The sequence below is a fragment of the Podarcis muralis genome, chromosome W (assembly GCF_964188315.1).
Source record: "Podarcis muralis chromosome W, rPodMur119.hap1.1, whole genome shotgun sequence".
NCBI lineage: Eukaryota > Metazoa > Chordata > Lepidosauria > Squamata > Lacertidae > Podarcis > Podarcis muralis.
This window is the reverse complement of record NC_135674.1, coordinates 11,580,541-11,642,540: the sequence shown is the minus strand read 5'-3', so window position 1 is coordinate 11,642,540 and position 62,000 is coordinate 11,580,541. Positions and strand designations below refer to the sequence as shown.

The 62,000-nt window shown below is 44.8% G+C and overlaps 1 protein-coding gene across 1 annotated transcript; it reads right to left on the bottom strand.

The window, feature by feature from the left end:
• Window positions 1-1,292: 1,292 nt before the first annotated feature.
• LOC144326295 (motile sperm domain-containing protein 1-like) lies at window positions 1,293-20,117 on the bottom strand. The gene is made up of 6 exons (XM_077922848.1): window positions 19,977-20,117; window positions 18,687-18,945; window positions 9,899-9,974; window positions 8,352-8,554; window positions 2,402-2,563; window positions 1,293-1,324 (listed from the first exon to the last, which is right to left on the bottom strand). The coding sequence occupies exons 1-6, from the start codon at window positions 20,115-20,117 to the stop codon at window positions 1,293-1,295; spliced, it is 873 nt and encodes a 290-aa protein (XP_077778974.1).
• Between the last annotated feature and the right edge of the window lie 41,883 nt (window positions 20,118-62,000).

Here is a 62,000-nt window from a genome sequence, read left to right as displayed (position 1 = left end):
GGCATGGCCCAACTTGGCCCTCCAGCTGTTTGGGGACTACAACGCCGATCATCCCTGACCACTGGTCCTGTTAGCTAGGTATGATGTGCATTGTAATCCCAAAACAGCTGGAGGACCAAGTTGAACCACGCCTGCGCCTACTATGGACGAGCTTCCCTGAAGTGCAAATACAGCAGTACCTCCGCTTATGTAACCCTTTGGTTACGTAAACTTCGGGATATGTAAGTGGCAACCCCAGAAGTGTTTTACTGGGTTTTGCAGCTTGTGCAGAAGCGCTCTACCACGCCGCGCACATGCACAGAATGGCACCTCCGGTTGCAAAAACCTCGGAATCCGGCCAGACCTCCAGAACAGATCCTGTCCGCAACCAGAGGTACCGCTGTAATGTATTTGTTTAAATATATATATATGTAGTTGTATGGTTGCAAAAGCTTGTCCTCTTTTCTCCTTTTGTAAAAAGGGCGCCAGGTGTCAGCAAACATTTTCAGCACTGTCCCTGGACCTTGTGGGGGGGGGGGGGGCTGGACTATATTTTGGGGGGGGGGGGGTGAACGAATTCATATGCCCCACAAATCACCCAGAGATGCATTTTAATAAAAGCACTCATGTCAAAACACGCCAATTCCTGGACCGTCCGCTGGCCGGATTGAGAAGGCGATTGGCCCGCACACGGCCCCTGGGCCTTAGTTTGCCTACCCATGCTCTGGGCCATTCTCCCCTCCCATTTTCTTAAATCTGAGTCTCCAAAAATAGGGGGCGTCTTATACTGTGGGCCATCTCCTCTCTCCTCCCCCCCCCCCGGTTTTCTTAAACCTGAGTTTCCAAAAATAGACTGAAAAACATGTCAGCTTCCACTGTCAGGCGAGCGGCTTTCTATTCCGCCATCTTGGCGTTTTATCCATATTTAAATTTGCAATACTCACAGTCAAATGAACGTTGCAGCTAGAACTACCGGCTCCTATGGCAGCCAAACGCTAAAGTCGACGTGAATTTAAAAACATGCAATTTAAAAAGAAAGCAGAAATGAGATTTTTGCATGGTAGACCTAGGTAGAGAAGTTTCTGCAAATTCCTTCGACCAATTTCATGGCTGTCTGTCGAAAAGTGCCTCCGAGCATGCGAGTCTTTCCAGTGAAAACAGAGTTAAAGCTTTGCTTTCCAGGGGAAAAAAGGAATGCAAATCGCCAGATGATTTTTGCACCCAAACGGGAGTCAGAGGCCCACGGTCAGGATGCAAATTTAAAACGCGGTAAGAAAAGGAGAAAAAATATAAACATCCAGTTGTGTTCTCACTCATGTTCTCAGGATGACCATAGTGATAAGACCTGCAAGAATCAGAGGAAAAAATCCAGTTATTTCAGCTTACCTCGAGAAATAACCCACACCGAGAGGCATGAAAGCTTGTTCACCGCTTATGTAACCCTTTGGTTACGTAAACTTCGGGATATGTAAGTGGCAACCCCAGATGCACGTTTGTTAATATTTGTGAAATGTAGTTTGCAAAGACAACTGATCTTTGTACAAATGCCGAAATGTCAGGGGGCTCAGATATACTTTCAGTTGCAATCAGGGTGGATTGGATTCAAATCAATTTCAATCATGATTTCAATCACTAGTCAGTAAGACTTGATTTAAATCATATATTTTTTCTACAGAAAGGTTCAGCCTTGCTGCCATCCTCTTCATATTTGACAAGCACAGGAAGGTTTCCTTTTTGGAATAAGTTACAGAAAGGTTCGGCCTTGCTGGCATCCTCCTAATATTGACAACCAGAGGGAGGTTTCCTTTTTGGAACAGTAAAATTTCAGAATCGTTTTTACAGTTCTATCAAAAATGACTGATTTGGTTCTACTATTCAAAATACATTGACAGATAATGATGAAATGTTGGTGAGGTTTCATAAGCTAACTGTTTCTATTTGGACAGCTTTTCTGCTGTACTTAATTGAAAGGAGAGAAAGAATCATTTCCTTCATCACAATTTAAACCATTTATTTAACTAAAGCAATAACATGCTAGCATATGGACCCATGTTTGTTAACTGATGGGGTTGAACGTTTTTTAAAAAACAACTTAAGACTGAGTTTTAGCACACATTAAAAACTTAAAACAAATCCTTATTTCCTGATGAATAGCTTTTGGACTATAATGTAACCTAAAAGGAAAACTATAGAAAGATTCTTCCTCCAAAAGCATTTTATTTCAAAAATCCGATTTTTAAAGACTTTAAAAAAAAAAAACCATTGATCTTTATCCACGCTGGTTGCAATTTTGCTGGCATGGGCCTCACACAGTGACTCGATTATTTGACTATTTTTTAAAAACATTTCTATACACATTTTCATTTTTTCACTTGGTCCTGCCCCAAATCACATAATGTAATGACAACAAAAAGATGCGTACCTAATACGTAAGCTGCTACTAACTTTTGATTCACACTTAAGTGGAGGTAGAGAGGCACGAGGGAACCCCCTTCTCCCAATGTGGGAAGCATGAGAGCCGCAATGCACACGATTCCGAGGAACACGGTGAGCAAACTCGGCCCTGATGAGGCAATTCTGTTTTCTGGAAAAAGGAAAAGGAATTTGACATTATGGAAGGGGGCAGAATTTCTTTCCTTTCCTTTCTCCCCCCACCCTTTTATTGAATTTAGTAAATAACAAAACTTAAAAAAAAAATCTTTATTATGTTGCAAAGTAAATAAATCAAAACAAAACCATACATAAAGAAAAATATCCAATAAAACAGAAAGAAAGAAAAAAAGAAAAAGAAAAAAGTAGACAGTTAAAGAATAAAGAAAAGTATGATATTTCAATACAATAAACACTATTTTACAAAATAATAATAATAATAATAATAATAATAATAATAATAATAATAATAATAATAAGACTTCCATCACTCTCACATTTCCTTTCACCTTTCATATTTTATCTGTATTTCAGTATTATTTTCCTCTTAATATATAGATTTGTATATACAGTGGTGCCTCGCAAGACGAAAAGAATCCGTTCCGCGATTCTTTTCGTCTAGCGGTTTTTTCGTCTTGCGAAGCAACCCCATTAGTGGCTAAGCGGATTAGCGCTATTAGCGATTTAGCGCTATTAGCGGCTTAGCGGGCTTAGCGGCTAAGCTGTTAAAAGGCTATTAACGGCTTAGCGGCTTTGAAAAAGGGGGAAAAAAGCGGGGGGGAAATGGCGAGACTCGCAATACGTTTTCGTCTTGCGAAGCAAGCCCATAGGGAAATTCGTCTTGCGAAGCGCCTCTGCAACGGAAAACCCTTTCGTCTTGCGGGTTTTTCGTCTTGCGAGGCATTCGTCTTGCGGGGCACCACTGTATGTATATTTTCCCTTTTCTATTCATGAGGTCATTCTAGACACAGCCAAATTTTTACTTTTGAACCTTGTCTTTCTGAATAGTCATTCAAGCAATTCCATTCCTTCTTGACTGTATTCATTGGCTTTAGTCTTATTATATCCATAAATTTGGCCAGTTCCAAATATTCACATAATTTACATAACCATTCCTCTTTGGCCGGTACCTGGTTACCCTTCCAGTACTTAGCCACCAGAATTTTCGCCGCTGATGTCGCATACAGAAAAAAATTAGTTTTTTCTTTTGGAATACAGTATCACTGTTCAATATTCCCAAAAGATATGTTTCTGGTCTTTTACTATGTGAAGTTCTTAGTAACTTTTTTATTTTTTCATGAATCATGTCCCAGAACTTTCTGATCTCTGGACATGTCCACCACATATGGTAGAAGGTTCCAATCTGTTTTGTGCATCTCCAACACTTATTACCAAGCGATTTGTTCGTTTTAGCCAATCTCTCTGGTGCGAAATACCACCTACAGTGCATTTTCAGGTAATTTTCTCTTATTAAATAACATACTGTAAAATTTATATTTTTTTCTCCACAGTTTTTATGAATGGTATAATACAGGCATGCCCAATAGGTAGATCGTGACCTACTTAGACCTGAACCCCCCCAAAACAGGGGTAAGTCACTGCCAGTTTTTAACTCTGAGTGGATCACAGTCTCTTGGGAGTTCGCCACCCCTGGTATAACAAAAAGTACAAATGACTATCCCAAATAACGATCCCAAAATACAGACGTGCCTTCACACTGGCCAGATTGGATGTGATGCCCTCTGCCGTACTTGAGGGCAGATACCAAAAGATTCCAACTGAGAAACGACTCTGCCCCTGTGCAGATGGCAATCTGGAAACAGTGGCTCATGTTTTCCTGTCCTGTTCTGTCCCCTTTATAAAGCTCTGAGGAATGAGATCATCACCCCACTCTTACTTACCATCCCAGGCCGCCCATCTGTGGCCACATTGTTTTTTCTTTTATCAGATCAAAATGATCAGACAACAGCAAAGGTTGCTAGGTTTATCAAGGGTGCAATGAGATTAAGGGACACCATCTGAACAATAATCTTGGCCCTTTTTACCCATTGTTGTCTTTTTAATTGTATATATTGCTTGTTTTATGTTGCTATGGCCATTGGCTAATGCAAATAAAGTTTATCTATTTATCTACAAATGAGATCCACTTCATTCCTAAATGTTTCATTTCACCAAACAATCTTGCTTCCCGTCAAATCCACCCTGCCAGAATGGCTAGGACTTCAGGGGTCGGCAGACTTTTCTGGCAGGGGGCCAGTCCACTGTCCCTTGACTATATTTTGAAAAATCAATTAAAAAATGAAGAAATTCCTATGCCCCACAAATCACCCAGAGGTGTGTTTGAAATAAAAAGGCGCATTCTACTCGTGTAAAAACACGCCAATTCCTGGACTGTCCGCTGGCCAGATCAAGAAGGTAATTGGGCTGGATTCAGTCCCCGGGCCGTAGTTTGCGGACCCATGAATTAGAGCAGGGGCCGGCAATTTTTTTTTTGCCGCGGGCTGGTCCACCATCCCTAGCAACTTGAGGAGCCAGAGAAGCAGCACCGGGGGGGGGGGGTGGAGCTGGAAGAAGAGGCGAGGGGGGCAAGTAGTCCTCCCGAGCCCCACCTGCTGCAGTTACCTCCTGGAGGCTGCCACCACTACTGCTGCTGATTCTCGTGAGTAGGCAGAGCGAGCTCGTCCGCTGCACTCTCCGGCCCACAGGAGCAGCAGGGTGGCGGAGTGCGAAAGGGCTGGCTCCGGAGAGGGGCAGCTCAAAATGGCACTCAGCCAGCCCCCTTCCTCCTCTAGGCAGGGTGGGGAGAAGCAAGGAGAAGGGAGGGATTTAAATCACTAGTCAGCAAGACTTGATTTAAATCTCTTTTTTTTACAGAAAGCTTCAACCTTGCTGGCATCCTCTTCATATTGACAACCAGAGGAAGGTTTCCTTTTTGGAATTTGGAGGCACACCATACCATCATTTGCTAGACTAAGCTTGTAAGGTGACTTGATGTTACACCGTCATAGTACTATAAAAGAAGTAATTGCAACAATAAATGATATGCAGTGGGAATGAGAATTTAAAGGACTACAAGGTGCTGGGTGCTGGTGGAGGAGAGTCAAATGGGTATGGTCCTCCATCCTTCCTTTATTTCTGACCCTTTCCCTTTACTCTCTTTGGTTTTGGGGGGTGAACTGTGTGTACCTTTTTGTCTGTTTGTAAATATGCTTAAATAAAACATTTAAAAGTCAAATGAGTGTGGTACTTGATCCTTCCCCCCCTTCCTGACCCCTTCCCTTTACTCTCTGGTTTTTGTAGTTAAGTGCAGGCTTCCTCAACCTCGGCCCTCCAGATGTTTTGAGACTACAATTCCCATCATCCCTGACCACTGGTCCTGCTGGCTAGGGATGATGGGAGTTGTAGGCCAAAAACATCTGGAGGGCCGAGGTTGAGGAAGCCTGGGTTAAGTGTGTGTACCTTATTAGTAAGTAAAATTTTATTTATACCCCGCCCTCCCCAGCCAAGACCAAGCTCAGGCCGGCTAACCTCAAATATCAAATACATGAAAACGCAACCAAATGATTAAAACACAGCTTAAAAATTAGAACCAGGATAAACTTAAATGGCTGCCCATGAATTACAACCATAGGGGGTCGGGGACCTCAAGTATTCGTAAGGGCCAGCTATCCGTTTTGGTCCCACATGAGCCGATAAAAGGGCCAAAGAGATAACTTACAGGGTCCCATAGGGGGGAGGGTTTCAAACTGGGCCCGGACCGAAAGCCAGGTGGAACAGCTCTGTCTTGCAGGCCCTGGTGGAAGGACGTCAATTCCCGCAGGGCCCTGGTCTCCTGCAATAGAGCATTCCCCCAGGCCGGGGCCAAAGCTGAAAAGGTCTTGGGCCCTGGTTGAGGCCAGTTGAACTTCCTCGAGGCCTGGGACCTCCAAGATATTATTTGCAGACCCCAAGGTCCTCCATGGGGCATGCCAGGAGAGGTGGTTCCGTAGGTACAAGGGCCCTCGGCTGTATAGGGTAAGGTTACCAGGCGACCCCGTTTCCCGGGGACAGTCCTTGGATTTACAAATCGGTCCCCTGACAAAACCTATCCCCTTCAACTGAAGTTGAAAAGTGTCCCCGGATTCATGGGGGGGGGGGGGGGAATCTGGTAACGTTAGTATAGGGCTTTAAATTATTAGGGCTTTAAATTATGGTTACCAGATGTCCCCGTTTCCCGGGGACAGTCCCCGGATTTACAAACCTGTCCCCGGATTTAATGTCCCTGGATTTATATTGTTGTTGATTTATTGGTAGGGAATGAACGTGGTGTGATTGATTCAATGGCACAAGGCACATCATATGGCTGCTGAGGCAAGAAAATACCACGGAGCCGACACAGGGAGGAGGAGGAGAAGGAAGAGAAAGAGGAAGGCAAAAAAGAGGGGAGCCCCGACTTTGCTGTGCCGCCACCGAATAGGAGAGCACCAGGAGGGTGAGGGCACGTGGCCGAGCCCCGGCCCGAGCCAAGCCTACTCCACAGCGGCTAGCGCAGGCTTCCTCAACCTCGGCCCTCCAGCTGTTTTGAGACTACAATTCCCATCATCCATGACCACTGGTCCTGCTAGCTTGGGATGATGGGAGTTGTAGTCCCAAAACATCTGGAGGGCCGAGGTTGAGGAAGGCCACACGACAGAGGAGACCACAGAAGAGAAGAGGGTACTTATTTTTTAAAAAAGTAACTTTTCTGTTAATAGCTTTTTTTTCTCTTTTTAAAAAAAAGTTTCCCTGGATTCTTTGGAAAACCTTACTTGAAAGCAGGCATCTCCAACCTTTGGCCACAGACCAAAACATCTTAAGGGCCACAGGTTGGGGATGCCTGCTTTAAAGGTGAAAACCAGCACCTAAAACCTGACCTTGTGCTCCACCAGGAGCCAGTGCAGCTGGCATAGTGCTGGGTGGATGTGGTCCTGCGGCGGGGAGTGTTCTGCACCCGCTGGGGTTTCTGGGTCGGCTTCGAGGGCAGCTCCGCGTAGAGCGTGTTATAATAATCGAGCCGGGAGGTGACCGTTGCATGGATCACAGTGGCTAAATCAGGGCGAGGGAGGTAAGGAGCCAACTGCTTAGCTTGGCGGAGATGAAATAATGCCACCTTTGTTATAGCTGCAACTTGCGCCTCCGTATTGTCTGCTTGTAAATATACTTAAAGAAATAAGAAAAGGCAACTGGAAATTATGTGTGCAACAAAACCGGCACGAATTCTACTAGCACCAGCTCGGAAGACGGAAGAAAGCCCAATGAAAAAACAGTGTCAAGAGAAACTCCTGGGATATGCAGCATTAGCCAAATGAACAGATAAATTACACAAAAGGGACAACAAAGACTTTAAAAGAATTTTGAACCATTTACGATATATATGAAGAAACAACACGAAGAGTTGGACTCATTGGCAGGGTTTGAGTAAACATTCACAAGTGTATATAACATGGGTAGCCCAATCGCCTTCTCAATCCAGCCTGCAGACGGTCCAGGAATCAGCATGTTTTGACATGAGTAGAATGTGTCCTTTTATTTAAAATGCATCTCTGGGTTATTTGTGGGGCATAGGAATTTGTTCATTTTTATAAAAAAAAAAAGTCTCCAAATATATATATATAGTCTCCAAAATATAGTCTGCCCCGCACAAGGTCTGAGGGACAGTGGGCCGGCCCCGGCAGAAAAAAATAAGACGCAGGATGAAGAAATTGAAAGTAAAACAAAGTGGAAGGATAAGGGAAGTCCAGGGGAGGGGGGCAGGAAAAAATGGGAAATTGTTGGAGAGATATTTCATCAAGGATGTATATATCGCAAAACCAATAAAAACTGTTTAAAGAAAAAAAGTAAATATGCTTAAATAAAACAATTTTTAGAAAGAAAGAGGCAGTATATAGCACCAAAAAGCAATGGCGTTCCAAGCACCCAACTACCTGGCTGGCATAAAGCCTGCTCGAAAAAGACGCTCTCTGCCAGGTGCTCCGTGATCCTCTCCTCCTCCTCTTCCTTTGGCTCTTTCGCCGCCGGAAGCAGCATGGTGATGACCGCTTTCCTCTGGCTCTGCTCGGAGACCAGGAGCCGAAACTTGTCAATCACACCATAGTGGCAAGGTTGGACGTCTCGGTGACGGATCACGCTGTAACGGGAGGAGAGTGTGAACGGCCACATTTCCGTTTTTAACACGTTATTGCTTTTTTTTGTTTTAATGTTTATTAAATTTTCTTTTTTTCCTTTATAACAAGCATCCCCAACCTGTGGCCCTCCAGATGTTTTGGCCTACAACTCCCATGATCCCTAGCTAACAGGACCAGTGGCCAGGGATGATGGGAATTGTAGTCCAAAACATCTGGAGGGCCGAATGTTGGGGCTGCCTGCTTTATAACAACCAAATAAAATTTCTTTATCAAATATATCTTTTCTCAAATTGAGCTTTGCCTTCCTCCTGTTCCCCTCCCTGATTTCCATATGCAATCACTTTTATCTTCGCATTTCTAAATCACCCTATTTACCTTATCTCAGGCTTCCTCTCAATATGGACAGAGGAAGGTTTCCTTTTGGGAAAGGTTCAGGCTTGCTTGCATCCTCTCAATATGGACAAGTGGAGGAAGGTTTCCTTTTGGGAACCATAAAATCACCCATTTCCTACCACCCTTCTGAGAAATACCCCACCCCACCCTCCCACTATATATCAGGGTCTGGGGACTGCTGTTTCAGTGTATTTGAAGAAGAGCGCCTGCACACAAAAGCTTAGACCCAGAACAAACTGAGTTGGTCTCTAAGGTGCTACTAGACAATTTTCATTTTTTTATTATTTCAGCTTTTTTTGTTCACCTGCATAATCTCCCTTGCTGTTTCCTGCCGGACTAATTGCAGTCGTTCACAGTCGCCCACAGGTTGACCAATCCCATTGAGTTCTACTACCCTTTGTAGAAAAACCCCGCCCCACCCTCCCACTATATATCACGGCCTGGTAATAATAACAACAAATAATAAACTTTGATTTGTATCCCGCCCTCCCCGGCCAAAACCGGGCTCAGGGCAGCTAACATCAAATATGTAACACTGGTATAAAATCAAGCAATAACGAAATTACCTCCTGAAAACAAGTCAGGATCAAATTAAAATCCAATTAGATGGCTTTCTGCAGGATTAGGGTTGGGAACAGTAAACGCTCATCAGGCCCAACTATTTGCGCTGCTCTTATATGGGCCTGGGAGGCCTCTTTTCATACTAGTCCTTATACAGGCTTCAGTTTCCGTGTATCTGAAGAAGTGTGCATGCACATGAAAGCTCAGACCCAGAACAAACTTCATTGGTCTCTACGTTCCTCCTGGACCATTTTTCTTTATTTTCCCCACCCTGAGATGTCTTGATAAGGGTGGACTATACATCTAATAAAGGGAAGATCGGCCTCTGGAAGGCAGGTTAGTGGTTGCTATTCATTACAAGCCAACAAACCCAAAACCAGCTTTTTACTCACATGTCAACGCAGCACTGAGGCTTCACCGCACCCACTGCATCGACCACAATGTATTTATTTGGGGTTGTGCAAAGAACTGAAAGAAAAGAAAAAGGGCCGTCATTCGATGTCAGCCAATTGCCAGGAACTGGCACAGAAGCGAAGCTCAACATCAGGCACAGGCAAACTCCGGCCCTCCAGTTGTTTTGGGACTACAACTCCCATCATCCCTAGCTAATGGGATCAGTGGTCAGGGGTGGTGGGAATTGTAGCCCCAAACATCTGGAGGGACAGAGTTTGCCTATGACTGCTCTGCATTTTTTCGTCATTTACTTCACCTACTGCAGGGATGGCCCAACTCGGCCCCCCAGCTGCTTGGGACTACAATTCCCATCATCCCTGACCACTTTTTGAATAATTTATTGAACAAGCAAAGTCTTAAAATACATGCAATACCGGGACTTCCGGGTTGGTGCCTCCGGTAATGGCGGAATTCCTCTGATCGGGAAGAATTTGCCCCGTGGGAATTTGGGTCTGGCCGCCACGGCGAAGGCGGAGACCCATAAAAAATCACAGGCGGGAGAAGCCTGTGAGCGTGGGATTCGGTGGGCACCTTTTGCGCCTCCCCTACTCGCGGGGAAACCCGGTTTCGGGGATCCGGAGCGACATAGGGTGACATAGCTGTTGCCAGAGAGCACTGACTTTTTCCTGTGGACAATTTGACTCCAAAGTAATTACCCGTGAGTAGAGCTGAAGTGGGAGAATTGGATTTTTAAACGTTTAATTTGGCATCGAAACGGGGAGGTTCAATAAAGGAAGTCCGCCTCCCCCTTTTGTAAATAGACTGAAGCAATGAGTTTGCAAGCTGAAGTCTTGGAAAGCCTTTTGTAAAAGACTAAATTTCCATCGGCAAAGAACATTAAACCCCCCCTTGGAGACAGGAGAAGAGGGGGGGAAGTGGTGGACTGAATATGCCTGTAGGAGAGAGCGAAGAGAGCTAAAATACCGCCGCTCTGACCCTGGAAACGGGCTGCTAGCAGGATTGATGTCTTTTGGAATGTTCATTGACAGCGTTTAGAACGTTCATTGACAGTTAGCTAAACAAGAGAATACATTGTTTCTACTGTCTCCGGCTGTTTTTTAAAAAAGGAGTAAAAGTAACTGAAAACTGAGACTAACTTTGGATTATTGGAACTGTGTTTAAAAGAGGACATTACTGATTAATACAAATAGAAACTGTTTCCCCCTAGTGGAAGCTTTTGAAACTGGTTGCTTTACAAGAGCTGGGCTAGGGGAATTTCCAGCTGCAAGATAAAAAACTGAGACTCTGGGATTGACCTTGAATCTTTTAAGTGTTATGGCAAATGGAAAGGAAAAAACAGACCAGTCAACTGCTGAAAAAACATTAAGGTCTGGGAGGACTTGGCAGCAACCCAGGAGAGGCTCAACATCAGGCCTCCCTGCCTCTTCGGCTGCTGCTTCTGTACCAGTACACTCAAAACCAAGAGGAATGTCGACAGAAGAGGCCTTAGCGGTTGCATTAGTGAAGATAAACAATTCGCTGGAACAGCTTCACAAGAAAACAGATGTGATAAATGCGAAAGTGGATGCTGCAAATATTAAAATCGACTTAATTGCAGAAAGTATAAATAATCTGGGACAAAAGGTGAATACCAATACAGAAACCATCCAGAAATTGATACAGGAATCTACTTTGATACGGCAAACTGCGGATGAAGCCAGGGAGAAAGCCGTTGCTGCTGAATGTAAAGCAACACAACTGGAGAGAGAGAGAGTCCCAGCCCTACAGAGGCAACTTGATGAACGTAAGTTGACGCTTGTTATGATTGAACTTAAAGAAAAACAGACGAATTTGAGGATCAGAGCCCTACCTGAATTGGAAAAGGAAAGCTTGACAGAGTTTCAGGAGGAGACAGGACTAACATTGGTTGAGAAAGAGAGGTATTTGGGGGTTAGCGTGACTGCCAAAAATGTGAATCTATTTAAGGATAATTGTGAAGGACGTTGGATTGAAGTGAAGGGGGATTTGGAAATATGGACAAATTTGAAGTTGTCATTGTTGGGCCGAGTTGCTGTGGGGGGGATGAGTGTTGCTGTGATGTTGCTTTTGTTTCAAACATTGCAAGTTTCGGATGGGATGGATTGTTTCAGGAGGTGGCAGAGGGATGTTTTCAGCTTTGTTTGGCAGGGCAAGAAGCCTCGAGTAAAATTTAAGATATTGACTGATGCCAAAGAAGGAGGTGGATTTGCCCTGCTAGACCTTAAACTTTGTTGTGAACCAGCTGCTTTTTGCTGGCTGAGAGAACGGCTGCTTCTTGAAAACACTGAAGTGTTGGATAATGGCAGATGAAGTTGATGGACTATATGGAATTGGCGGAAATGACTGGCAAAATCCGAGACCAGGGAGAAGAGTCGGTGGAAGAAGACTGGAAAAAGTTTAAAGACTATTTACAGAAATATTGTAAAATTAATGAATGTTAGAAGAATGTTGGAATGAAGTTATATGGCTTTAGTAGAAATGCTATAAGGAATTAAGTATAAATAGATTAATAGAATATTAAAGGAAAAAATAAGGCTAGAATGTGTTAAGATAATTATAGGATAGAAAACAGAGGAAGATGGTGTTGGGATATTTCCGTTCCACCTTAAAAGGGAGCAGGCTTTGAGAGTCACAGAGTCTGCGCATGTCCTAGTCACAGGATGTTTATGTTTGCTGTTTCCTTTCGATTTCAGTTGGTCAGAGGCACTGACACAGAACGGTCATGTTTTTCCTTTGTTCTGTTCAACGCTAAATAAAGTCTGTAAATTATGCTCTTCTGCGGTGCGAGCTTTTGGCTGTGTTTCTGCTGATAAACAGTGTACACAAGCCTGGAATGTGGCAATCTATTTCTAAGGCTTCGTGTCGCTAACTGCTGGATCTGCCTGTCTCCGGGAGATCGATGGACGTCCGGCACACGGCTTGGGGCCATGATGGACAATATCTCCCTGGCAGTTTCCCAACAACAAGGTTTCGGGCCCAGATTCACAGCACCTACAGGAGAGTAAAGCTGCAACAGACTGCGTTTGAGAGGTACGTGGGAAAAGCGAAAGAAAGGGAGGCTTTTCTGTTTTACCTCGGACGGAGCCTTTGATGTCCGGCAAGGCTTAATTGGCCTGGGAGCTGAGCCAAAAGGCATCGTGATTAATGAGCTGCCACGATAAGGAGTCTTTGAAGGCATAAAGGCTCACGGCTCAAGTAAAAAGCTGGAATGGAGTTTTTCCACGCTTTTGAAGCTTCAGAGGCCACTGAGTGCCCAAAGTTAAATCGGCACAATTATCAGACCTGGGCAAAATGGTGTGAGAGTTTGCTGCGTCAGTATGGAGTCTGGCATACTGTGTCTCAAGCCCCCCCAGATCCTCTGACAGAGAAATGGGAGGCCCAGAATTCGAGGGCCATTGACATAATAGTCTTATCCGTCTCTCTGGAGGAAATTGCTACGCTTGCTGGCAACGTGACGGCACGTAAGATGTGGAATGCTTTGAAGATAGCCCATCTGCCAATCATCCCAGCCCAGAGTTTGACTGCATCGGAGGTCCTGGCTGTTTCCCAGAATGCGAGTGAATGCAGTGATGCTGAGGGCACCGGTTGCAAGCTGCAGGGGGAGCAGACTGTGATGTCATCCCAGGCAGCATTCCAGCCTCCAGGGGGAGCCAAGGAGACGGCAGCTGAGAGCTCTGTTTCTCATGGGAACCAAGGTCATCGTCTTTGCAGAGGCCGGAAGGCCAGAGGTAAACAAAGACAGATGCCTGCAGATGGCCCGAAGCAGAAGGGGGGTGAAAAGCCCACGCCAGTGGAAAACAAGGCTTTGTTAGCTGGCACTGCTTCACCAAAGGCTAAAGGCAAGTCTCATGGCCAGGAGCAGGGGGGCAAGCTGCAAAAGCCCACGCCGGTGGAAAACAAGGTTTTGCTTGCTGCAAAGACTGCTCCAAAGGCTAAAGCCAGGTTTATTGTGGACTCTGGTGCAAGCCGCCATCTTTCAAAGGATAAGCACCTGTTTATCTCCTTCTCGCCTCAAGAAGGAGAGATCCACCTGGCTGATGGAAGGACGTTGCAAATTGCAGGAGAAGGGACTGTGAAACTTGCAAGTTTGCATACAACCATCAGTAATGTACTGTATGTTCCTGGAGCTGCGGACAATTTGCTTAGCGTCCCACAGCTGACTGGGCGTGGCTTTGAGATATCCTTCAAGAGGAGCGTCTGTGTCATCAGGAAAGGCAAAGAGGACATTTTGCATGCAAAGTTTATAGATGGTTTATTCTGTATAACTTATGATGACAATGCTGTTGTGTCTAATGCTGATTCTTGTTGTGTTGCACAAACTAACAAGGTTCTTCATGCAGGATGCATTCATGATGCACATCGAAGATTTTGTCACATGTCTTGGCAGGCGCTGGCCAAGATGCCTGGATTGGTTGAAGGTTTGAACATCAAACCTTGTAAGTATCACATGAAATGTGTATCTTGTGCAGAGAACAAGGTGAAGGTTGCTCCAAAGTGGGGGGAAAATGTGGGAATTTTCCAGAGTTACCCAGAGGAGGATGAAGGTGATGTCAAGCAAGCAGCTAAAGCTGAGGAAGCTGCTGAGGATGATGATGATGAGGATGATGATGATGATGATCAGAGTTCGGATTCCAGTTCATTGGGCGGCGCTGCTGCTGATGTCAGTGAGAGTGATGACACAGCAGACTACAAGAGTGCAAAGGCCTCAGTCAGACCATCTGATGCGTCTGACAATGAACTGGAAGAACCACTGTTCACCATTGGTCATTTTTCTCCTAAGAAAGAGGAGATGAGTCCAGAAGACTTGCGTCTAGTACGTAGGTCTGAAAGGGCGACCAAAGGCAGACCTCCTAAGAGATTTGCTGATGAGTTTGCCAAGACTGCAACTGCTGTTCTTAGTAGCTCAGAGAAGGTGTGGGAACCTTCAAGCTTCAAAGAGGTTCAGGAGTTAACCTCTAAAGATGCTGAGCCTTGGCTTAATGCCATGAAGGCTGAAGTTGATTCCTTGAACAGGAACCAAACTTGGGAGCTGGTACCGGTAGTCCCAGGTATGAGACTGGTTGGCAGCAAATGGGTCTTCAAGGCCAAGACAGACCAAAATGGCAAGGTTGTCAGACACAAAGCCAGATTGGTTGCCAGAGGTTTTTCACAGGTACCAGGACAGGATTACCACGAGACCTACTCACCCACCGTCAAATATGAGAGCATTCGGCTGATGCTCAAGATCGCTGCGGAGGAGAAACTGCATGTTTCCCATCATGACATTAATACAGCTTTTTTGTACGGGATTTTGAACGAGGAGCTGTTTATGCTTCCACCTGACGGAATGCAGATACAGAAGGGAATGGTCTGTAAACTGCGGAAATCCTTATATGGTCTCAAGCAGAGTGCTAGGTGTTGGAACACAAAACTCACTGAAACGTTGCTTTCTCTAGGTTTTCACCAGGGCAAAGCTGATCCATGTGTGTTTGTCAAGGAGGAGGGGCAAAACAAACTGTATTGTTTATGTTTTGTTGATGATCTTCTGATGTTTTGGAAGAATCAGGCTTTCTATCAAAGCACCCTAGCTCAGCTGAAGGAGCACTTTGACATGAAGGATCTTGGTGAGGTATCCAACTATCTTTCTCTGCAGGTGGAGAAGGATCAAGCAGGTAATTTTCTGGTACACCAAACACAGAAAATTGCTGATGTATTAACCAGGTTGAATTTGGTTGATGCAAACCCAGCAGACACACCGATGGTGACAGGTTACCAGGTAGACAGTACTGCTGAAGCGTTTTCTGACACAACGCTATACAGATGCGTTCTAGGCAAGCTGAATTTCATTGCCAGATGTTCAAGACCTGACATAGCTGTAAGCTGTAATCTGCTTAGCAGACATGCCAACAATCCTACGGTTCAGGATTGGAAAGCTCTGAAGCGCATAGCCCGCTATTTGAAAGGGACTATGCACTACAGGCTGAGGTTCACCAGTCAGAAGACTGGAGGTCTTGAAATCTTTGCAGATGCAAGTTTTGGAAGTGACACCACAGATGGTACAAGCACTTCTGGAGTATGCTACATGTACAACCACTGCCTGTTTGACTGGTTGTGCAAGAAGCAAACAACAGTGAGCCTAAGTTCCTGTGAAGCGGAACTCAATGCTCTGTCATTTTCACTCATGGATTGTGAATGGTTGATGCAACTGTTTAAGGACATCGGGGTTTCTGTGAAATGTCCTATACAAGTGTATCAAGACAATAGATCATGTTTGGCTTTGCTGAACTCCGAGAGTTGCAAGCAAAGAACCAAGTACTTGCAGATTAAGCTACATCGTGCAAGAGAGTGTATTCATAAGGGACTGATTCGGGTGTCCTATATGGCAGGAAATGAAATTCCTGCTGATCTGTTGTCTAAGGTTGTTAACAAAGAACAACTAAAGGTTTACACACAGAGGTTGCAATTGGGTGAACCACAGGTACTACAGGTTACACGGAAAGGGGGAGGATGTTGGGATATTTCCGTTCCACCTTAAAAAGGGAGCAGGCTTTGAGAGTCACAGAGTCTGCGCATGTCCTAGTCACAGGATGTTTATGTTTGCTGTTTCCTTTCGATTTCAGTCGGTCAGAGGCACTGACACAGAACGGTCATGTTTTTCCTTTGTTCTGTTCAACGCTAAATAAAGTCTGTAAATTATGCTCTTCTGCGGTGCGAGCTTTTGGCTGTGTTTCTGCTGATAAACAGTGTACACAAGCCTGGAATGTGGCAATCTATTTCTAAGGCTTCGTGTCGCTAACTGCTGGATCTGCCTGTCTCCGGGAGATCGATGGACACACGGCTTGGGGCCATGATGGACAATATCTCCCTGGCAGTTTCCCAACAGATGGAAAGGAATTGCTGAAACAATTAACAGAAGTGGAATACAAAAAGGGAGGTGTGAGGAGGTCGTTGAAATAAGTGAATGAAAGATAAGATATTGAAAATGTTTGAGGTGTTTTAAATTGTTTTTGTTTGTTTTTGTTTTGTTTTGTTAGTTTAATGTGTTAGTGTTATGTAGTGTTTTTGTATTGTATTGTTCTTTTTTTGTAGTGTTTAAACGGTTGGAAAAGTAATAAATATTATTTTTTAAAAAATACATGCAATACCAGCAAACAGACATAAAAATTATTGAGAGTATACATACAAAATATCAAAAATAAAGGAAAAAGAGAGGGAGAGGGGAAAAAGAAAAGAATAAAGAAAAGAATAAATGAATAGAGTAAAAAACATAGTAATAGCTCATATTTTAGTCAGCAAAGAAAAGAAACTTCCAACTATACCCATGGTACTAATTTTCAAATAAACTATTATTTAGAGTTACACAACGTTGTTTTTCGTTAACTGTTGGGGAAACGCTGAAGACCATTGTAATTTCAAGGAGCTAGATGACATGCCTCTTTCCCTTTACATTCCTGGTTTTAAATTTGCCGATTCATGCTGGTATAACTTGTTTTCCACACACCTGTGTCAGGAGTTTCCTGGGTCTCCTGTGTTCTAGGTGCTGATTGGCTAGTGGGGAGGATACTGTCCCATTAAAGTTTAATTAGTTTAATGCTAAGCAAATGTCCAGTGCGCTTCCAATGCCACAATGTCCCATTACAGCAGAGCATTTCGCGCAGTGGTTTAAGAAGGGCTGGAGAGTCAGTATCTTTTCAATAAAGGAATCTTGGAGCAAGCGGTTTGGAACTCAAATAAAAGGTTTATTTACACACACAAAAAAACCCTGGTGACGAACCACACATATCAGCAAACACGCCCAAAAAGAAAGGGAAGGGACAAACACACTAGTGAGCTGACTATTTATACAAACTCACATTCCTGGAAGCTTAACGACTTCCAGCTGCTCAGTGATTAGAGCGTCTTGATTAGAGCCTCTTAACCCTTTAATACCAACAGATACCCAATTGCAGTGAATTGGGTTGGAGACGCTCAGCTGCTCCGCATTCCTGTTGAGTCACAACCCGTGTCCCAGGCTGATCATGAGTGATCCCTGCTAACCAGGTGCAGTCAATCAAAGTTGGCTATAAAAGCTGTAGGTTGAAGGGGCTCACAGAGCTTCTTCACAGATTGAGGTACCAGATACTGTTGGCTGGGGTCTCTCTTGCTGCTCTACCTGGAGCTCCAGGCAGCTGAAGGGGAGATTGTGTGTGACTTCTGTCAGGTATGCTGTAATTTGTGTTTTGCATGCCTGCTGCTATCTGTTAACCTTATGCAAATAAAGCATTACTTATTCTTCATCCACTGGTGTGTTTATTGGCTCCAGATCTAGAAAGAACCCTGCCCTTGGCAGAACATTAACTTAATTTAACTTTATCTAATGTGTACTTTGTATTACAACGCTCATTCAATATCCTCCAGAAAACTTTTACTATTGCAGTACCCTTTGAGATATTAACCAATCCTTATTTACTTCTTGTTTTGTATTTCCTCTTCCTGACCCCGTTCTCCTTGCTAATTGTAAGTACTCTTATCTATTTGGCTTGCCATTCAGTCTTTGAGGGGACATCATCCCTGACCACTGGCCCTGTGAGCTAGGGATGATGGGAGTTGTTGTCCCAAAACAGCTGGAAGGCCAAGTTGGGCCATGCCTGATCTAGACTCCCAAGTTATTGTAACCCACCCAGGGACTTTCAGGCAAAAGGCAGGTCAGAAAGTGAATAAAAGGAAGTTGAGGCAATCCCTCCTCCCCAAGCAAGAAGGCCTTTCAATTGAATTGTACCTGAGACGCACCTTTGAATTTTAAGGCAAATTCATAGGGGTTATAGAGAGTCAACACCTGTTTGTGGGTCGACTGGTCGTCCGCGTAAAAGATAAGCTCCGTGGGGAACAGGAATACGGGAAGGGTTCCTTCCACTAACTCTGGCTGCCGTTTTGCTGCTGCATTGGCCCCGAGTCGTCCTCCCCGCTGCGCCTTCTGCTCACAGGACTGCTTCGTCTCCCCAAGCGTCTTGTCAGAGCAATTTAGGAATCCGAAAGCATTTTGGCAAACCTATAGGCAGAAAAAACAACAACGGTAAAGGTCAAAGGCTCTGGTTCGCATACTTTGGCAGCCAGGTGGATATATATTAATATATAGCAAGCTTCCTAAACCTTGGCCCTCCAGATGTTTTGAGACTACAATTCCCATCATCCCTGACAACTGGTCCTGCTAGCTAGGGATCATGGGAGTTGTAGGCCAAAAACATCTGGAGGGCTGAGTTTGAGGAAGCCTGATATATAGAAACAATCATAATATTGTTCATAGTTGTTTCAAATGGAGGACTTCTTGTTTCACAGCTCGTACTCTTGGCCACTATACTTCATACCGCTATTAATAAAATTTGGCCCTCCAGCTGTTTTGGGACTACAACTCCCATCATCCCTAGCCAACAGCACCAGTGGCCAGGGATGATGGGCATTGTAGTCCCAAAAAAGCTAAGAGGGGGTCATCCCTGACACAACTCCGGGAACTCCGCCACGGGAGAAGGAGGCGCTGCCCACCACTGCCCGGGACCCCCAAGGCGAGAGAGAGTGACCGCCAAAGGCATGACGACGACGACCCCCCCCCCCAAAAAAAGCCAGGCCCTCCTCGCCCTCAGCGAGGGTCGCCTGCTTCTTCGAGAGCCATTTCCCCCAGGAAGCCCCCCCCCAACGGCCCAAGACCCCCAATCTCCGCCCCCCCCCCGCAGAGGAGCGCAGCTCCTTCCCCTCAAGCCCGAGGAGACCCGCTTTTGTTTCGGGGTCGGGTCGCCTCGCAGCTGTTTCGGGACTACAACTCCCATCAAGGAGCAAGAGGTGAGGGATGGTGGGAATGGTAGTCCCCAAACAGGCCCCTCAGTGGGAAGGAAACCCCTGAGGGCATTCCTGGGGGGCGGCAGACCCCCGCTCCCTGCCCTCACTCACCCCTCGGACAGACCCACCACCGCCGCCTCTGGGCTCTTTCGGTCACCAATCGCCGCCTCTCCGCCTCTCTCCCTCGGCTCAGTGGACGGGCCCGCCCATTTCCCCGCCCCTTTTTGTGTCACCAGTCGATAGGGCTGCCGGGAATGTGAAGCGGGAGGCGGGAAAAGGGCGCGAGAGGCGGTGCCTCTTCTCGACGTCCTTGGGCGGCAGGGGGCGGGGCGGTGGGTGGAGCTTCCCCAACGCGTGCACAGAGAGGAGGGCCTCGCTCGGGCCGCCCATCGTCGCTTGCTGGAACAAGGGCTGTTGTTTCTGTGGAGGCTGCGGATGTGCGTTTCCCTCGCCCGGACCGTCCAGAAAGAGGGTCGTCCTCTCCCCGCCTCTCACGGTATGTAGTGAAAAACGACAATAAAAAACGCACGCGCACACACACACAGAATCGCAGGTTGGCTGGCGAATGGTGGTCGTCCAGCTCTTTTGGGACTACAACTGCCTTCATCACTAGCTCACAAGAGGGTCTGGGTTAAAGGCGGATCTAGACGGATCCTCATGGATCCTCCCCTTTTTAAAAAATAACCCCAACAAATGCAGTGTAAAATCACACCTGGAAGGCACGCCTACAGACTGGACTATAAAAACGTGGATCCAACACTTTGCCGCGCTGCAGCAGCACAAAAACATGGATCCGAGGCATGGATCCTCATGAATTCATATGATTTTTATATTGAAACAAAATAAAAACACCATGATACTGTAGACCACTTCTTAGTCTGTAGGCAGAACCAAAAAAATTACGCACCCACTGTTTCGTGGTGCCGCAATGGCGCAAAAACATGGTTACAAAACACGGATCCTCATGGATCCTCATGATTTCTGCACTAGATCAGCCCAAAGTCACCATCATTTCAAATATCATGGCCATGGGCACAGCATCCACCACAAAAATGACGGATCCACGACTTCCTGGCGACAACGTAGCCCAAAAACGTGGTTTTGAAGCACGGATCTTCATGGATCCTCACACTTTTCGCATTGGGCCACCCCAAACTCACCATCAAATCACACATCATAGCCAGGGGCACAGCATCCACCACAAAAATCACGGATCCACAGCTTCCTGGCCACTCCATGGCCCAAAAACGTGGTTTTGAAGCACGGATCCTCATGGGTCCTCATGATTTTTGCACTAGATCAGGCCAAAGTCACAATCGGATCAAACATCATGGCCATGGGTACAGCATCCACCACAAAAAATCACGGATCCATGGCTTCCTGGCCATACCGTGGCCCAAAAACGTGGTTTTGAAGCACGGATCCTCATGGATCCTCACGCTTTTTCCATTGGGCCACCCCAAACTCACCGTCAAATCACACATCATGTCCTGAGGTACCGCCTGCACCACAAAAAAGTAGGATCCACGGCTTCCTGGTCATACCGTGGCCCCAAAACGTGGTTTTTTGTTGTTGTTTTTAAAGATATTTATTGAAGTTTTCAAATTTAATACAATAAAAAAGAATCAAAAAAGCAAAAGCAAAAAAGTTTAAAAACACATAGAATTCCCAATACTTATTTTTCAATAACATATTTCCCTGACCTCCTCACACCTCCCCTTCTTGTATTCCAATTCAAATTGTTAGTTCAGCAAATCCTTATCCGTAGTTTTTAACCTATTTCTATTTTGTTCATTTTAAAAAACCAATTTTGCCTTATCCAAACTTAAACATCAATACTTATACATCAATACTCATTCTTAAAAACATTTTTTCTAAAGTCAACCCAAATTCCCTTCCACAAATTCCCCAATTTTCATACAAATAAGAAAACAAAATAAAAACAGAACATATTGTAGTTATGTACCCTTTGGATTCCCAAACTCCACCCCCCCCCTTTCCCAGTTTCAGTGCCCAACAAATGTCCATCAGTCTTAATCTACTATCAGCCTGGAGATCTCACATCCGAGGCTCTTAATTCTCTCTCAATTCCTCTCTGCCGGTTTTTTTGATAGTCCTTAATGTTGAACACCAAATCTCGGAGAAGCTCTGGCCCTGCGGGATCCATGTTTCTTCCAGCTAGGCCTCCATACTTAAAAGTGGAGCCTGAATCTTGTTGCTTACTCCTTTCAAAACCAAATGTCCCCAAAGCTCCAACTTCCACCTTAAGCAAATTTGTAATCCTTAGGTCTTCAGATCTCCACATAAGGGGATCTCTCCATTTTTCAGTCTCCAATTCAGGCCAGATTTTCCACATCAAGTTTTTATTTTCCTTTGTTACCATCATGTCAGACCTCAAATTCTCCTTTGTCCTCTGCAAAATTGCAGCTCCTCCTTCCTTTCCTTCAGGGACAGCATATGTCTCCTTCTCCAAATTCTCAAAGCTCTCAAGTTTCTCTTTTTGTCCAGTTGAATAGACTTCCTGATTCAAATCCTTATCAGATTCAATAATATTGTTTACAGTTGAGTCCAGAGTTGTAACATTTGTAGCCAAAACATCAATTTGGCCTTGTAACTTTCCCAAGAGAACAAAGACTCTGTCCAATTCAGCCTGAATTTTCCCTCCTACAACCATTCTTGTAATGCCCCAAAACCCCCTCTAGAGGGATTTTGGTTCCTTGGTATTCATTCCAGTTCAAATCCAAAAATCAAGTTAGTTTGTATCAGCTCTTCCTTATTTTCAATAAATTGTAACAAAATTGTAACAAATATAACCAGCAGAAGCACCAGAAACAAAGTTCTCTTTTTCCGTCTTGACAGCTAATTTGACAGCTGTCAAACTCTTCAATACCTCATCAACAGGCTCTCTCTCGGAGCACTCCCGGGTCCGGGGGGGGGGGGTGGCACTTCAGCTCCCAAGATTAGCTCTTTATCCTCCAGTAAGATTTCTTATACTGCCAAATCGTGAAATTAAAGTCTTTTACCAAAGTAGGAAAAAGGGGGTTCTCTCGACCTTAGTTAGCAGGTCCTTGCTTTAGATTATTTACAAGACGGGGAGACGGACTTCCTGTTTGCGCCTTCCCCGATCGTGCCAAATTCAAAAGAAAATTTTCTTTACAATTCCAATTTCCGTACTACTCACGGGTTGTTACTTTAGAATCCAATTGCTCACAAGAAGAAGTCAGCGCTCTCCGACCATGGCAGTGCGGCTTCACTCCGCAGGAGAAGCAGTTGACTCTCAGCACTGTGCCGCTCACCCCGTCCCCCGTTCCGAAGCCTTTAAAAAGGCTCCTTCGCAGGTCGGGGGACGCAAATGGTGCCCGCCGAGTCACCAGGTTCACAGGCTTCACCGCCTGTGATTTTTGAGGGTCCCTGTGTCGCTGCAGCGGCAAGACCCAATCCTGCGGAGCCGATTCCCTCTGGAGCTCAGAGGGAATCCGCCATTAGTCGATGGCACTAACCCGGAAGTCCCAAAACGTGGTTTTGAAGCACGGAACCTCATGGATCCTCATGCTTTTTGCATTGGGCCAACCCAAACTCATTGTCAAATCACATGTTATAGCCTGGGGCACAGCCTGCACTAAAAAAAACTCAGATCCACGGCTTCCTGGCCACTCCATGGTCCAAAAACATGTTTTGAAGCATGGATCCTCATGATTTTTGCATTGGGCCACCCCTAAATCACCATCAAATCACACATCATAGCCAGGGGCACATTCTGCAACACAAAAAACTCTGATCCATGGCTTCCTGGTCGCACCGTGGAACAAAAACATGGATCCTCATGGATCCTCACCACAAAAATCATGAGTTGCACTACAAAAATCACAAAAATGCCCTTACCTGCACTGTTAATGTCTCCACTGGAAAATTATTATTAGAGCCGAAAAGAGAATATATGACTATATATAGTACCAAGATATGGTTCATATTCAAGAACAGATCAAATACATGCCAAAGTATTAAAGAGGAGAAAAAATATGAAACTGCTTACATACTGTCAGCTAATATCCAGATTCAAGAAAGACTGTATGGCAAACATTTTTTAAAAAATTATTTTTATTGAGATTTTCAGTTAAACAGAAAACAGAAAACAAACCAGAACAAACAATCAAAAACTAAAACAAACACTCTTAACAATCGTTCTTTGGTACCATCATCTTATTTACATTGCGTTGGATCACGCCTCGACATCCTTCCTATCCCGTTGCGGTTTTCTTGGTATACTTCTACTCTTACAGTTTCTGTTCCAATTATGTACACGTCACAAGGTTTACGTTAAGCCTACTGTAGTTTTTAAATTTCTACAATTACTTTCAGTATATGTCACAAATTTACTCCATTCGTCAATAAACTTTGTACCTTCTTGGTGTCTAATTTTATGTGTCATTCTTGCTAATTCTGCGTATTCAAATAATTTTACTTGCCAATCCATAACCGTAGGGATCTCTGCTGATTTCCATTTTTGTGCTATCAATACCCTGGCCGCCACCATCGCATATTGAAACAATCTCTGATCTTCCTTTTTAATTTCGTCACCTATTATTCCTAACAAAAATGCCTCCGGTTTTTTTGAAAAAGTATATCTGAAAATTTTCTTTAATTTGTTATATATAAGCTCCCAAAAATTTTTCATTTCCTCACAAACCCACCACATATGGTAAAGATCCCCATCCTTCTGCTTACATTTCCAGCATGTGTTTCCAATTTTATACATTTTCCCCAATTTTATACATTTCCCCCAATTTTACCAGTGTGATGTACCATCGGTACATCATTTTCTCCAGGTTTTCCCTTAATGTGACTATCAGGGGAATTGGGGTTGCTTGTGTGTAACCTCCACCTGCTCCAAACTGCGTGAGGCGGTTGCGTTTCCCCCGGCTGAGCAGCCCCCCTTGGGCACGACTGCTTCAGTCGCTGGCAGAATCCGTCAGTGGGCGTTTCCTAAACTTCTTCCAACATAAGAATTCCTTCATGGACAGCCTCCTTCTCGCCTCTCTGCGCGGAAGCCTTCTGCGCAGAGTGGGCGTCCCCACCGGTGGTCCTCCACTCTCCTCACTGACCTCACTTGAAGAGTCTCGGAGCCTCCCCTCCGAAGTGCTCTCAATCCCTTCTTTCTTCCTGGTGTCACCTTGCCTTTCTTCCCCAGCGGAAGCCCTCCCTACCCCTGTACTGGTTCCCTCTCCGGCATCATTGGGGAGCCTAGCCTCTCCACTCTGCTCCGATGTCAGTTTCCTGACATCCACCTCCCTCCCAGGGCCCTCCTCCTCCCCCGCCCCTTCCTTGGACGGAGACACCGGGAACCCCCAGAAGGAACTATCCTCTCCATCTGATGATTCAAACACCCCTTTCCATCTGCTGCTGTGTCTTCCCCCTCCCCAATCTTCCCCGTCGGATTCTTCCCCTTCGAACAATTCCCCTCCCCCCCCCTCCGAGTCGGGAAATCCCACAAACTCTTCTTCTTCATCTGTGGTCTCAAATTGCTCCTCCCAGAACCTCTCTCTTGGTTTGGGTTTCCTCGGGTACCTGCGATGGAAAGCGTCTTGCATATACTCATCCCCAACCTCTTATGCTGGAACCCATGTGTTTTCCGCTTCTGACTCCCCCTCCCAAGCTACCAAATACTCCACTCGCCCCCCTTTCCATCTTGAGTCGAGAATTTCAGCTGCATGCCCGCTGAGTTCTCTTTCCTCCATCTGTGGATACAAGGGCGATTCTCCTTCTTGACCCAGCTGTTCCCTTCCTTCCCTGAACGGAGAGAGCAAGGACCTGTGGAATACCGGATGCAATTTCATGTTGGGAGGCAATTTGAGCCTAAAAGCTACCGGATTCACCTGTTGGGTTACCTCGAACGGTCCCAATCTTTTGGGCCGTAATTTCTTACACCCTCCTTTGAACGGTAACCCTCTGGTGGACAACCACACCTGGTCTCCCACTCTTATGGTTTCCCCTTCTCTGCGATGCTTATCTGCCTGCCTCTTATACTCTTCCTTTGCTCTTTCTAGATTAATTTTAAGCTGTTGGTGTAAAGCCTCCATCTCTTCCACAAAATGCTCCGCCGCTGGAACACTCCACCTCCCCTCCCCCTCCCCGGGAAAGGCCCTGGGGTGACACCCGTAATTCACCATGAATGGGCTCATCCCTGTGGATACATGTTCCGCGTTATTGTATGCAAACTCCGCCAACGCTAATTTGTCCACCCAATCGTTCTCCCTGTCGTTGACATAGCAACGTAAGTATTGTTGGAGTATGCTATTGGCTCTTTCTGCTTGTCCGTTGGTCTCTGGATGTCTCGCAGTCGAGAAGCTCACCTCCACGTCCAGCAAGCTCACCAGCTTCCTCCAGAATCTGGACGTAAATTGCCGGCCTCTATCGGATACAATCCTCAAGGGGGCGCCATGCAGCCTGAACACATGCTCTACAAACAGCTTAGCTGTCTCTTCAGCCGAGACCGCATGCGAGCAAGCAATAAAATGGCACATTTTAGTCATCAGGTCAACTACCACCATTACCGCCGTCTTCCCCCTGGCCTTGGGTAAATCAGTCATAAAATCAACTGATACCACCTCCCATGGTCTCTCTGGCGTGGGCAAAGGCTCCAGTAACCCCGCTGGCACTGCCCTCTCTCCCTTTGCTCGCTGGCAGCGCTGGCACCCACGTACGTATTCTTTGACATCCTCCCTCACCCGTGGCCACCAGAACTCTCTGGTTACCAGTAGCATTGTTTTGTGTTGGCCAAAATGTCCTGCTGTGGGGCTGTCATGTAGTTCTTTGAGTATTCTTCTCCTCAAATCCCCCTCTGGTATGTACAGCGCACCCTTGTAGTACAAAGCCCCCTCCTTAACCTCAAATCCCCCCTGATTATCTCCGGCATTTCGGATTTCCCTGATTTTGGTTTGTGCATACTGGTCCTCCCTCGTCAACCCAGCTAGCTCTTGTCTCCCTACCAACACTCCCCCACACACCCATCGGTCCTCGGGTATGACATGCCGCACTTCAGGCACCCCTCCCCTTCTGAGTACTCTGGCTTGCGTGAGACAGCGTCTGCTCTGACATTTTCCTTCCCAGGCACATACCTAATCTCAAAATTAAACTTGGAGAACTCCTGTGCCCATCGCACCTGTCTTTGGTTCAACACTCGTGCAGTTCTCCAATATTCTAGGTTCTTGTGGTCAGTGCACATCTGGATCTTGTGTTGTGCACCTATCAAAAAATGTCTCCAGCGCCGGAAGGCCTCGTGGATAGCCAGCAGCTCCCGATCATACACCGTGTAATTTTGTTCTGACTTGTTCAGTTTCCTTGAGAAAAAGGCGCACGGCTTCCACATTCCCTTATCTCCCGGCGGGAGCAATATGCTCCCCACCGCTCTGTCTGACGCGTCGGTCTCCAGCCTCATCGGCTTCCGTAGATCTACATGTAGGAGTTGCTCTTCCGAGGCAAACGCCTTCTTAAGCTTTTCAAAAGACCGCTGTGCCTCTTCCGTCCATTCAAACTTCTTCTTGCTGCTGAGACAATCTGTTATGGGTGCCGTCAAATGGGCGAAGTTCTTGATGAACTTCCTATAGAAATTTCCAAACCCCAAGATCCTTTGCACGTCCTTCCGGTTCTTAGGAGGCTTCCATTCTAGTACTGCTTGCACCTTTCCCGGGTCCATGGCTAAACCTTTGTCCGACAACCTGTAACCCAGGAACTCCACCTCTCGGGCGTGGAACTGGCACTTCTCCAGCTTGACCCACAACTGGTGCTCCTGCAGTCTCTTCAACACCTCCCTGACGTCCTTCACATGCTGCTCCTCATTCTCCGAGTAGATCAACACGTCGTCCAAGAACGCCACGCAATTCTTGTACAGCAATGCCCCGAGCACGTGATGCATAAATGCTTGAAAGGTGCTTGAACTGGATTGTAATCCGAAGGGCATAACTAAGTACTCAAAGGCACCCAGAGGAGTGAACATGGTGGTTTTCCATTCATCCCCCTCCCTCATCCTTATCAAATTGTATGCCCCCCGCAGGTCCAGCTTGGTAAAAATCTTCCCCTTCCTTACCCTGGTCAATATGTCGTCAATTCTGGGCATAGGGAAGGCCACGGGTTCCGACACCCGGTTTAACCCGCGGTAATCAACTACAAGCCTAGGCTCCTTGGAGTCTCGTTTGTCCACAAAGAACACTGGACTACCTCCCACCGCCCTGGATTCTCGTATAAACCCTCTCTTCAGGTTCTTGTCTATAAACTTCCGCAACTCCTGCACCTCTCTATCTGACATGGCGTACAACTTTCCCACTGGCAGCTGCGCGTCTGGAAGTAGGTTGATTTGACAGTCAAAAGGCCTGTGGGGGGGTAGTCTATCCGCCTCCTTCTCGCTAAAAACGTCTTCTAAGTCTGCATATTGAGGTGGTACCTTTCCTTTTTCCCCTACCGCCATCCCTGCCACTCTGGCTACTGCCATCCTTGGATCCCCCCCCCCCGTGACAGTGCTCTACGCAGTGTGCCGAACCAAAGGTCACTGTCCGCTGGTGCCACCCTACCACTGGGTCGTGCAACGCTAGCCAACTCATTCCCAGTATGATCGGTGGCCCTGCTAAGGTGGCTACGTGGAAGGCAATTGTCTCTGTGTGTCTGGAAACCGTCATTCTCATGGGCGGGGTCTGGTGGGTCACTTCCCCCCCCCCCAATAGTTCTCTCCCATCAATGGTTGTTACTTGCAAAGGGTGTTCTAGCGGCACCACCTGGAGCTGGTGTTCCAGGGCAAAATCCTTGCTAAAGAAGTTACAAGAGCTGCCTGAATCCAGCAGCGCCTTCACTTTGATCGGGTGTCCGTTTGGGAGTTCTAGCACCACCTCTATCACTATGGCAGCTCGAGGGGGGTCTGGTTTGGGCACTTCTACTGGTTGTTCGCCTGGCTGCTGTGCCCTTTTTCCTGCAGCCAAGCACTCTCGTTTCCCTGCGACTTTCCTCCTCACTCCCCACTGCCCCCACCATTCCCTGCCACGCCTTCTTCTGAGGGCACACTCTGGCAAAATGTCCCGGCTGCTGGCAGAGGAAACACTTCTTGTTGGTTTCCCCCTCCTTCTTACGGACCTCGCTGGAGTTTGAAATCCCGCGCTCGCTCGCTCCTCCAATCTCCATTGGCTCCTCGGGTGGCACCGTTGACGCCGGCACGTCTGGAATGCGGTTGTCATGCCAACGCTCTCCTCTGCCTTCCCGCCTTTCCAGAGCGAGCGTTTCTTGTCGAACTCCCACAGCGAGCGCCAACTTAGTCAGCTGGTCCATCGACTCCGGGCGGGGTGAGCGGGAAAGTTCATCTCACACCCAAGAAGATAAACCTTCCTCAAATAACATTTGTACGGGTTCGGAACTGAGATCCCACCCAAGTTTATGGATCAACATCGCAAATCGCGACCAGTACTCTCTCACTGACTGGTTCCCTTGTTTGCACCCCATCAGTTCCTTGCGAGTTACACTTATTTCCACATCACTCGAGAACATGTGGTCCATGGCACTAAAAAACTTTCTCAGATCCTTCAAAGCAGCATTTTCCGCCGCCATCAAGGGCCGGACCCAATCTCTGGCCCGCCCTTCCAGGTGCCCCACCACGAAAGCGACTCTCCCCCCATCGTCTGCAAAGTCATCATACTGCAGGTCCAGTGCATACTGCACCTCTGTTTTAAATGCATTATAATCTCTGGGGTTGCCCCCAAACTTCTGCACTAGTCCTGGTACCTTCCTTGCGATGGGGGTAATCTTCCCCTGGGCATCCTGAGTCCTCCTTTCATCCAGCCGCGCCGCTAGTAGAGCCAGTTGCTGCTCCAAGTCTCGGTTTCTCTCCTCCAGACTTGGTCCTCCCTTGGCCCCCTCTCCTGCGCCGGCTCCTCCGGTTTGACTCATGACGATGCACCTGTTCTCCTTCACACAAGCAACGTAAGAGACTGACGGATTGCTATCAGGGGAATTGGGGTTGCTTGTGTGTAACCTCCACCTGCTCCAAACTGCGTGAGGCGGTTGCGTTTTCCCCGGCTGAGCAGCCCCCCTTGGGCTCGACTGCTTCAGTCGCTGGCAGAATCCGTCAGTGGGCGTTTCCTAAACTTCTTCCAACATAAGAATTCCTTCACGGACAGCCTCCTTCTCGCCTCTCTGCCCGGAAGCCTTCTGCGCAGAGTGGGCGTCCCCACTGGTGGTCCTCCACTCTCCTCACTGACCTCACTTGAAGAGTCTCGGAGCCTCCCCTCCGAAGTGCTCTCAATCCCTTCTTTCTTCCTGGTGTCACCTTGCCTTTCTTCCCCAGCGGAAGCCCTCTCTACCCCTGTACTGGTTCCCTCTCCGGCATCATTGGGGAGCCTAGCCTCTCCACTCTGCTCCGATGTCAGTTTCCTGACAGTGACGCATGCCGTGAACTTCATTCCTTTATTCCATAGCCTCACCCACTTGTCGTACTCTATGTTATATCCAAAATCAATTGCCCATTTTACCATCACCTCCTTTATCAACTCATCTTTTGTATCCCATTCTAACAAAAAATTATACATCTTAGATAAAAGTTTGGTTTTTCCTTCTAGAATTTCTATCTGATATTTAGATTTTTTCTCATTCATCCCCAATTTTTTATCTTCATTCCAAAGTGCATTTATCTGGTGGTCTTGTAGCCAACCTGTCAATCTATCTTTCAATTCCTCATAAGTTCTAATCTTCCAACCTTTTTCTGTTTTTACCAATAAATCTTCATATGTTAACCTTTTCCCCTCCATGTTCAATTTTTTTATTGTTAAAATATCTACCGGGGATAACCACCAATGGGGTGTTTCTTTCTAGAAGTTTTTTGTTTTTCTCCCAAACTTCGTACAGAGCTCCTCTAAAAATAGGATTTGAAAAACCTTTGTGAACCTTTTCTTTGTTGAGCCACAAGTAAGCATGCCAGCCATATCTATTATTAAAGCCTTCTAAGTCCAACAAGTCCGAATTTTCTAAAACAATCCACTCTTTAAGCCAACATAAACAGGAAGCTTCATAGTATAATCTTAGATTTGGCACTCTTTCTCTCTGGTCCGTAAGTAGTTGGTATTTAATTCTCGGCCTCTTTCCCTGCCATATGAATTTTGAAAGATTTTTTTGCCATTCCTTAAATATCGAAGGCCCCCAGACTATCGGAATAGTCTGAAATAGGAACAACATTTTTGGGAGAATATTCATCTTGATTGCCGCCATTCTTCCGGACCATGAAAGCTTTAACCTATTCCGTATATCCAAATCCTTTTTAATCTCTTTCCATGTAGGTATATAATTATCACTGATTAAACTGATATTTTTCGATGTCAACCAGATACCTAGATATTTTACTTTTTTTACGACTTTAATTCCATATTTTTGTTCTAATTGCTCTCTTATATTCCTATCCATATTTTTAACCAGCATTTTAGTCTTTATTTTGTTTAATTTGAAACCTGATAATTTGCCGAATTCCTCTAATTGTTGCAAAACCTTACCGACGCTTGTTTGTGGTTCTTCTAAGGATAACACCAAGTCATCCGCATATGCCTTCAACTTCTACTCCTTGGTACCAATTTTGACCCTCCGTATCTCTGGCGTAGTTCTCATCCTGTTTGCTATTACCTCTAAAACCATTATGAATAGTAAAGGGGATAGAAGGCAGCCTTGTCTTGTTCCCTTCATAATATTAAATGAATCTCTCAAATTATTGTTAACAATCAATTTAGCTGTTTGATTAGAGTAAATCGCTTTTATGCCTTTCATGAAAGTGCCCTCTATCCCCATTGTCTCCATGCTCTTTAACAGAAACTGCCATGATACGTTATCAAACGCTTTTTCGGCATCTATAAATATTAGGGCCGCCGGTATTTCATTTTTGACTTCCAAATATTCTATAATATTTATGATATGCCTGACGTTGTCCTTAAGTTGTCTATTTGGGAGAAATCCAGCTTGGTCTTTATGTATAAAATCCTTTAAACAATTTATAAGTCTGTTTGCCAGTATTTCTGCAAAAATGTTATAATCATTGTTTAACAATGAAATAGGTCTGTAATTTTTTATATTCAGTCTATCAGTGTCTGGTTTAGGAATCAGGGTTATATGCACTTCCTTCCAGGTACCTGGTATATTCCCTCCTTGCAAAATGTTGTTCATCACATCACATAACACCGGAGTCAGTTGGTCCACCAAGGTTTTATAATATTTGGCCGGTAATCCGTCCGGGCCTGGGGCTTTACCTAATTTCATCTTTTTTATCGCTTCTTGTATTTCTTCTTTCGTAATTGGTTTATTCAATTGTGCCTTTTGTGTTGAATGGTTTCTTTAAATGTAAAGGTTCATCATTGTTCCACTCGATGTGTATGTCTTTAAGGGGCCAGAGCAAGAGCCAGAGCAAGATAACGAGACCCAGCTTTACAGCTGTGAAACATAGCAGGTGCTGCTGAGTTGTATTTGATTAAGGTGTGTCAGCATCTGGGTGTAGTATATAAGGAGCAGCACCTAGCTCTCCCATTACCCTGGGGGATGTGTTGGTGGTTGGGTCTGGTTTGGTTGTTAATGTATTTAGTGTAAATGGAGTTTTTGTTTTTCTTATTAAAACCTTGTTTAAGTTATTTTTGAGTCCTTTTTTTAAATGCATGGTCTCCGCAGCAAGCTTTCCGCTGCGCTACCATACTGCAAACAGCCAACATCTTTGGTTATGGGCCCAGCTGCTGAGTGGATGACTGCATATTTTTGGACTCTGAGAAAGGTTTGAAAACTCCTTCTCCTGTTAGCATAGTTCTGTGGGTCTGGAAGAGTTCCAGAATGGTTGACCGGGTTCCTGAAGCTGAGAAGGCTCTGGTCTTCCCACAGCTAACAGATGAGAACTATAGTTTATGGTCTTTTCGGGTGGAGGCGCTTTTGACCTCTAGAGAAGTATGGACCTATGTAACTGATGACCCTCCTGACCCTGTGACTAATGCTTGGTCGAAAGGAGATGCAAAAGCCAGGGCGATAATTAATTTGGCAGTCAGCGACCAGCAAGTAGTCTATATAAGAAATAAGAAAACTGCCAAAGAAATGTGGGACAGTCTTGCAGCAGTGCATGTTAGAAAAGAGTCAGCATCTGCATTGACGTTTTTCAAGCAGTTGTACCAGACGAAGTTGCAGCCTGGTGGTGATTTGGCAGCACACTTGAGACATCTGGAGGCAATACGCGGTGAATTAATTCGAAGGGACATGGACATACCTGATATTCAGTATGTTTTTATCATACTTTGTTCCCTTAATGAGGACTTTGATGGTATAGCTAGCCAGATATCTGCCGTTCCACCAGCACAATTAACTGTGGAAGGGGTGACGGCAAGATTAATGGGCGAGTTGGACAGAAGGGAGGCTTGTGCCATAAGCACTCCTATTTCCAGAAGTAATGAGGAACGCCATATGCAAACTTGTGGTGATACGACTGCATTTAAAGCTGCCAAGCGTTGTTGGTTCTGCAATAAGCAAGGACATTTTGCAAAGGACTGCAGAGCCAAAAGAAAGCAAAGTACTCCCAAGCCTGTTTCTGTTCGTCAGTCACGGTTGTCAGCCCAGCAGCCAACATCGCACCTTAAAGACAGAAATGAGCCGCAAGCTTTTCATGCTCGGACAACAGATCGTGAAAGAATTAAAGATGCCAAGTGGAAGTCTTTTATTATCGACTCAGGAGCATCTCAGCACGTTTGCAATGATCGAAGCTTGTTTATTTCTTTCGAAGAGGAAATTGGTAATGTACATTTAGCCAATTCACAAGTCTTGCAGTCGCTTGGCAGGGGTACCGTTAAACTTGACTCTTTAAACATTACAATAGCGAACTGCATTTACTGCCCGTCAGTGGACAATTTATTGTCAGTAAGGTGCTTTGCTCGTCAAGGCATAACTGTGCGTTTCTTAAAGTCAATGTGTGAGTTTTTCGAGGGGAACAAACGTCTATTGTATGCCCGGGAATCTGATGGTTTAAATAGACTGTATTTTCACACCTACTCCCAATCGCCTATAAATTGCAGAGCAGCACAGTCAAGCCAGGGGTTGAGGAATGTAAGGCCTCATTCCGGGTGTGTCCACAAGGCACACAGAATTCTGGGACACCTGAATTTTGCTGATGTAATTAAGACAAAGAATATTGTTAATGGCCTCAACTTAAAACCATGTAAATTCTTTATGCAATGTCTATCCTGTTGCAAGAATAAGATTAAGGTTGCACGCAAGGGTAGGTGCTCAGATAGGAAAGTAACTGAGCCACTTGAGCGTGTACATTGTGATTTAGTTGGGCCACTCCCACCATCATTAGGAGGTTCTAAGTACTGGCTCACTCTGATAGACCAGTATAGTAGATATTGTTGGACTTATGCAATAGCTGAGAAGTCCCAAGCATTTGAGAAGTACAAAGTTTTTTGCAACTGGGTAAAAACGCACTTTAACAAACCAATTAAGAACCTGTTTTCTGACCGGGGCGGGGAATTTGTTTCTGAGGATTTTGAGAAATCCCTGGAAGCGCAGGGGACTACTCATGAGTTATCTTGCCCCCGAAGTCCCTGGCAAAATGGGCTTGTTGAAGTTGTGCAGTGTGACCTACAGGCAGGGGTTAAAACGTATCTGCACGATGCTAATCTGCCCAAAGACTTTTGGGCTGAAGCGCTTAATGCGTTTTGTTATGTTAGAAATCGCAGTTATCATTCTGGTTTAGATGTCACCCCCTATGAGAAGCTGTTTAAAAAACGCCCTAATCTGAAATACCTACGCATTTGGGGTTCAGATGTAATTATGCATTATCCCGCTAAGCAGAAATTGGGTGAACGTAGTGTCCAGGGAAAATTAATGGGCTACCAGCAGGGGGCGTACAGAATTTACATACCAGCAACTGGCAAATTTCATATTACCAGAAGCATGATACAAACTGTAAATTGGAATGGAGTTGCTGTCTTCCAAGATACTGATGGTATAGATAATACTGAGGAAGAAGAGGAAGCAGCAGCAGCAGCAGCAGCAGCAGCAGCAGCAGCAGGAAATGGTGCTTCTGAATTAATGGAAAAAGACAAAAAGTCTGTTGAATCTGATTTGTTTGATGATTTAAAGTCACAGGCACCCGAGGGGAGGTTAGATTCTCTTGATTTTTCTGACCGTGAGCTTAGCCTACAGGCATCTCTTCAATCGGACAATGATTTACAACCTGAAACTAGTGGTTCACTTAGTCCCATTAAGTCTGAGGAGTCTGACTCCCCTTCCGTACTGAGACGTTCAGATAGAAAGAGACAGAAGCCACGACGTTTTGCAGATGAACATTTTAATACTGTGTATGCCAATAAGGCAGTTTTTGAGCCAAAAAGCTACAATGATGTTCAGAAATTACCTAAGCAACAAGCTGCAAATTGGTATAAGGCTATGAACTCTGAGATAGCTTCTTTAAAAGAGCATAACACTTGGTCTCTTGTACCACAAACCCCAGATATGAGAGTTATTGATTCAAAATGGGTTTATAGAGTTAAAACGAATGACAAAAATGAAGTTGTAAGGTACAAAGCAAGATTAGTTGCTAGGGGTTTTCAACAAATTCCAGGCGAAGATTATGATTTGTGCTATTCACCAAGCGTAAAATATGAAACAGTTAAGCTTTTGTTAAAAGATGCATCACAACGTGGACATTCTGTTTATCATTTAGATATAAAAACTGCATATTTGTTTGCAGATTTAAAAGAACAAATTTTTATGCGTGTTCCTGAAGGCATAGACACCGCTGAAGGTTTGGTATGCAAATTAAATAAATCCCTTTATGGTCTGCACCAAAGTGGAAGGAATTGGCACCAAACTTTAGCAAAAGAATTGCTGGATATTGTTTTTTCACAAGGAAAGGCAGACAATTGTGTGTTTATAAAAGAAAGGGCAAACTCTGTAACAAAAATATGTGTGTATGTAGATGACGTGTTAATTTCTACAAAAACTAAACAGGAATATGAACTGGTAGTATCACAGTTACAGAAGAAATTTGATGTGGTGGAATTAGGCATAGCTAAAAATTACTTATCCATGCAAATTGAGAAAGACAAAAATGGATCTTTTCTGGTTCATCAAACTGCAAAAATTGATGATCTTGTTGAAATGCTATGTTTAGAAAATGCAAATAGGAAGGAAACGCCTATGGTGTGTGGTTTCACCTTTACAGGTGAAGATAAGCCATTTCCTAACAAAACTTTGTATCGTTCTGCTATAGGCAAGCTAAATTTCATTCAAAGAATCTCAAGACCAGATATAACTTATGCTTTTCACTTTCTGGCAAAATTTGTGGAAAAGCCCACTATGCAATGTTTCTCTGCTCTTAAGGGAGTGGTAATGTACCTTAAACACACCAAACATTATAGGTTGCAGTTTACAACATGTATTGACAAAGGTTTTGAAATTTTCTGTGATGCACCTCATGCAGTGGAACAAAATAATTGCAGGGGTGTGTCTGGTATGGTGTTTTGTTATAACGGTTGTCCATTTGAATGGAAGTCCCAGACACAAACCATTATTTGTCTCTCCACAACAGAGAGTGAATTATGTGCATGCGTTCAGGCCACTCGTGATGTAGAATGGTATCTGCAAGTATTTGCAGACCTACAGATGCAAGTAACACTACCAGTAAAAGTTTACCTTGATTCCCAGAGCGGACTTGCTATCCTGTGTTCAGCTTTCTGCTGCGCTACCATACTGCAAACAGCCAACACTTCTGTTATGTATTTTCCTTTGTAATCTTCTAAATATTTTCCTATTTTGTTTGTTTCTTCATTTTCTCTTTTATATAGTTTTTCATAATATTTATAGAATGATCTATTTATTTCATTCGAATCTTCTATTTGACGTCCTTCAACTTTTATCTTATTTATTACACTTTGTTTTTGTCTTTTCCGTAACTGCCATGCCAAAAAATTTCCTGTTCTGTTGGCTGATTCAAAAAATCTCTGCTTCATTGATTTTATTTTCCATTCTACCTCCTGATTTACCAGCATTGAATATTGGGTTTGTAACATTTTAATTACTTGTTTATTCTGCTCGTCTTTGGGTTTTATCGTTAAATTCTTCTCACATTCTCCTAATTGCGTTAGAATATCTTCTTTCTTTTCTCTTAATTTTCTTCTATAGCTGTTTTGCTGTATTAGGTGACCCCTCATGATGGCTTTGCTTGCGTCCCAGACTATGTCAATATTAATAGCATTATTTAAATTCCACTTAAGATATTCTTTCAGGATGTCTTTAGCTTTTTCAATTACTTCGGAGTTCTCAAAAAGATTTTCATTCATCCTCCATCTATATATACTTTGCACTTTACCTTTTATTTCTAAGACTATGGGGTTATGGTCTGATAGAGTTCTTGGCTGTATTTCACATTTCAAAATTCTTGGAGTTAGGTACCTTGAGGTCCAGACCTGATCTATCCTCGCCCAACTCTGGTGAGGTTCCGAAAAGAATGTAAATTGCTTTGTACTTGGATGTTTATCTCTCCAAACATCTATTAAGTCCAGATTTTCCACCAAATTGAACAAGGACCTTGGTAATTTCCCTTGATTACCTTTCTTCTTTTCTGTTAGCCTGTCCAGTTCTGACTGTACCACTCCATTGAAATCTCCTAATAAAATTATTTTTTGATCCTCTATTTCAATCAATGTGATGGCCTGGGAATCCGATTCAGAGGCAGAGGGTGTGTGAGTTTCTTTGTGGCTGATTAGCTGCTCTCCGGCGTGCGCAGTTTGATCCATCTTTTAGATTTAGGGGAGCTAGTCTCAAACGTTTGTTGGGGGAGACCTAGGTTTTTTTGGGGGGGTTATTTGTCCTGTCTTCACGCTTTTTAAGATGGAGGACCACTGTAGCCACCCCCAACAACACGTTTTCAAGATGGAGGGTGAGGGAACAGCTGCAGTCGCCTGCGGTTCCTGCGCAATGTTTGCCATCTTGCCGAAGGTTGCAGGCAGCTTTACCTGCAGCAATTGTATGTTGATTGCCCTCTTAGAAGACAAAGTCCAGCAACTGGAGGAACGTGTAGCTACGCTCCAAAGAATTAGAGAGCTGGAGCTCTTCTTGGAAGCAACAGAGAACACCGTCTCCACCAAGGAGGAGACAGGGAACGCCCCTGAGAAGGAGGCTAGTTCACCAACACAGGTGCCAGATATATGGAGAAACGTGACTCAAAGGAGTAGGAAGCCCAGGGTTCGCTCTGATTGTTTAGAAATACACAATCGCTTTGAAGCCCTCTCCCCTAGCATGGAAGATGAAGAACAGACTCCATTTGAGGATCTCTCCCTCATTACAGTCGATCAGGTATATGAAGATGAGCAGCAAAGTCAGTCCTCAGGGAATGTGCAGGCGACCTTGGAACGGACAGCTCACGGAAGAACCCCGACTAAACCTAAGAGGAGGCGTGTAGTGGTGATAGGGGATTCCCTACTGAGGGGAAAAGAAGCAGTGATCTGTGGGCCTGACAAGATGTCTCGGGAGGTGTGCTGTCTCCCCGGGGCTAAAATCCAAGATGTAACTGAACGACTGCAAGGAATCATAAAACCCACTGACAAATACCCCTTCCTCTTGGTTAATGTGGGAACCAATGACACTGTAAGCAATAGCCTCCAGAAGATCAAAAGAGACTATGAGGCTCTGGGCAGGAAATTGAAGCAATTAAATGCACAAATTGTCATCTCATCTGTCCTCCCAGTTGAACGACGTGGCCCAGGGAGAGAGGGAAAAATAGTGGAAGTGAACAGCTGGCTTCGCAAATGGTGTAAACAGGAACGGTTTGGATTCTTAGATCACAGACTGCAGTTTCTTGAAGATGGACTTCTGGCAAGCGATGGGCTGCACCTCACAGCGGTTGGGAGGAATGTTTTTGCCAAAAATCTCAGAAACCTCATCAGGAGGGCTTTAAACTGACTAATGTGGGGGAGGGAGACAGTGCTCCTGAAGGTAGGAGTCTATCAATTGATGAAGATGATCATCCAAATGTCATAGACCAAATGGAGCAAGCAGCACGCAGACCTAGTGGTGGGAGGAAAAAATCCTTAAATAAGAGACACGGAGGAACGATTAATGGACTTCAATGTCTGTACACTAATGCGCAAAGCATGGGAAATAAACAAGATGAGCTTGAGCTCTTGGTACAGCAAACTAAATATGACATAATAGGCATCACTGAAACCTGGTGGGATAAGTCCCACGATTGGAATGTAATAATGGAGGGATACAATCTATTTCAGAGAAACAGACCAGACAAGAAAGGAGGAGGAGTGGCGTTATATGTCAGGGATGTGTATACCTGTGAAGAGATCCAAGATTTAGAACCTCAAAGCCAAAGTGAGAGCATTTGGGTCAAAAGCAAGGGAGAGAAGAATAACAGAGACCTCATTGTGGGAGTTTACTATAGATCCCCAAGCCAAACGGAGGACATAGATGATGCCTTCCTGGAACAGATGGCCAAGCATGCAAAAGGAAGGAAGATAGTAGTAATGGGGGACTTCAATTACCCGGATATTTGTTGGATGTCAAACTCAGCCCAAGAGCATAAGGTCAAACAGATTCCTCACTGGCCTTGCAGACAACTTCATTGTCCAGAGAGTGGGAGAAGCAACAAAAGGAACAGCCATTTTAGATCTGGTCCTAACCAATGTTGAGGACCTGGTTAGTGGGGTAGAAGTGGAAGGATCATTAGGCGCGAGTGATCATGCTCTTCTGAAGTTTACTATACAGCGGAAAGTAGCAGCCAAGCATACTAGGACTCAATTTCTTGACTTTAAGAAAGCCGACTTCATAAAACTTAGGGAAGTGCTGGGTGAGATCCCATGGACAGTAATACTAAAAGGAAAGGGAGTTCATGATGGCTGGGAGTTTGTTAAGAGGGAGATAGTAAAAGCACAACTTCAGGCAATACCAATGAGACGGAAACATGGAAGGTGCCTAAAGAAGCCAGGGTGGCTATCTAAAGAACTTTTAAGTGAGTTAAGATTAAAAAAGGATGTGTACAAAAAATGGAAAAGGGGGAAAACCACCAAAGAGCAATTCAAACAAATAGCCAGCACATGTAGACACAAAGTCAGAAAAGCTAAAGCACAGAATGAACTCAGGCTTGCTAGAGAGGTTAAAAGCAACAAAAACGGCTTTTATGGGTATGTCCGTAGCAAAAGGAAGAACAAAGAAACAGTGGGGTCACTCAGAGGAGAAGATGGTGAAATGCAAACAGGGGACACAGAAAGGGCTGAACTCCTCAATGCCTTCTTTGCCTCAGTCTTCTCCGATAAAGAAAACAATGCCCGACCTGAAGAATTTGGAGCAAATGATTCAGCAGAGGAAACACAGCCCAGAATAACTGTGGGATAATGAGCTGCTTGTGCGTAAAATGCAAGTCCCTCAGAGTTTGGTCAAGTTCTCAAATCTCTGGACTCTCGGCGTGACAGTTTCCGGCGAGGAGTGGGTGTCCCTATAGGAGGTCTTGAGACCTCCCCACTGTTTTCGCTGGAAGTGTCTCTGAGCCATCCCTCCGACTCACTTTCCCTTGGAGTCCCTTCTCTCCCCCTACTGGTTCCCTCTTCAGCTGCTACGTCTCTCTCAACCTCAGTGAGCCTTTCCACCTCCTGTCCTTCCGATGGCAGTTCCCTGACATCCACCTCCCCTCCAGGGCCCCCTTCACCCCCTCCCGTCCCCTCCTCTATGGACGGTGAGGAGGCAAAACCCCTGAAAGAACCTCCCTCATCTTCCGAAGTCTCGAACACTTCCCTCCACTTGTTGCTGTCCCTGGTCTCCCGGTACTCCTCGTCATCGGAGTCAATTCCCTCTTCCAACTCCGATTCCGCGAATCCTTCCAGTTCCTCTTCCTCGTCGGTGGTGCCGAAATACTCCCTCCTAAACCTTGCTACAGGCTGAGGTTTCCTCGGGAACCTTTGGTGGAACGTTTCTATTAAAACCTCGTCATTGACATCCCCTGCAGTCACCCAGGTGTTTTCTGACTCCGGTTCCCCTTCCCACGCCACCAAATACTCCACCTGATTTCCCTTCCACCTGGAATCGAGGATTTCCGCTACATGGTTGCTGCGTTCCCTTTCTTCCAAAGCTGGTCCCCTGGCGTGCTCCCCTTCACGTCCCCCCCTGTACGGTGACAGTAGCAACCTGTGGAACACTGGGTGCAATTTCATGTGGTTGGGCAACCGGAGTTTGAAAGCCACTGGGTTGGCCTGCTGAATGACCTCAAAGGGTCCCAATCTTTTGGGTCTCAATTTCTTACAACCCCCTTTGAAAGGCAACCCTTGGGTTGACAGCCACACCTGATCCCCCACCCTTATGGTTTCACCTTCCCTTCTGTTCTTGTCTGCCTGCTTCTTATATTGTTCCTTGGCCCTTTCTAAGTTGAGCTGGAGCTGATGATGGATCGCTTCCATCTCTTCTACAAAATGTTCGGCCGCTGGGACGCTCCATCTCTCCCCTCCACCCCCTGGAAATGCCCTGGGGTGACACCCGTAATTAGCCAAAAAGGGGCTCATCCGGGGACTTCCGGAGGCGGCGCGAAACGGCAATGGCGGACCTCTTCAGCTGCTGAAGAGGGGCTCCGCGGAAAAGGGTCGTGCGCTTCGGCACAGCGACGACCCAGCTAGAAAAACCACGGGTAGAGTGAGCCCGTGGCCGTGGGATTCGGCGGGTACCAGAAGCGACCCCAGAAACGCAGAAGGGACCCCGTAAGGGGCTCCGGAACGTGGAGGGGGTAGCGGTGCTGTGAATCCATCGCTCTTTCCGCGGAAGTGAAGCCGCGCGGCTGCTGCTGATGAGCGCTGACCTTTCTTCTATGAACAATCGATCTGAGACTACATACTCGTGAGTAAGAAATTTGAGACTCTATTTGAACAGCAATTACTGAAATTCGGCTGAAAGCGGGAGACGCTAAAAAGGAAGTCAGTCTTCCGCCCCTGTTTAAAGTACTGAGCAAAGCCCCTTTAAAGTTGAAGCGCTGAAAGGAGTTTAAAAGAAGTTGGATTTTACCCTGCAAATTCGGATTTGATTGACCAAAAGCTAAGGAAAAGTTAGAACTGTGTTATAAGTGGACAGAGACTGTGTTATATCCCTTCACCTTTTGTGGATTACAAAGTTGCGAGACCCAGCTCTCGGGCTGCCTGGATACAAAGTAGCATCAGATTGTGGTGACTGTATATAGAGATACAAAGTTTCACTGGGCTACTCTGCAAGTTATAAGAAAGGAACTGTTGCACATATTCTGGCAAAGAACTTATATTCTCTGCAGTTTAAAGTGAATTTAGAGGGTCCCCCCTTTATTTTGGATTTTACTTTATTTGGGAACTTATTGGTGGAAAATTCCATCTTTCCTACCAACCTTTGGGGAGCTCCCCCTGCTGGATTGTGGAAATATTAGTCTCTGAGAACTGCTGGTTGTTTTGGAACTTTTATGCTTGGATGTTTACTTTCCCTTTGGATTGCTTTTCCCATGGGATTTACAATTTGACCTTGAAGCCTAGACAGCTGTGGAATGAGTGGTGCATCAAAAACAAGGGCTGGCAAGAAAGCAAAACAGACTGAACTTTTGCAATTGACTTTGCCTGTGCAGCCACGTAGATCATCTGTCCCAATTGTGACAGGTCTGCATGAAGAACAACCTAAACAGCCAGCTTTGGAGGACATGGCTGCAGGAGGGCTTGACCCTGTCTCTAAAGAAATACTGGAGCAACTGGCTGCATTAAACAAGAAGGCTGATGAACAAGCGGTTAAATTTGACCAAGTGACAGCTACAATTAATAAATTGACAGATCAAGTTGCCCAAAATACACAGGCGATAGGAAATATTGAAAAGACTACAACAGAAAACCGAAGATTAGCCGAGGAAGCGAATACAAAAGCAGACCAAAATAAAAAAAGGATAGAGGAATTAAGAGGAGAAGTAAGACCACTGAGCAGACAGATTACTGAACAACAGGCCTATCTGTCTATGGCGGAACTGAAAAATCGGGAGAGCAACCTTAGGATCAGAAATATCCCAGAACAAGAAAAGGAAGATTTGGCTGGTTTTTTGACAGCAGAAATATCCAAATTCTGGGGTTTGGCAGAAGAGAAGGACTTTAAAATTGTTACCGCCTTTAGATTGGGAAGTGTGGCTAGGAAGGACAAACCAAGAGATTGCTTGATCATTTTGAGATACAAGCAAGAAAAAGACAATATACTCGGCCTACACTTTAAAAATCCATTGGTGGTACAGGGAAAGAAAGCAGAAATCTTCAGAGACATACCAAAACAGCTGTTGGATTTAAGAACTACATATAAAGACCTAGCAAGATTACTGAGAAACAACTCAATCCGTTACAGGTGGGAATTCCCGCAAGGACTATCTTTCAACTTGAACGGGAAGAAGGTTAGAATCAGAACAGCAGAGGAGCAAGATAAGTTTCTAAGCGATCACGGGGAGGACCTTCGAAAAGGAACAGCAGGTACCTGGCCACCCCCCACGCCTGACGTAAAAGACCCACCTCCAGACATAGACGACAAGGGAGACAAACCCATTGGCTGATAAACTGATCCAGGATGTCTCTGCAGCTTTTCAGTTGGAACATTCATGGTGCAAATTCCCCTGAAAAAAGGAAAAGGATTTTCCATATACTGAAGAAGGAACAATTAGACGTTATATGCCTACAGGAAACTCATGTAACTAGGCTCCATAGAAGAGTACTAATTAATAAGAGACTAGGCCAAGAATTTATCTCATCAGATAAAGTAAAGAAAAGAGGAGTAGTGATATATGCAAAGGAGAGCCTAGCACCAAAATTTGTTTTTAAAGATGAACAAGGAAGAATCTTGGCGATTGAAATACAATCACAAGGAGAAAAATTTCTGATAGTAGGAATCTATGCACCAAACGACGGGAAATCAGAATTCTACAAGAAGCTGCATGAGATAATGCTGGATTATATTGAATACAACAACATCATTTTGATGGGAGATATGAATGGAGTTGTTTCCACACATATGGATAAGTCACAAAACCAAAACTTGACTAAAGATGGCAGACTACCAAAGACTTTTTTTGAACTTACAGACAATATGGATTTGATTGACATCTGGAGAGTTAAAAACCCTCTAGGTAAAGAGGGAACATTCTTTTCTGAGGCCCACCTATCCTGGACACGAATCGACCAAATCTGGGTATCTAGAGGACTGGCACCTAAGACCAAAAAAATAGAGATCTGCCCTAAAACTTGCTCCGACCACAACGCTTTGAAAATAGATTTGAGACTCACACCAACTGGATCCTTCAGATGGAGAATGAATGACTCTTTGTTTAGAGATCAGGAGATTGTGAAGAAGGCCCAAAAAACGATGAAGGACTATTTTGAAATAAATTTGAACACTTCGGTGGAGAAAAAAACAATCTGGGACGCAAGCAAAGCCGTCATGAGAGGGTTTCTGATACAACAGAATACTATTAGGAAAAAACTCTGGAATGGTAAAAAGGACAAGATTTTGGAGAAGATAAAAGATGGAGAGAAAAGGTTGAGATTGAATCCAAAATCTAAAGAAGCTCTAAGAGAAATAAAATTCCATCAAACACAATATGCGAAATTGATAAATCAAGAAGTTGAATGGAAAATTAAACAGATGAAACAAAGATCATTCGAATCGGCAAACAAATGTGGGAAGTTACTGTCATGGCAGTTGAAAAAGAGACAGAAACTGAACTTTGTTACCAATCTAGAGGTTGAAGGCGAATGTATTCAGAAACCTGAAGAAATTAGAAAGTGTTTCCAGAGATACTTCAAAAAACTGTTTACACAAGGCCATCAAGAAGAGACTGAGATAAATAAATTTTTAAAAAGCCATGGCCTGCAAAAATTGACTCAAGACAAACAAACAACCCTGAACTACAAAATAACAGAACAGGAAATCGAAAGAGCCATTCAGAATATGCAACTAGGCAAATCTCCGGGCCCAGATGGACTTACCTCCAAATACTACAAGACACTGAAGGAATATCTGATCCATCCATTGTTGGAGGTATGCAATCAAATTATGGAAGGGAAGGGAGCACCAGATTCGTGGAAAGAGGCATTCATCACGTTGATACCAAAATTGGAATCTGAAAAGACTCAACTTAAGAACTATCGCCCCATCTCACTCCTAAATGTGGATTATAAAATTTTTGCTGACATTTTGGCAAACAGACTGAAAAAAGTTTTAAACGAAGTAATTCATAAAGATCAAGCAGGCTTTCTCCCCGGCAGGCATTTGTCTGATAACACTAGAAACATCGTCGATGTTTTGGAACTACTACAGACAAATCTAAACACAAAAGCAGCTTTGATATTCATCGACGCGGAGAAGGCCTTTGACAATATATCTTGGAAATTTATGAAGAAAAATTTAGAAGGGATGGGAGTGGGAAGGGCGTTTCAAAATGGTATTGAAGCAATCTATTCAGAACAAAAAGCTAAATTGATAGTAAATAACGTGGTGTCAGAAGAGTTCAAAATTGAAAAAGGAACACGACAGGGGTGCCCCCTATCACCCTTGCTATTTATTTCGGTCCTGGAGGTTTTGCTGAATTTGATTAGAAGGGACCAGCAGGTAGAAGGAATACAGGTCGGAGGAAAACAATATAAATTGAAGGCCTTTGCGGATGATTTGGTACTGACATTACAGGAGCCAGTGTCTAGCACAAAAAGAGCCTTGGAATTAATATCTGAGTTTGGTCGGGTGGCGGGATTCAAGTTAAATAAACAAAAAACTAAGGTTTTGGTAAAAAACTTGACACCTTCAGAAATAGATGGGTTTCAGAAGGAAACAGAATTAAATGTGGTTAAAAAAGTGAAATACCTGGGGGTTAATCTGACTGGGAAAAATTTGAACTTGTTCAAAGACAATTATGAAAAGTGTTGGTCTGAAATTAAAAAAGATTTAGATACTTGGTCAAGATTGAAACTTTCCTTGTTGGGAAGAATTGCAGCAGTTAAGATGAATGTATTGCCAAGAATGCTGTTTTTGTTTCAGGCCCTCCAGATCGTGGACAGAGTGGAGTGTTTTGGAAAGTGGCAGAGGGACATTATGAAGTTTGTCTGGCAGGGCAAAAAGCCCTGAATAAAATTTAAAATATTAACTGATGCAAAGGAAAGAGGGGGATTTGCCCTGCCGGACCTAAGGCTGTATTATGAAGCTGCATCCTTCTGCTGGATGAAAGACTGGTTTTTGTTAGAAAACACTGATGTCCTAGATCTGGAAGGGTTTAACAATGCTTTTGGGTGGCATGCATATTTGTGGTACGACAAGGTAAAGCTTCATAAGCTATTTAAAAACCATATTGTAAGGAAATCTCTGTTTAATGTCTGGATTAAATACAAGGACTTATTCGAAAACAAGACCCCGAGGTGGCTATCACCGATGGAGGCTAAGGCCATAAAAATACTCAATATGGGGGGTGGCTGGGCAAAATATTTCGAAATAATAGAAAGAGTAGGTGACACTTGGAGGTTGCAGAGTTTTGAAAAATTGAAAGGAAAGGTGCGAGACTGGTTTCATTATGCCCAAATTTTAGAGATCTTTAAAAAAGATAAAAAAATTGGCTTCCAGGTGGAAAAATCAAAACTAGAGTCAGAACTACTTGAACCTAAGACGAAAGTGCTTTCAAGAATGTACAACTTGTTGCTTAAATGGAACACTCAAGATGAGTTAGTTAAATCAGCCATGATAAAATGGGCACAAGATATTGGACACAACATTATGTTTGAAGACTGGGAAAGGTTATGGACCACCGGTATGAAATTTACGGCATGTAGTGCCTTAAAAGAAAACATTATGAAAATGATGTACAGGTGGTACATGACCCCAGTCAAACTCGCAAAGATATACCATCTGTCTGATAATAAATGTTGGAAATGCAAAGAGGCTGAAGGAACGTTCTTTCACCTCTGGTGGACATGCCCGAGGGTGAGGGCTTTTTGGGAAATGATTTATAACGAATTGAAAAAGGTATTTAGGTATACCTTTCAGAAGAAACCAGAGGCCTTCCTCCTGGGCATTGTGGGCCAGAGAGTGTTAAAGAAAGATAGAACTTTCTTTTTATATGCAACTACAGCAGCAAGAATCCTCTTAGCCAAATATTGGAAGGCACAGGAGTTACCCACACTGGAAGAGTGGCACACGCAACTGATGGACTATATGGAACTGGCTGAAATGACCGGCAGAATTCGAGATCTGGGAGAAGAGGCAGTGGAAGAGGATTGGAGAAAATTTAAAGACCATCTACAAAAACATTATAAGATATTTGAATGTTGAGAATTTGCTAAGTTTTGAGAAAAACATGCTTCAATATTGAAATTTGGATATGATTGTGACTGAGTTATGATTGAGAAAAGTTTAAATTTCAAAGTAATTAATTAGATGAAAATATAAAAACACACGAAACAAGGTAATAATTTGCTATTTAACTTTATTGTAAAAAACACAGGGACGGAGGAGGTGGGGAAGTCCAGAGGATAATGAAAAAAGATTTGGAAAAATGAATTTTTCTTCTGTTTTTGTTTGTTTTCTTTTTTTCTTTCTGTAAAACAGCTTTTGTTGGATTATTCATGATGTATTTTGACTTTGGAAAACAAAGCAATAAAAAATATTTATAAAAAAACAAAAAACAAAAAGGGGCTCATCCCTGTAGACACATTCTCCGCATTATTGTAGGCAAATTCTGCCAGCGCCAACTTTTCGACCCAATCGTTCTCTCTGTCATTGACATAACACCTCAGGTATTGTTGGAGGATACCATTTGCTCTTTCCGCCTGCCCGTTGGTTTCAGGGTGTCGGGCAGTCGAAAAATTGACCTCCACGTGCAGCAAGCTCATGAGCTTCCTCCAGAACCTGGACGTAAATTGTTTGCCTCTGTCTGAGATCACCCTCAAGGGGGCGCCGTGCAACCTAAAAATGTGTTCTACAAACAACTTCGCGGTTTAAAGGGAAGTCCTCTTTCTGCATATAACTGCTAGTTCTCCTTCTGCACAAAACTGCACAAAACTGCTGCATTTTGGGGAAGCCTTGCACCTTTTCTCTTGCATTCTGGGAAGTCTTGCTTATAATCCTTTCCCTGCTTTAGCACACACTGTACAGATCTGTTCTGAACACCAGGACATTCTTTTCCTTGTTCAGTCATCCTAATCTCATGGAAAACAACATGACCCGCTCTTCATGCCTAGCTGACCACATCTACAGAACTTGATTGTTATATTGTTTCATGCCATGATCCATCATTACAATTTAATTAGGAGGCTTCATGCCTGTCTAGTTCTAGCTTCGATTCCCAGCCTTTAATCCACCGATAATAAATGATCATACGTAACCCCCATTTCTCACATGTAATTCCCGCCTTATGCTTATGTTAACCAATCAACAACAAGTTTCTTTGTGTATGTATGTATCAACCAATCAGCCACAAGCACACCTGTGTCAATGTTTGTAATATTCAATAAAAGGGGCTCCCAGGGTCCGCCCTGGCCAGACGCCTCATGTTAACCCGCCTCTCTTGTTTCCTGTGATTTCTCATTCCAACAGCGGTTTCTTCCGCTGTGACTGCATGTGAGCATGCTACAAAGTGGCACATCTTAGTTAACAGGTCTACTACTACCATGATGGCTGTTTTCCCCTTGGACTTCGGCAGATCCGTCATAAAATCTATCGATACCGCTTCCCAAGGCCGTTCTGGCGTGGGTAATGGTTCTAATAACCCTGCCGGCGCCCGCCTTTCCCCTTTGGCTCGCTGACATTGGTCACACCCTCTTACATACTCCCTTACATCTTCCCTCACCTTTGGCCACCAAAATTCCCTGGTAACCAACCACATGGTCTTGTGTTGCCCAAAATGTCCCGCCGTGGGGCTATCGTGCAACTGCTTGAGTACTCTCCCCCTCAATTCACCTTCGGGTATATACAGTGCCCCTTTGTAATACAATGCCCCATTTCTTTCCTCAAAACCCCCGGGGCTCTCGCCCTCCCCCCTGAGACCTTATCCTGGGCATATTCATCATTTTCCGTTTCCTCTACCAGTTCTCGTTGCCCCACCAGCGCCGCCCTACACACCCAGCGGTCCTCAGGGATGACATGTCTCTCTTTGATTGCCCCCTCCCCCTCCAAATACTCAGGTTTGCGAGAGAGAGCGTCCGCCCTGACGTTTTCTGGGCCTGGCACATAACGAATTTCAAAGTGGAATTTGGAGAACTCCTGTGCCCATCTCACTTGTCGTTGGTTGAGCACTCGAGCCGTTCTCCAATACTCTAAATTCTTGTGGTCGGTGCACACTTGCACCTTATGTTGTGCCCCAATTAATAAATGTCTCCACCTCCGGAACGCTTCGTGAATGGCGAGTAGTTCCCGGTCATACACCGTGTAGTTCCTCTCGGATTTATTCAGCTTCCGCGAGAAGAAGGCACACGGTCTCCACTCCGACGTACTCCTCCCCAGTTGAAGAAGCACCGCCCCTACCGCCCGGTCTGACGCATCGGTTTCCACTCTCATGGGTTTTTGTAAATCCACATGCAGAAGTTGCTCTTCCGAGGCGAATGCCCTTTTCAGTTCTTCAGATGCTCACTCCGCCTCCGCCGTCCAAACAAATTTCTTCTTGCTGCTGAGGCAGTCGGTGATGGGAGCCGTCAAGTGGGCAAAGTTCTTGATGAACTTCTGATAAAAGTTCCCAAACCCCAGGAATCTTTGCACATCCTTCTTGGTCTTCGGTGTTTTCCATTCCAGTACCGCTTGGACCTTGCCTGGATCCATGGCCAATCCCTTGTCTGACAAGCGGTACCCCAGGAATTCCACCTCCTTGGTATGAAACTGACACTTCTCCAGTTTCACCCACAGCTGGTTGGCTTGCAGCCTGCCCAACACTTCTCGAACGTCCCTCACATGCTGCTCCTCATTCTCCGAATATACCAACACGTCGTCTAAAAAGGCCACACAGTTCTTGTAGAGCAAAGGTCCCAGGACGTGGTTGATAAAGGCTTGAAAACATGCCGAGCCTGCTTGCAGACCGAAGGGCATAACGAGATATTCAAAGGCTCCCAAGGGGGTGAACATGGTGGTCTTCCATTCATCCCCCTTCCTTATTCGTATCAGGTTGTACGCCCCCCGCAGGTCCAGTTTTGTAAAAATCTTTCCCTTCCTCACCCTAGTCAAAATGTCATCGATTCGGGGCATAGGGAAAGCCAGGGGTTCCGACACTGCATTCAGGGCCCTAAAGTCCACTACAAGCCTCGGCTTATCTGTGTTTTTTTTGTCCACAAAAAACACTGGGCTGCCCCCCACCGCTCGGGACTCTCTGATGAAACCTCGTTTCAGGTTTTTGTCAATGAACTCCCTCAACTCCTGCATCTCCCTGTCTGACATGGCGTACAGCTTGCCCACTGGGAGTTGGGCCCCAGGGAGTAGATTGATTTGACAGTCAAAGGGTCTATGCGGCGGCAGTTTGTCTGCTTCCCTTTCGCTGAATACGTTGCTCAGATCTGCGTATTGCGGGGGCACCTTCCCTTTATCCGTTACTTCCATCCCGGCTAGGGTGACTCTGGCTCCTCCCGGAACCATCCCCTCTTTGCAGTGTTCTAGGCAATGCGCTGACCCAAAGGAGACCACCCTCTGATGCCAGTCCACTAGCGGATCGTGTAGCGCCAGCCAGCTCATCCCCAAAATAATGGGAGCTCCTCCCAAGGTGGCCACATTAAACGCTATCCGTTCGGTGTGCCTTGCCACCCTCATTATCATCGGGACAGTCTGTTGGCTAACTTCTCCTCCCAACAGCTCTCTGCCGTCAATCGTGGTCACCTGCAAGGGGTTACTTAAAGGGATAGTCTGTATCTGGTGCTCAGCTGCAAACTCCTTACTCATGAAATTACAGGAGCTGCCTGAATCCAAAAGCGCCTTGATCTTTAGGGGGTGTCCGTTTGGCAGCTCTAGTAACACCTCTATCACTAAAGCAGGTCTTGGAGGTTCCGGCGTGGGCACTTTCACTGCTCTTTGGCCTGGCTGCTGTGCCCCGACGGTGGCAGCCAGGCGTTGGCTTTTACTTGCTCCTTGCCTTCCTCCTCCTTTTCCCCAACAGCTCCCGCCATCCCTTGCCATTCCTTTCTTTGGGGGCAGACTCTGGCAAAATGACCTCGCTGTTGGCAGAGATAACATTTCTTGGCGCTCTTCCCCTCCTTCTTCCGCCCTTCACTGGGATTTGAAACTGCGCGCGCCCGCGCTGTTCCAATTTCCATCGGCTCTGCCGGCGGGAAAGGTGGCTCTGGAATGTCTGGAATGCGGAAATCCCTCCAACGTTCCCCTTTCCCTTCCCGCTTTTCCCAAGCCCTCGCCTCCTGGCGTGCTCCTATGGTCAGCGCGGATTTGGTCAGCTGGTCCATAGACTCCGCCCTGGGCGCCCGGGAAAGTTCGTCTTTCACCGCCGAAGAAAGCCCTTCTTCGAAAAGCATTTGGATGGGTTCCGCCGATAGGTCCCACCCCAACTTATGGATCAGCATGGTAAACTCAGTCCAGTACTCACGGACAGATCGGCTCCCCTGTTTGCAAGCCATTAACTGCCTTCGCACCACTCCCTGCTCAATGTCGCTGGAAAACATCAGGTCCATGGCGCGAAAAAACTTCCGCGTATCCTTTAGGATCTCATTATTCACTGCCATCAGGGGCCTGACCCAGTCTTTCGCCCCCGCTTCGAGATGGCCAATCACAAAAGCCACTCGCGACTCCTCGTCGGGGAAGTCATCAAACTGCAGATTGAGAGCATATTGCATCTCTGTTCTAAAGGCATGATAGTTCCTGGGATCCCCCCCAAACTTCTGCACCAATCCTGGCACCTTTCTGGCGAGCGGGGTGGTTTTTCCCTTTTCTGCATCCTGAGCCCTCCTCTCCTCGAGCCGTGCCGTTTGCAGCGCTAGCTGGACCTCCAACACCCTGTACCTTTCTTCCAGGTTTGGACCGGCTCCAGCTCCTCCTGCTCCTCCGGTTTCGGCTGGGTTGCTCATGATGCCTCTCCCTGCACAAGCTGCTTACAGAGTCTTTCGGATTGCTGTGATGGGATAATGAGCTGCTTGTGCGTAAAATGCAAGTCCCTCAGAGTTTGGTCAAGTTCTCAAACCTCTGCCTGCGACGGAGCCCCTCCGGCATGGCTGCGTCAGTCGCTAGCAGAATCCGAAAGTGGTCGCTTTCGGAATCTCTTCCAACATAAAAGCTCCTTAACGGAAACACGTCTTCTGGACTCTCGGCGTGACAGTTTCCGGCTAGCAGAATTCCGATGGCAGTTCCCTGACAATAACTAAGGAGATAGTACAAGAATACTTGGCTAGTTTAGATGTATTCAAGTCTCCAGGGCCAGATGAACTGCATCCAAGAGTATTAAAAGAACTGGCAGATGTGATCTCAGAACCACTGGCAGCCATCTTTGAGAATTCCTGGAGAACAGGCGAAGTCCCGGCAGACTGGAGGAGGGCAAATGTTGTCCCTATTTTCAAAAAGGGGAAAAGAGAGGACCCAAATAATTACTGCCCAGTCAGTCTGACATCAATACCAGGGAAGATTCTGGAGCAGATCATTAAGCAAACAGTCTGTGAGCACCTAGAAAGGAATGCTGTGATCACCAATAGTCAGCATGGATTTCTGAAAAATAAGTCATGTCAGGTTGTTTTCTGCTGCTCCAGTGAAGCGGACACGGAGCAATGGATCCAAACTACAAGAAAGAAGATTCCACCTAAACATTAGGAAGAACTTCCTGACAGTAAGAGCTGTTCGACAGTGGAATTTGCTGCCAAGGAGTGTGGTGGAGTCTCCTTCTTTGGAGGTCTTTAAGCAGAGGCTTGACAACCATATGTCAGGAGTGTTCTGATGGTGTTTCCTGCTTGGCAGGGGGTTGGACTCGATGACCCTTGTGGTCTATTCCAACTCTATGATTCTATGAGTGCGAAAGGACCCACCATGGGCATGACCTAATCTCCTGTGCCATAGATGCAAACATTTTTTATGAAAACCTTCATTTTTACATACAGGTTGTGTGTCATTGCTAGCTAGTACAGACTCTTGAACACAGTCTTTTAACACAAACAACCCATTTTCTGCCAGAGCCCTCCCCAATGTCTCTCCACCTTTCTGGATCTCACAGTAACTGTCCCGAAACAGCACTACAAACCCAGCTTTCAGTAGACCGGAAATGGACATCAGATTGCTCCTCAGCAAAGGAACACAGAAAACGTGCATAGACAGGAGACAAGCACAGAGCCACCGGACTCCATGTCAGATTTCCTCCTGCCAGCCAATGCCACCTGGCTCCATGGTGTAGCAACCTTCTTGGCAAAAAACACCTCTGAAACAACAATATGGCGGGAACTCCCTGAATCGATAATCCAGGTGTTTCGCCGCTCATCAGAACACTTGACCACGGTCATCACAAGTTGTGCCGTCTGCTTCTTCTTTGCAAACTTCTTCTGCTGCTTGCGCTGTTTTGGACTCTCAGGCACGACCTCCTCCGGACAGATGCCGAGTAGAACCGCACCGGTAACAACAACAAACAGCAAACGCAGCCTCTTCACCAGCAGTAGCTCGGGCACGTTGTTTTGGCTTCTTCTCTTCAGAAATGCTGCCTACATTCCTCACAAGCCGATTGCTTGACGAAGCACTTGAAGCTGACAACTCCTTGCCGCTGTTGAAACGTCGCCAGCCCAGGAGCTGTGCCAGCCTCCAGCCAGCCTCCCAAACATCCATCAAAGGCGAAGCTTCGATGATCATCCCTGGCTGCCGTTCAGGAATCTTCCTCCTCCTCTCAGGCCAGGGCGATCGGCCAAGATAGGCAGCCTCTCTCTTATGAGGAAGCATACCAGTTTCCCTTGCACAGCGACAAGAGGGAAAAGGCAGTCTTGTAGTTTCATTACTACATTTATTTACTGCAAAACAATAACAACACAAAGGGCTGCATGTCTGAGCAGCCAAGCTCTGGGTTTCACGACACAACCCTGCTCTGTCTCAAGAGCAGAAGAGGCTGAGAAAAACTCCTCCCAGTACACAGTGAATCGGCTGAGAACAGAAGCTGACTTCCTGTCTCACGCTGTGAGACTTCACAAGATGTAAACAGCACCTGCTGTTTCCTGCCAGCGTGGCAACTGGTGGGGGCTGAAATCCCAACAGCCCTCATGCCTCTGCCATTCTTCCAGCAGCCTGCCAGTAACATAATCCAGAGTCAGATCTTCTTCACGCATAGCTTCCAGCATGAGAATGAGATTGTCCCAGCTATCAGGCAGAGAACTTAGGATAATGCAGACCTTTTCCTCCTCAGGAAGATTACAGCCTCTCTCCTGAAGTGCCACAAACTTCAGCTGCAAATCGTGGAGATGGTCTTGCATTGTAACTCCTGGTTTTAGCTCAGACTTGTACAGAGCCTTCCGGATAGACAGCTTCGAACTAGCCGTCTCCCAAATGTGGAGATTTCTCAGCGCCAACCACACATCTCGCGCAGAATCGAGCCCATGCACGTGTGGCAGCTGCAAATCATCCAGTCCCAGGATTATCATGGCTTTTGCTCTTTGGTCTTTATCTTTGTCTTCAGCATCAGGCTTCCAAGGCAGTTTGTCCACTGACTCCCAGAGAAACTCTCTCTGCAACGTAGCCTGCATGCGTTGAGACCATAGCAAATAGTTGTGGTTGTTGAGCTGTTCAAATGGCAACACAAACGGAAAAGCCATTGCTTCTGAGCAGTGTTCCACAACAAACAGGAACCAGCAGCTCACAGCTTACAACTCCAGAGAGCGATCCACAACATCCAGCTTCCAAACACTACAGCTGGTGTCTGTCCTTAGTAGCTCCAAACGTCCAAACACCCAGGACATGCAGGTCTTGCCGGGTCAGCTTCTGGCGTCGACACACACACGACACAGCTACCGCTGATCACCTCCGGCCAGTCCTTGCCAACTCCTATGCTAGGAATCTGGGAGACTGTTGATCCAGGCGTCCACTGCTTCAGAACTTGCTGCAACCAATCTGCTCGTGTCCATAACCTATTGCCGAAACCTATTGGTGTTTCGCAACTTTCTGACTAGTTGCAGGACCTTAGCCAGACCTAGCAGAGTTAACGCAGAATCCATGGAAGCAATTGGCGACTTGGCTGCAGACAGGATAGGCGAAGCAGGAACCAGGAACTTGTAGTTAGGTATTTATTATATACAGTGAACTATTTACAGGAACAGAACACGGATCTTTTGCTAGCTCTCTCTGACACGACTCACAACTCCTACACTGACACAGAACAACTCTGAACCTCTGAACTAACACATTCCAGTTAGTGGGCCATTAATTATCACTCCTTTGAGAGAGCTTGACCAATCAGGGAGCTGTCTCCATGCCTTTGTTATCACCAAGCAGACTTACTCCTTCAGATTGCCTTCTGGCTGTCTGCCAAACCTTAATTGACTCTGTGTGAGTAGCTGCACGTACAGTTTCCCAACACTAGGCCACAAGCAATACCCACAATAATTGTTCCAGACAATTAACCCTGTGTTCTGTATGCGCACTGACCACTCAACTATCTATATTCCTAGAGATTGAATTGCTCACTACCACTATCTCTCCACCAACCGGAGAGGTATCCTCAGCCAGAGAGGATACATTATCATTCCCCAAGGAATGGGTCCTTTCTAAGGGAATGTTTCCCTCTTCCTCAAGGGACTTTTGAGTCTTTCTAAAGGATTGGAGCATGGTATCTTTCTGGCAGTCAACTAGCAATGAATTCCAGAGCCATAGAGCCACCACAGAAAAGGCTTTCCCTCATGCCCAACAAGTCTGTTATACCTCCGCTGAATTCCCACAGCACTAGATATAATTTCTCTCAACTCCAGGCAGTTGATGCTCTTGATCTGTTCAGTGTCTGACCATGTTCCCTATGCCACCCTGTGATTCAGCTGGGCATCCCAGCTGAACAGGGTGGCATGCCATTTTTATCAGCTGTTCAAAACAGCCAAATACATTTATTCTTTCAGTTTCAACCATCAGCTGAGTTGGGATGGAAATCTGGACACAAGTCTGGCAAACTGATTCCTGCACTGCACTGAGTTGGACTAGATTACTCTTGGGATCTCTTTCAGCTCTGCAATTCTATGATTCTATGAACTATCTGGTCCTAGAACAGCAGTTATACCTACTAAAGGCCTCTGGTATGAAACTGAGTCCAAGTGATATACCTAGGAATTACACCTGCAGCATTTGGGGGAGACTATGATAGTTCCTCCTTAGTCAGGAATATTTTGAATTGCTGGTTGTCCAGCACTATCTCAGGTGGATTGGCTGTTGGGTGGGAACAGAATAATCTGCCTTTTTCATTCTTTTGATTACATTGAAGTTAACAATCACTTTCTCCCCACCCCAAACAAAAAAGGTTGATCATGTTTAAAGAACAAATCTGGGATACAGAATTTCAAATTGATCCTAACCGATCCTCCAAAATTTACAAATTCTTATATGAACCTTAAGTTGCATGTTCTCTTATATTGCCCGTTATATCGTGATACCTAAAGGGAACTAATTCAACCATTATTAAGAAATCTACCTGACCACTCAGAGAAAACCTATGTTAAATACCTTCTTGCTGACGGAGATCAGAATATCACCAGGCCTGTCGCAAAATTCGATTTTATGGCAACGAGGACAAGATAGGCTGCGGTTACAGTGATGGTCGGTGAATAAATACTGATTTTAAACTCTGGATCATAGAATTTAGTTGAGGGAGTGTTATTTTTTAATGTAAATAAGTATATAAGGAATTTTTAATTTTGTGTACCATGTCCGGCCCTTGGTGTTGATGTAGTACATGTTGATGTTATTTCTGTTGTCTGGTTTTTGACCGCAATAAAGATTGATTGATTGATTGTTGATCATGTTTTGCCACTTTTAAATTTGTTTTCTATTATTTTTTCTAATTTTTTGAAATGAGTATGCTCATATTTATAACTCACCTAACCAAGAAAGAGTTAATATAGACCATTTATCTCAGTCATTATCTTCTCCTTCAATTTAGTGTTCATTATTTTGATTCATAGAAATAATAGCCAGTGGGTTTTTTTCAGGGGATACTCAAGGGTACGTAGTACTGACACCTCTTTTTTGTTGTTAAAAAGTGTGGCACTTACTGGAACAACTTCATGGTGAGTACCAGCACCTATTTTTCTAGAAAAAAAGCACTGAATAATACTAAATAGAGAAAACAATAAACATATCAAAACCATCAATTAAATATACAGGTGAAACTCAGAAAATTAGAAAAGTTCATTTATTTCAGTAATTCAACTGAAAAGGTGAAACTAAGAGATGAGATAGACTCATGATATGCAAAGCGAGATATGTTAGGCCTTTATTTGTTATAATTGTGATGATTATGGCATACAGCTGATGAAAACCCCAAATTAACAATCTCAGAAAATTAGAATATTAAATGAAATCAGCAAAACAAGGATTGCAAATAGAGCAATATTGGTCTTCTGAGAAGTAGAAGCATGCATATGTACTCAGTACTTGGTTTGGGCCCCTTCTGCATCAATTACTGCCTCAATGCAGCATGGCATGGATGCTATCAGCCTGTGGCACTGCTGAGGTGTTATGGAAGACCAGGATGCTTCAGTAGCAGCCTTCAGCTCTTCTGCATTGCTCGGTCTCATGTCTCTCATCTTTCTCTTGGCAATGCCCCATAGATTCTCTATGGGGTTCAGGTCAGGCGAGTTTGCTGGCCAATCAAGCACAGTAATCCCATGGGCATTGAACCAGGTTTTGGTAGTTTTGGCAGTGTGGGCAGGTGCCAAAGTCCTGCTGGAAAATGAAGTCGGCATCCCCATAAAGCTCGTCTGCGGAAGGAAGCATGAAGTGCTCCAAAATCTGCTGGTAGACGGCTGTGTTGACCCTGGACTTAATGAAGCACAGTGGACCAACACCAGCTGATGACATGGCTCCCCAAATCTCTTTTCTGATGAGAGCAGCGTTTGCATCTCATTTGGAAACCAAGGACCCAGAGTCTGGAGGAAGAATGGGGAGGCACACAATGCCAGATGCTTGAAGTCCAGTGTGAAGTTTCCACAGTCTGTGTTGATTCCGAGTTTCACCTGTAAGTGCTGGAAATGTAAAGAAAAAGAAGGCACGTTTTATCATATGTGGTGGAACTGTAAAATAATCAAAAGTTTTGGGGAAATGATTTATAACGAAATGAAAAAAAATGTTTAAGGCAACATTTGTTTAAAAGCCAGAAGCATTTTTGTTAGGCATTACAGGTCAAGACTTGCCAAAAGAACAGAATAAGTTATTTATGTATGCGACAACAGTGGCTAGGATTTTACTAGCCTGAAAATGGAAAGATGACAAGATACCAACTGAAGAATTTGTTTGTTTGTTTAAAATTTTTGGAAAATCAATAAAAACAATTTGGAAAAAAAAGATATCAACTGAAGAAGAGTAGCAAGAAAAACTGATGCAATATGCTGAAATGGCGAAGTTAACTGCAAAACTTAGAGACAAGGACAATAGAGATTTTAAAAAGACTGGGAACCTTACAGAAAAACTGTAAAGATGTAGATTCACTAGCAGGGTTTGAGTAAACACTTATCATTAACAACATAGAAATTAAGAGGTAAAAAATTGAAAATAATAAAGTGCAAGAGGAAATGTGAAAATAAGTTAGGTACAAAAAGGTGAAGAATATAATAATATTTAAGTTAAAGACTGCATATTAAGGTAAAAAAAACAAGCAGGGGAAACAAACATTCAAAGAACCCGAAAAGGAAGTTGAAGGAAGTCATGGGGGGGAGGGGATGTATATCCTATTTTGTTTTTGAGATAATGTTGATTGTGATGGTGATAAAATTTGTAAAACTCAATTTAAAAAATATTTTTTAAAAAAATACCATGTCCACTACACCCCCCCACAAGTATTTAAAGTGGATACAAGAAGATACAGATCAGATCTTAACAAGTCAACTGAAAAGAGAGAAAGCAGTGGCAGTAAAGTCAACACATTACAAAATCTAAGGACAGCAAAGCACCAAGGAACAAAGTCCATGCAAGCCCCAAACATACCACCAAAAACTGGTGTGGGGGGAGGGTGGATTTCATTGGGTTTCCCCACTTGGGGCCATTCTGCCATGTCCCCAACACTCCTGAGACACTAAAATACAGTGGTACCTTGGTTTACGAACTTAATCCGTTCCGGAAGTCCATTCTTAAACCAAAGCGTTCTTAAACCAAGGCACGTTTTCCCATAGAAAGTAATGCAAAATAGATTAATCTGTTCCAGACTTTTGAAAACCCCTAAATCAGCAATTTAACATGAATTTTACTATCTAACAAGACCATTGATCCATAAAATGAAAGCAATGATCAATGTACTGTACTATAAAATAAATAAAACAGTATTGTAGATGATAAAAAAAAAATATCTTTCCTGCACTGATGATAGTCATTGTTTGGACGGGGGGGGGGGGCTTTTATCCATTTCTACAGTTAAAAAATCAATCAATCAATCAATCAATCAGTAGCAAACAACAACAACAACAAATCTTTATTACGGTCATAGACCAGCATTTAAAATCTAAAAAGGTAATAAAACACAAGGTGAATATAAAAGTCTATAATAATTTAAAAGAAGCTAAAAGAAACCAAAATAAGGGTCAGGAACATTGGACGGGTGTGGAAGAGCACAAAAGGTTTTTGTTTTTTTTAATTGCGGCAAAAGCCAGTGACACTAGACACCACAAGATCAAACAAAAAGAGATCAACAACAACATCAGAAAAGAAAAAAAAAGAAAAAAAAGAAAAAAGGATTACACAGGGGAACTTCGCAGAGTGCCGTTCAACAGAGGAGATTTACGCTTCCTGATTACTAAAGTGCAAAATTTGGCCACCTCATATGATATTGAGCTTGAGGAATCTTCCAGAAGGTATTTTCGTAGAATTTCGGGGGAGGATTCCAAATAATGTTGTAGGGATCCTCTAACTGCCCTTGAAACAACATCAGAAGATAAGGCCCCTGAGACGTTACAAATTGGAAACGCTAATGGTAACACAAATGGGGATGGTCCCTATCCGAAGGAGGAGTTGGTAGCCGAATCGGACTGCACAGGATGTGAGCAACTCCATCTAATAATTAGAACTTTAAACTGTATATTTAAGAGAATTGATGGCTTATCCTCTCAGCTGCATAGCCTTCAGCAAAAACTGGATGACCAGCCGGCACAGACAGCCCAAGATGGGGCAGTAGATGTTCCATTGCGCCGGCAGAAAGCTCCACCAAACACTGATTGCATGAAGAACTGCAAATACAATCTCAACCCCGCACTGAATCGCCAATCCCTGATTCTACATCCAAGGAAGATTTCCCTAACCTTCCGGGAAAGGGACCTAAGTTGGACAACGCTACATGGGACTAAAGAGCACCTCAGATGGCTTCTAAAACTCGAGGCATCACAAATAGACCTTTGTGCTGTGCTTCCCTTAGTCCGCCAGAACAGATATCAGAGAATGATGCTGGCTTTCCACTCTGCAAAAATCCCCTCTCTTATTATTAAGCAAAAAGTTTTTTTGAATAATCTTGGTATTTTTCCAACGAGAGTTTTCATGGATTCCAAAATTAGACTCCTCCTATCGGAGGGATTAACCAAGGAGACGGTACAACCCTCCCGCCCTGAACCACAAAAGAGGGCTGAGCTGTACACCCCATGTCTGGGCCAGTCCCATAGTACCTCCACTCCTACAAATAAACACTACGAGTGTGCCAGTAACTCTTTGACACCCCAGGAGGAAAGAGAGCTTATCGCCTCCTTTGGAGAATTACCAGCGATGGAACAACAAGAAATTATAAATAGGCTGGATTTACTTAAACTTCAGCTCCTAAGGATCGCCTGCAATGGAGTTCCTACGAAAGATACCCACTCTAATTTAGCGGTGCCATGCCCCATGGAGGTGGAAACAACAATTCCCCAATACCCAGCATATAAGGTGCCTTCTGCAGTAGATGGGAAGGTCCCACTGCTGGAGGCAGACTCTTCTCCTCCCCTTCACGCTGGTAACTCATCCCTGCTTTTAATAGACTTATCTGCTCCCTCCGTGATTAACCGATCAAAGAATGGAACTCAGGATAACACCCCCCTGGACAAATCGTTGTCCCTTCACCCCTCCATGCCGGACTTGGAATCAACATACATCGAAGACCATCCACGTCCTGAGACGGTAGTGGCCACCTCAAGTCAGGCTTCTCCACCAAAAATCCAACAATCATGTGAGGAAGACACCACAGTGTCGAGAGTCACCACAGAGTGGACTGAAGACCCAGCAGGACATATAAACCAAATGATCACAAGTGGATCGGTTAGATCCCCAAAGAGGACGGCTCCAGTGGACTTGGCAGGAACCTCTTCAGAGCCTAGTTGGGCCCGACAGCTAAAAACGCCAAATATTATCTCTATTCACAATAGCTCAAGAGACACACCTGCGCCAAAAGGAGAGAAGTCATTTACCATTATTCAAAGGAAAATTACTGACTTCTTTAAATTTGACAACCCACCAAGATCAGCGTTCCCCCCTTCTCCATTGTGACTACCCAAACCTCAGTCAAATCTTCCCCCGTTCTCCCTTTTAAGCTGGAACATAGCAGGTTGGAAGGGGAAAAAATCTGACCCGAACTTTGTAAAACTAATAAACTCACACCAAGTAATTCTCTTGCAGGAAACATGGGAAGAGGGGAGAGTAGATATTAATGGTTTTGATGTTACATCATTACCGGCATGCCCGTCTACTAAAGGAGGCCGGCCTAGTGGAGGATTAGTTATAGCAATTTCCTTGAAAATACAGGCAAAACTCACGCTTGTAAATGCTTCCACCCTTGCAATTACAGGCCTGGTTACGGGGGAAAACTTTGAACTTGTTATAACAAATGTTTATCTTCCTCCTGGAGGCAACATTGCAGACTTATACAATAAATGGGGAATCTTGGAGGAACACCTTACTCTTTGTCACTCCAAATACCCCAATATACCCAATGTTATAGCAGGGGATTTCAATGCTCGCATTGCAACAAACTGGGAGTCTCTAATCAAAGCCAAATGGTGGATAACCCCAGAATTCATAAATGACCTCTCCCTCCATAATCAAAGACTCTCCAAAGACAAAAGGGTAAATGAAGCAGGAACCCTTCTTTACCAATTGGTCCTACGTCTAAACTTAGTGATTCTAAACGGGAACTGCCCG

Excerpts from the sequence above, each read along its gene's own strand:
- LOC144326295 (XM_077922848.1), bottom strand. The coding sequence starts at position 20,117 with ATGGGCGGCCCGAGCGAGGCCCTCCTCTCTGTGCACGCGTTGGGGAAG. Across the intron at positions 18,946-19,976 it reads CCTCCCGCTTCACATTCCCG|GTTTGCCAAAATGCTTTCGG; the intron begins GCAGCCCTATCG and ends TTCTGCCTATAG. Across the intron at positions 1,325-2,401 it reads AGTAGCAGCTTACGTATTAG|GTCTTATCACTATGGTCATC; the intron begins GTACGCATCTTT and ends TGATTCTTGCAG.